At 42.9% G+C, this 71,452-nt stretch overlaps 3 protein-coding genes and 1 long non-coding RNA gene across 4 annotated transcripts; all 4 read left to right on the plus strand.

The window, feature by feature from the left end:
* Window positions 1-13,293: 13,293 nt before the first annotated feature.
* Window positions 13,294-15,383, plus strand: LOC106844631 (C-C motif chemokine 7-like). The gene is made up of 3 exons (XM_014862192.3): window positions 13,294-13,520; window positions 14,292-14,409; window positions 14,829-15,383. The coding sequence occupies exons 1-3, from the start codon at window positions 13,445-13,447 to the stop codon at window positions 14,932-14,934; spliced, it is 300 nt and encodes a 99-aa protein (XP_014717678.1). The 5' UTR covers window positions 13,294-13,444; the 3' UTR covers window positions 14,935-15,383.
* Window positions 15,384-30,371: 14,988 nt separating this feature from the next.
* LOC106844558 (eotaxin) lies at window positions 30,372-32,602 on the plus strand. Its single transcript, XM_014862059.3, has 3 exons — window positions 30,372-30,657; window positions 31,852-31,963; window positions 32,359-32,602. Exons 1-3 carry the CDS (start codon window positions 30,552-30,554, stop codon window positions 32,471-32,473), a joined length of 333 nt encoding a protein of 110 aa, XP_014717545.3. The 5' UTR covers window positions 30,372-30,551; the 3' UTR covers window positions 32,474-32,602.
* A 25,256-nt stretch (window positions 32,603-57,858) lies between these two features.
* On the plus strand, window positions 57,859-60,183 carry LOC139039971 (uncharacterized). Its single transcript, XR_011493508.1, has 3 exons — window positions 57,859-58,114; window positions 58,326-58,567; window positions 59,437-60,183. It is a non-coding gene; the product is annotated as an uncharacterized lncRNA (long non-coding RNA).
* An 8,393-nt stretch (window positions 60,184-68,576) lies between these two features.
* Window positions 68,577-70,621, plus strand: LOC106844633 (C-C motif chemokine 8-like). Its single transcript, XM_014862194.3, has 3 exons — window positions 68,577-68,769; window positions 69,506-69,623; window positions 70,052-70,621. Exons 1-3 carry the CDS (start codon window positions 68,694-68,696, stop codon window positions 70,155-70,157), a joined length of 300 nt encoding a protein of 99 aa, XP_014717680.1. The 5' UTR covers window positions 68,577-68,693; the 3' UTR covers window positions 70,158-70,621.
* Window positions 70,622-71,452: the final 831 nt, after the last annotated feature.

Below are 71,452 nucleotides of genomic sequence, written 5' to 3' on the forward strand. Positions count from 1 at the left end.
TTATAGAAACACCCCACTTTCAGACCAAAATCTATATTCATTTCTTATTGTTACTATAACAAATTATCATAAACTTAATGGCTTAAAAACACACAAATCTATTATCTCACAGTTTTGGAGGTCAGAAATTTAAAATAGGTCAGTAAGGCTGTGTTGCTTCTCGAAGCTCTAGGGGAAAATCTGTTTTCTTGCCTTTTCCAGCCTCTGGAGGCTTCCTGAATTCCTTAGCTCATGGGCTCCTTCCTCTACCCATAACAGCTTTAAGGTGAAGGAAGGGAGTGAAGTCATTTGGGATCGAAGTTCTCATTTACTATTAAAATTAAGTTGGTATTAATCTGGACTAGCTTGTTCTCAATTACAATGATAACGGTAATCCTTACAGTGACTACTAAGAAAGTAACTCAAACACATGTACTAAAAGAAAAAAAGGAAATAAAATGGTACACTAGAAGCTATCAAAATGTCACAAAAGAAAACGGTAATGGGCAGAAGAGTGAAGTCAGTAAGATGGTCAGATAAGATGCTCATCGTTCATATCTTCCCCTCAACGACAGTAATTTTGCAACCATTCATGAAAAGTGTCTTTTTGGGAGCTGTGGGATCCAGCACCATAAGCCAAGGGACCGAGAAAGTCTCAGTAAAAAACATGCAGATCTCGGCCCTGGCTGTGGAATCTGCAGTGACCCATGAACTGGTTCTAGCCCCTTGTGGCTGTGGTCTGGGAGTCCACTGGCGAGCGCTGTCCTAGACAATCATGCACATATGAAAGAGCCTTTGTGGAAGTTCAGGTTTCTAGCAGAGAAGCTTCTAGCACACCATTGGAGCAAAAATTCAAGTTTGGATGCATTGGAGTGGATAAGATGAGCAGTTTGACATCACTGGTGCCACCCTTCTCCCAAAGTGGCACAGCTTGGTGCCAAGAGAGACCTTCTCAGCCTGCGATTTCTCCTGTGAGGGGAAGTGAGAGCACATGAGTGAGCTTCCCCAGCTCCTCAGTTATGTGGATGCTGCCAAAGACACTCATTTCTCTCCTGCCCCATCCAGAGTACTGAGGTGTGAGCTGCTGGGGGTCAAGAAGAGGCTGGGGGAGCAGAAGATAGGACTTTGGGAAGGCACTAAAGGGATGTGAATCCTACTAACTGTATTGCAGACTCCATCGAGAAGCCCACCCACAAGCCAGTGGAGATGTCTCATCTGAAGACCCCCCTAACTGGCCCACAGGCACCACTAGTGCTCCATGAGCCTCACCCACACACCCCCAACATGTGTCTGGCTCCCTATGAATATCCCCAACAATGGCAAAAGCAAGCTTTAGCAGACAGGTAGTGAGCACAAGCAGAAAGCCAGCCTGAATCTCTGGGCCAGGAGGAGATCACAAACTGGAGCTAGCTCCACACTTGAGAAAGCAAGAGAGGCTGCCAGCGCTTGGCCTGGTGTGTTGCAGGACTGAGAAAAGGCATACAAGCTTAAGAATTCTGCCATAAGAGGGAGCAAGAAGCCTGGAGAAGGCATATCCATAGACATTCTGAGAAAGCTTCAAAATCCCTAGCAGGGCTGACAGAAGGGATTTGTCTCTCAAAGTCAGACAATAAAGACTGGAGGAGGTGACTGCTACTTCATATTCAAAGAAAGCAGCACAAGACTCCAAGGAATGTGAAAGAGCAAGAAAACATGGCACCACCAAAGGATCGCAATAACCTTCTAGTAGCTGACCCCAAAGACATGGAGATCTATGATTTACCTGAAAAAGAGTGTGAAATAGCATTTCAAGCAAGCTTAATGAGCTATGAGAAAACAGAGGAAGACAATTCAACAAAATCAGGAAAGCAATACATGAACAAAATGAGAAGATTAACAAAGAGATAGAAATCATTAAAGAAAAGAAAAGTCTAGAGCTGAAGATACAATGAATGGAATGAAAAATGCAATAGATATTGTGAACAGGAGAATGGATTGAGGAGAAGAAAGAATTTGTGAGATAGAATGCAGGCCCTTTGAAATTATCTAGTCACAGGAGAACAAAGAAAAAAGAATTAAAAAGAGTGAAGAAAGCCTACATGTTTTATGAGATACCATCCAAAGAAACAATCGTGAATTATTGTGGTTCCAGAAGGAGAAGAAAGGAGAAGGGGGCAGGAACCTTATTTAAAAAAAAAAAAATAACATCTGAGAACTTCCCAAATCCAGGGAGAAATTTAGATATCCAATTTCATGAAGTTCATAGGCTTCCAAACAAGCTCAACTTAAAGAGATCTTCTCCTTTGGGGCCGGCCCAGTGGTGCAGCGGTTAAGTGTGAATGTTCCGCTTCAGTGGCCCAGGGTCCGCAAGTTCAGATCCTGGGTACAGACATGGCACTGCTTGGCAAGCCATGCTGTGGCAGGCGTCCCACATATAAAGTAGAGGAAGATGGGCATGGATGTTAGCTCAGGGCCAGTCTTCCTCAGCAAAAAGAGGAGGATTGGCAGAGGTGTTAGCTCAGGGCTAATCTTCCTCAAAAAAAAAAAAAAACCATCTTCTCCAAGACACATTGTAATAAAACTGTCAAAAATCAAAGACAAAGAGAAAATCTTAAAAGCAGCAAGAGAAAAGAAGCTTGGAACTTACAAAGGGATCCCCATAAGGTTATCAGCAGATTTCTCAGCAGAAACCTTAAAATCAGGACACAGTGGGATGATATAATCAGAGTGCTGAAAGAAAAAAACTTCACAAACTAAGAACACTCTACCAGGCAAAGCAGTCCTTGAGAAATTAAGTAATGATAAGGACTTTCTCAGACGAGCAAAAACTGAGGGAGTTCATCATCACTAGACCTGCCTCGCAAGAAATGCTGAAAGGACTTCTTCAAGCTGAAATGAAAGGACACTAGTTAGTTATATAAAAACATAAAGAAATATACAACACACTGGTAAAGTAAGTATATATTCAAATTCAGAGTACTCCAATACTGTAAGATGATGGTGAATTAACCACGTAACTCTAGTACAAAGGTTAAAGGACAAAATGATTAAAAATAACTGTAGCTACAATAATTTGTTAATGGCTACACAACATATAAAGAAGTTAATTGTAACATAAAAAACATAAAAGGGGTAAAAAGGTAGAGTTTTTGTATGCAATCAAAGTTAATGTGTTATCAGCATAAAATACACTGCTGTATCTATAAGATATATTATGTAAGCCTCATGATAACCACAAGCAAAAACCTACTGTAGATACGCAAAGGATAAAGAGAAGGGAATCAAAGCACAGCACTAGGGAAAAGCATCAATTCACAAAGGAAAGCAGTAAGAGAGAAAGAAAGGAACAAGGGAACTACAAATAGTCAGAAAACAATAAGATGGTATTAGTAACTCCTTACCTGTGAATAATTACTCTAAATGTGAATGGATTAAATTCTCCAAAAAAGGCGTAGAGTGGCTAAATGGATTAAAAAGAACAAGATCCAACTATATACTTCCTACAAGAGACTCACTTCAGCTTTAAGGGCACATGTAGGCTCAAAGTGAAGTGATGAAAGAAGATATGCCATACAAGGGAAGACCAAAAGAGAACAGGAGTAGCTATACTTATATCAGACAAAATAGAGTTTAAGCCAAAAAGTGTAAGAGGAGACAAAGAAGGTCATTATATAATGATAAAGGGGTCAATTCATCAAAAGAATATAACAATCATAAATACATATACACCCAACACCGGAGCAACTAAACATATTAAGCAAATACTAACAGATCTAAAGGAAGAAATGACAATGACACAATAATAGTAGGCAACTTCAAGATTTTTTTTGTATATTCTTTTTTTTTTTTTTTTTTGAGGAAGATTAGCCCTGAGCTAAGATCTGCTGCCAATCCTCCTCTTTTTGCTGAGGAAGACTGGCCCTGAGCTAACACCCATGCCCATCTTCGTCCACTTTATATGTGGGATGCCTACCACAGCATGGCTTTTGCCAAGCGGTACCATGTCTGCACCCAGGATCCAAACCAGCAAACATCAGGCCACCGAAGCAGAACATGCAAACTTAACCACTGTGCCACCAGGCTGGCCCCTAGTAGGCGACTTAAACACTCCACTTTCAACAACAGATACATCATCCAAACAGAAAACCAATAAGGAAACATTGGATTTGAACTATACTTTAACCAAATGTGAGTAACAGACATATACAGACCTTCCCATCAAACAGCAGCAGAATACACATTCTTCTCAATTGCACACAGAACATTCTCCAGGATAGATCACATGACAGGTAAAATAAGTCTTAGCAAACATAAGAGGGTTGAAATCATGCCAAGTATTTTTTCCAAACACAATGATATGAAACTATAAATCAATAACAGCAGGAAAACTGGAAAACTCACAAATATAGAAATTAGAAAACTCACTCCTGAATAACTGATGGGTCAAAGAAGAAATCAAAGGGAAAATTTTTAAAAATCTTGAAAAAAACGAAAATGACAATACAGCATACTAAAACTTATGCAATGCAGCAAAAGTAGTTCTAAGAGAGAAGTTTATAGTGATAAACACCAAAATTAAGAAAAAAGAAAGATTTCAAATTCCTAGAAACATACAACTTACCAAGATCAAATCATGAAGAAGTAGAAAATCTGAGCAGACCAATAATGAGTGAAAAAGTTGAATCAGTAACCAAAAACATCTCAACAAATAAAAGCCCAGGACCAGATGGTTTCCCTGGTGAATTCTGCTAAACATTTAAAGAAGAACTAATGCCAACCCTTCTCAAACTCTTCCAAAATATTGAAGAGTCCAAACTAATGAGGCCAGCATTACCCTGATATCAAAGCTAGATAAGGACACTACAAGAAAAAAAAGCTACAAGCCAAAATCCCTGATGAATATACATGCAAAAATTCTCAAGAAAATATAAGCAAGTTTAATTCAACAGCACATTAAAGGTATCTTGTACTATGATCAAGTGGGATTTATCCTGGGATGCAAGGATGGTTCAGCATACACAAATCAATAAACATCATACACTACATTAATAGAATGAAAGATAATAATCATATGATCCTCTCAATAGATGCAGAAGGAGTATTTGACAAAATACAACATACTTTAATGATGAAAACTCTCAAAAAATTGTGTATAGAAGGAGTGTACTTCAACATAATGAAGTCTACATGTCACAGTCTCACAGCTAACATCATACTCAACAGTGAAACGGTGAAAGCTTTTCCTCTAAGATCAGGAAGAAGATAAAGGTGCCCACTCCTGCCACTCTTATTCAGCATAGTACTGGAAGTCCTAGCCAGAGCAATCAGGCAACAAAAAGAAATAAAATAAAAAGAAAGGAAGAAGTTAAATTGCTTCCATTTGCAGATGTATGATCTCATATCTAGAAAATCCTAAGACTTTACCAAAAAAACTGTTAGAACTAATCAAAAAATTCAGTAAAGTTGTAGGAGACAACATCAACATACAGAAATCAGTTGTGTTTCTATATATGAAAAACAAAATATCTTAGAAATAAAGAAAACAATCCCATTCACAATAGCTTCAAAAACAATAAAACATTTAGGAATAAATTTAACCAAGGAGGTGAAAGATCAGTACACTGAAGATTATGGGACTTTGATGAAAGAAACTGAGGCAGACACAAATAAATTGGAAGTTATCCAACATTCATAGATAGGAAGAATTAAAATTATTATAGTGTCCATATTGCTGAAAGTCATCTATAGATTCAATGCAATTCCTATCAAAATTCCAACAAGTCTCAAAAAATTTAAGAAGATTGAAGTATTACCAAACATCTTTTCTGACCACAGTGGTATGAAACTAGAAATCAACTACAGGAAGAAAATTGGAAAAGCCACAAATATGTGGAGATTAAACAAAATTCTGCTGAACAACCATTGGATCAACAAAGAAATCAAAGGAGAAATCAAAAAATACCTGGAGACAGGAGGCCTGCCCAGTGGCGTAGTGGTTAAAGTCCACGCACTCCACTTCAGTGGCCTAGGGTTCACAGGTTTGGATCCTGGGTGCAGACCTAGCGCTGCTTGTTAAGCCATGCTGTGGTGGCATCTTACATAAAGTAGAGGAAGATGGGCATGGATGTTAGCTCAGTGACAATCTTCCTCAAGCAAAAAGAGGAAGATTGGCAGCAGATGTTAGCTCAAGGCCAACCTCCCTCACACGCACAGAAAACATCTGGAGACAAATGAAAATGAAAATACAACATGCCAAAATTTATGGGATACAGCAAAAGTAGTTCTAAGAGGGAAGTTTATAGCAATTCAGCAGTTACAGCAACCTCAACAAACAAGAAAAATCCCAAATAAACAGTCTCACAGTCCACCTAAAGGAACTGATCAAAGAAGAACAAAGAAAGCCTGAAATCAGTATAAGAAAAGAAATAATAAAAATCAGAGCAGAAATAAGTGAAATAGAGACTAAAAAAGAAAATAGAAAAATCAATGGAACTAAGAGCTGGTTCTTTGAAAAGAAAAAAAAATTGGCAAGGCTTAGCTAGACTCACCAAGAAAAAAAAGTGAGAGGGCTCAAATAAATAAAATCAGAAATGAAAGATGAGAAATTACAATGGAAATACAAAAAAATTATAAAAGGGAATACTACAAAAAGCTATACACCAACAAATTGGATAATCTGGATGAAATGGATAAATTCTTAGAATCATACAACCTTCCAAAACTGAATCAAGAAGAAATAGAGCATTTGAATACATCAATCACCAGTAAGGAGATTGAAACATTAATCAAAAAACTCCCAAAAAATAAAAGTCCAGGACCAGATGGCTTCCCTGGTGAATTCCAGCAAACATTCAAAGAAGACTTAATACCTACCCTTCTCAAACTCTTCCAAAAAATTGAAGAGGAGGGGAAGCTTCATAACATCATTTTTGTTATTATTATTATTATTGTTGTTGTTGTTATTTTACAAGGCCAACATTACCCTGATTCCGAAACCAGAAAAGGACAATACAAAAAAAGAAAATTATAATATTACTGATGAACACCGATGCAAAGATCCTCAACAAAATACTTGCAAATTGAATAAAACAACACATTAAAAAGATCACACACCATGATCAACTGGGATTTATTCCAGGGATGCAGGGATGGTTCAACATCCTCAAATCAATCAACGTGATACACCACATTAACAAAATGAAGAATAAAAATCACATGATCTTCCAAACAGATGCAGAGAAAGCATTTGACAAGATAAAGCATCCATTTATGATAAAAAACTCTGAATAAAATGGATATAGAAGGAAAGTACCTCAACATAATAAGGGCCGTATATGACAAATCCACACCTAACATCATACTCAATGGTGAAAAACTGAAAGCTATCCCTTAAAAACAGGAACCAGACATGGATGCCCCCTTTTGTCACTCTTATTTAACATAGTATTGGAAGTTCTAACCAGAGCCATCAAGCAAGAAAAAGAAATAACAGTTACCCAAAACAGAAAAGAAGAAGTGAAACTGTCACTATTTGCATATGATATGATTTTAAATATAGAAAACCATCAAGAATCCACCAAAAATCTATTAGAAATAATAAACAAATACAGTAAAGTTGCAGGGTAGAAAATCAACATACAAAAATCAGTGGCATTTCTATACACTACCAATGAAATAGCAGAAAGAGAAATCAAGAATATAACCCCATTTACAATCTCCACAAAAAGAATAAAATACTTGGAATAAATTTAACTAAACAGGTGAAAAACCTGTACACTGAAAACTATAAAACACTGTGGAAAGAAACCAAAGAAGATGCAAAGAAATCAAAAGATATTCCATGCTCACAGATTGGAAGAACTAATGTAGTTAAAATGTCCATACTTCCTAAAGCAATCTACAGATTCACTGCAATCTCCATCAAAGTCCCGATAACATTTTGCATGGAAATAGAACAAAGAATCCTAAAATTTATACGGAACAACAAAAGACACTGAATAGCCAAAAGAATCCTGAGAAAAAAAGATCAAAGTTAGAGGTATCACACCCCTTGATTTAAAAATATACTACAAAGCTATAGCAGTCAAAACGGCATGGTACTGGCACAAAAACAGACACACAGATCAACGGAACAGAATCAAGAGCCCAGAAATAAACCCACATGCCTATGGACAGCTAATTTTTGATAAAAGAGCCAAGAACACACAATGGAGAAAAGAAAGTCTCTTCAATAAATAGTGTTGGGAAAACTGGACAGTCGTGCAAAAAAAAATGAAAGTAGAACATACACAAAAATTAACTCAAAATGGATTAAAAATGTGAATGTAAGACCTGAAACCATAAAACTCCTAGAAGAAAACATAGGCAGTATGCTCTTTGACATCAGTCTTAGCAGTATCTTTTTGAATGCCATGTCTCTCCAGGCAAGGGAATCAAGAGAAAAAATAAACTAATGGGACTGCATCAAACTAAAAAGCCTATAGTGATGGAACCATTAACAAAATGAAAATACTACATGAAAATGGGGAGAAGTTATTTGCAAATTGCATACCTGATATGGGGTTAATATCCAAAATATATAAAGAACTCATACAACTCAACAAAAACAACAAAAAACTCCAACTAAAAAATGAACAAAGTATCTGAACAGACATTTTTCCAAAGAAGATACACAGATGGCCAACAGGAATATGAAAAGATGCTCGGAATCACTAATTATTAGGGAAATGCAAATCAAAACTACAATGAGATATCACCTCACACCTGTCAGAATGGCTGTAATTAAAAAGCCAAGAAGTACCAAGTATTGGAGAGAATATGGAGAAAAGGGAACACTCAAACATTGCTGGTGGGAATGTAAACTGGTGAAGCTAGTATGGACAACAGTATGGAGATTCCTCAAAAAATTAAGAATATAACTATTATATGATCCAACTCTACCACTTCTGGGTATTTATCTAAAGAACACAAAAACACTAATTCAAAAAGATATTTGAACCCCTATGTTCATTGCAACATTGTTTATAACAGCCAATACTTGGAAACAACCTAAGTGGCCATCAATTGATGAGTGGATAGGAAAGATATGGTATATATACACAATGGAATACTACTCAGCTATAAAAAAGACGAAATCTTGCCATTTGTGACAACATGGATGGACCTTGAGGGTATTATGCTAAGCAAAATAAGTCAAAGGGAGAAAGTCAAATACCATATGCTTTCCCTCATAAGTGGAAGATAAAAACAACAACAAAAAACAAACATGTAAATATAAAGATTAAATTAGCAGTTAGAAGAAGGGAGGGCAGATTAGTATGGAATTAGTATGGAAAACTGTACAGAGGTTCCTTAAAAAATTAAAAATAGAACTACCAGATGATTCTACAATTCCACTTCTGGGCATATATCCAAAGGAAATGAAATCAGGATTTCAGAGATATCTGCTCTCCTGTATTCATTGCAGCATTATTCACAAGAGCTAAGATATAAAAACAACCTAAGTGTCTATCACTGGGTGAATGGACAAAGATATGTATATGTGTATGTATATATACACACACACAATGCAATATTATTCAGCCATGAGAAACAAGGAAATCCACCCATTTGCAACAACATGGATGGACCTTGACATCATTATGCTAAGTGAAATATGTCAGACAGAGAAAGACAAATATTGTATGATCTCCCTTAAATGTGGAATCTAAAAAAGCTGAAACTGGGGCTGGCCCGGTGGTGCAGTGGTTAAGTGCACACATTCTGCTTCAGTGGCCTGGGGTTCGCTGGTTCAGATCCCGCGTGCAGACATGGCACCACTTGGCACGCCATGCTGTGGTAGGTGTCCCACATATAAAGTAGAGGAAGATGGGCATGGATGTTAGCTCAGGGCCAGTCTTCCTCAGCAAAAAGAGGAGGATTGGCAGGAGTTAGCTCAGGGCTAATCTTCCTCAAAAAAAAAAAAATAACAAAGCTAAAATCATAGAAACAGAGAGTAGAATGGTGGTTGCCAAGGGCTGGAGGATGGAGCAAATGGGGAGATGTTTGTCAAAGGGTACAAACTCCTAGTTATAAGATGAGTAAGTTCTGGGGATCTGATGTACAGCATAGTTACTATAATTAACAATACTGTATTATATACTTTCAAGTTGCTAAAAAAGTAGATCTAAAATGTTCTCACCACACACAAAAATGTGAGGTGATGGAGGTGTTAACTAACCATATTGTTGTAATTATTTCATATATGTGTATCAACTCTTCATGTTTTACACCTTAAACATATATAATGTTCTAAGTAAATTATCTCAATAAAGCTGGGGGGAAGGGGAGAATGAATATATTCCAAAAGAAAGTAATGGAGGGATTGAGGGGCAAAGAAGATATAAGCATATAGGAAAAAGAAAGCAAAATGTCAGATGTTAGTCCTACCTTATCATTAATTACACTAAATGTAAAAGGATTAATCTCTTCAACCAAAACGCAAAGATTGGGTGAATGGATTTTAAAAATCAATCAACTATATGCTGGCTACTAGAAACACAATGTAGGTTCAAAAGCTCAAAGAATTTGAAAGTAAAAAGGTAGGAAAAGACACATCATGCAAACATTAACCAAAAGAGCATTAGTGGCTATACTATTGTCTAACAAATAGATTTTAAGACAAAAATTGTTACTAGAGACAAAGAAGGATATTTTATAATGATAAAGGGTTAAAAATACGTTTTTAAACTCTGAAAATAAATTAACCATTTCTGCCTTTGGGTGCCAACAATGTAGAAGGATTTTGTCCTTTTCTTGTGTGTTTTCAATTTTGCCATATTTTCTAAAATCAACTGACATTGATTTTAAATCATTACAAAGTGTTTTTACAAAATTCTGTCACAAAACTAACAGTCTCTTATTTATTCCATTCCAAGCTCCTATGGATGTCAAGCACAGACTTTTCCATAGTGAACACAAGCTGGCATTTTTCCCTGGGGTCTTAGGCAGAGACATCCTGGGGGACTTCACTTGAGATTTTATGAAGGAGAGAGGTTGGATGAACTGGAGCTCATCAGTACTTCCTTGACCTGCTGAACAGGTGAACAGACACATCCAGGGAAGTTATTCTCTGGGCAGGACCCCTGTACCCTGCCCCAGGTTTGTGGATCATCAGTAGGTTATCCATGACAGCTGTCTCCTGGAACAGAAAAAGCCAAGGGAGAGAGTTCTGCGTCTTAGAAGTACCAAGTAGATGGAATATACACACCAGATTAGAAAATAAGCTATTGGGATGGGTTACATGAGAGTGGGCAGAGAAGACTCCATGGATAAGGAGATAGGATGTAGATTGAATCTCCACCAATTTCTGGAACTGCGAGTAATAGAAATTTGAAAAAGAGCTAATGGAGATAGTAGCATGAGCAAAGTCACAGAGGTAAAAATAAACTTGATATAAATCTAAAGGCAGAATAAAAGCCTTGAATTGCTTCAAGTCAGTGTTCCAGGTTGTATAATGCCCTTATCTCTCCCACTGAAGAATTTTCCTCCCTCACATCCCACGTCTATTGTGGGCAATCCAATTATAGGTTTGAAGGGCCATGCAGGGCCTCTTGTCAAACCCCTTTTCATCACCATCACCAGCAATTAGTTGATGATCTTGTAATGTATGTGTGTAAAGGAAGATACTTTGAGATGGGTAACTGGACTTCTGGTTTTCAAAATCTATCCTTTGGATCCCTCAGATTTGTGTGGGGAGTACGATGTGGAGACTGCGGCCTCTGCGTCAAACTGTGTAAGTCCACTTAGATTTTGTTCATAAATTTGGCTTCCCTATATTCTTTTACTTGGAATAATATTTTCCTAGATAATCAGATATTTTGAAAAGCATGGCATGCCACAATCTTCACATGCCTTGCAGTTCTGATAGCCTATGAAACAGATAGTGATTTTAAAACATGTCTGCAAATTCTTTTATACCCCTTGCATTAAGAGATGGTGTCTACATTCCCTAGCCTTGCACCTGGGAGCCTTAAACCATCATATGAAACATCCAGCCATGTGGACAGACCACTGGAGAGATGAGAGACAGAGAGAGAGGAAGGGAGAGAGAGAGATACGCTTCCATCTGGTCCAACTCCCAGCTGTTTAAGTCCTCAGCCCAGACAACGGAGAGTGAGTGAAGCCCTTGAGATGACCCTGTTACCATACAAAGGGCGTTATCTGCTCGCCACAAGACAAAAGCCAATGGCCAAGAGGCAAGATGGCAGCAGAGAAAGGGCATTTTATTAAGCAATAAGCTAGCAAATCAGAAGATTGCAGGACTAGTATCCTAAAGAACCTTCTTAAATGAGGCATAGAATCTTGAAGCAGTTCCATAGGCCAGTGGGTTATAGCGGAGGGAGTTAAGAATGTTGACCCTCTGGGGTTGCAGACTAGGAATCGCCACGCCAGGTCTTTCAGTTGTCATTGATGGTGGCTACAGCATAGACTCTGTGTCCAGGCATCATCACATTCCCAAGGAACTCAAAAGAACGAAGTTATCATCTTATCACACCTGGCAGGTATATGCAAAAGCAGGGGCCGTACAATCTGCAGAGCAGGTGGACCTCCTGGAGGGCGCACATCCAGCAGGGTTAGTACGTTAGAGGTCATGCAAAGTTACAACATGATTTCTTTTCTACAATATGGCTTCCCTCATGTCAACCTTGTGTTGAGCCGGTATCAACCTCAATCCTAGCCATCACCCAAACGTGAAGATGTAAAAGATCCCTGAGTGAGAATTGCCTTGCTGAGGCCAGTCAACCCCCGCATTCAAGAGCGAAACCGATGACTGTCATTGTCTTAAGTCACTGTTTTCACATGGGTTGTTACCCAGTAATAGAATAGACACTACAATTTTAGGTATTATTCTTCTAAGAATACTGAATTCTATTTTGCTAATGTGCTATTATCCTATTTCTCTCTGGGTGTTGGAAAAATCAGCAGGATTTGAAGCAGTGAAAGATTTTTTAGTCCATTTTAGAGCCCAGCCAAAGTTTTGGGGGGAGCCTCTTTCTGGACCCCAGGGCCCTGGGGATGCTGAAAGGGAAACTGGGAAAATCTCTTGCATCTCCTTGATCTTGGTATCCTTTTACTACAGAAAGTGTTTCATTTCAAAAAGGCAGAACCCTTAATAACAGCCATAGATCACATGCGGTGGTTTCTGTGGGCACAGCCCCCGCCTCACTGGCGATTCTGACCTTGGATGGAAAACCAGCCCACACCAACTTACACTTTTCTCTTTCGTTTCCTAACATCCTTCTCAGGGCAGGGTGATGGCTCAGCAGGTTTATTACTACATCCTGTGATTCATTCAGAAGAACAAGGGACTCTCCCCTACTGAATTTTTCCCTTTTCCTGTCTGCTCCTATAAAAGGCAGGCAGAGCAGCCAGAGAAGCAGAGAGGCTGAGACCAGCCCAGAAACCAACAGCTCTCACGCTGAAGCTCACATCCTCGCCCTCCAGCATGAAGGTCTCTGCAGCCCTCCTGTGCCTGCTGCTCACCGCGGCCACCTTCAGCACCCAGGTGCTGGCTCAGCCAGGTAAGCCCCCGTCTCCTTCCCTCTGAAGCACATCGCCCCATCTCTGGCTTATCACGGGCCATCAGAGTAGAAGGGTACCCACGGTCTCACTCTTAACAACTGCCTTTTTAAGATCGGGAAGGTCAGAGAAGGATAAGGGGTGAGGCTGATCACACAGCTGCTCCTGGCCAGAGTCTGGGCGAGAATTCCAGCTGTGGATGCCAAATCCAGCTCCTCCCCGGACTCCAGCTCTGTAAACACAGCCTCAGTGCAGTTACTGCCCTGGCTCCCTTCAACAGTGTTTAGGGACTGGGGTGATCAAGAGGGGGGCCTCTGGTGGTGGGTGTGCAGGGTATTTCCAGATATGGGGGAGTGCAGAGCAGGAGACCCAGAACCTGGGCTGTGCTTCATTCAGTCCAGCTTCCAGAGACACAGCTCTGCAGAGGCAATGGGTATCAGGGAAAGTCATGATGGAAATGATTACTTGCAGTCGAATAAGGGACCCATAGCTAGAGTCACCTTGCCCCAAGAAATGGAATTATTCCACTAGCCTCTCCCAGAAACACCCAGAGTTGTCTTCCATTCCTCCTCAATTAATGATGGTGCCTTTCCATTTTACACTCCATGCAAGTGAGACAGAGAGTTTAAGGCATGTCTCAAAGGATAGTGACACTGGACTTGGGGTGGGTGGCCTTCTTTCCCATTGACTTCTCCTTCCTCCTGCTTGCTCCTTCATAAATAGAAAGCCCCAGCACACATTCTAAACAGCCTTTTGTTGTTGTTTCATTGTAGATGGAATTAATACCTCAACGACCTGCTGCTACAGATTCATCAATAAGAAGATCCCCATCCAGAAGCTGGAGAGCTACAGAAGAGTCACCAGCAGCTACTGTCCCCAGGAAGCTGTGATGTGAGTGGCCCCTGACCACCCAGACTCATCCCTCAGTTCTGAGTTCTTCTCCCAGGCAGTGATAGGGTTATTATCAAATTGAGTTACAATTAAACCTTCAGGTGCTTAGACCCTCTCTAATCCAATTCCAGAAATTTTCCAATGGGAAAATTGAACTCATGAAAAGAGAGACTTGCCGCTCCCAGTTCCCTGTCTAGCCATTGGTTCAGATCTCAGTTGCTTCATCCAGGAGCCAACACGGCTTCACCTCGGCCAGCAAAAGCAGCTGCCCTCCCTGAAGTCCCTTCTTTCTTCTCCATCCCTGGGCCAGCGCTACCTAATGAGCCTAATGGGCCGGGCCAATTTCCCATAGAATAGGTTATGCTCCCAGGTCGAATCCTCAGAGTGCTGCCTCTCACTGTGCCTTCTCTCCCTTACAGCTTCAAGACCAAACTGGCCAAACAGGTCTGTGCCGACCCCAAGCAAAAGTGGGTCCAGGATTTCACGAACTACCTGGACAAGAAAACCCAAACTCCAAAGCTTTAATTGCTCACGCCTGAACTGAAGCCAAGCTAGTACCTGAGAAACAACTAATTTATATTCCTACCCTTTCCAAGATGCACTCTGAGATTATCTTCTTATAATTCTAAGGAATGTGAGTTTTGTGGAATAATGTGAATTATAGTTTTTAAGTACTGCCTTATCTTTTTTTAAGTTATTAATATTTTAATTTAATGTGCCATGGATTTGGCTGGGTTTTAAATGTAAAGCCTGAGACACAACGTGCCCCTCAGTCCTCTGAAAACTGCAGGCTGCTCCTCTCCTCTCTACCTCACTGTGGCGTTACGAAGCTCCTTGCACAAGACAATGCAAAGATTTTTTGTTTGGGTTTTTAGGAGGTGATGTGCTTATGAAACCATAATGTTATTATATAATTGAATATTTTTATTTGTATGTCTCTTGGGATTTCACATAAAATATGTTTTTGGATAAAAGTTGACTTTGATGGCGTTTTTTTTTTTCATTTGTAAAATAATAGCTTTATTTGAGGTATAATTCACATACCATACAATTCACCTAAAGTATACAATTCAGTAGTTCTTAGGATATTCGTAGAGTTGTGTAACCAGACTTTGATGGCTTTTTAAAGGATAAAGACAAAGCTGGCAGTAACTGGGGAAGAAGGCGTGATTTTGGGAGGTAGGGCTTGGGTTCTGGAGGTGTGAGTATAAGGATGGGCGCTGGGCTTGCCTCCAGGCTGCGCTCACCTGCGTGTCAAGGAGAGTGAGGCAGGTTGGAGCCAGACGTAGCCAGCTACACATCTCCAGACCTGACAGCAGCTTCAGCCATTTGTTCAAATACCTTCTTTCTTTTCAAAGTCATTCCTTTTCTCACCATCCCAACTCTACCCGAAAGAGCTCCCCCCTCCACCCGCGGCGTCCCTACCCCCACCGGCGTCCCTCCCCCCACCGCCGACGCCCTCCCCCGCTTCTCCCCCTCTCGTCTATTGCATCAGCTTTGTGGCTGGCTGGTTTTCCCCTTCTAATCAGTCCTTGAATCCAAAATAATACAAACATCACTTGCATTGAGAAATCAGGGAGGGGACTGACAGATGACCTTACATGTTCCCTTCCACATCCACTGAGAACCCCATATCTTAAAAATTTCTATCTCAGCAAGCTGAGGAAGAACAAGGAGGGTGAGGACCCTGCAGCCAAGGCAGGATACTGACAAACCCTTGATAACTTCAAGCTGAGCTTCTTGGAGACAGATGATTTGCATCAAAGCCCCAAGGAGAAATCTCAAAGTGTCAGGAGAAATCAGGCTCCTTAGTGCCAAGCAGACAATTTATTGGTGACCATTTACTGCCAAGGGGTGTAATCTCAAATTGCAGTGGAGAACAACTGGAGGCCGACCAGAAGTAGGAGGAGAAATAAATAGCTGTTAGAGCATCCTGAGACACAGCAAGCCCTCTGGTGCAGGCAAATATTAAGCAGAGTGTCAGACAGTAGGCCAGGCAAGGGGAGATGAGCTCCATGTACCCAAGCCCAAGCAGAATCTGCTCACACTCTCTTTGTCAAGCTGTATCTCTTCATTTTCAAGGACTTCTAAACACACTTGTCCTCATGTAGGCCTGGATCCCTTGTCCCCTTCAGGCACAGAGGATTAGAGAGAAATTCCAAAACACAGCCAGGATCAGAGGCTGATACATAATTGGGCATTGAGTTTCATGGGATTCAAAGATAGGACCAGTTATATCACCAATGTTCCTAATAACTTTGGGCAAGTTACTTTACCTGACTGGGTCCCCATAAATGGAGATTGACAGAAGACCGATGGCTCTCATACTGGTGTCACCATCACTTAGACACTAAGGAAAACACAGATTTCCAGTACCATCCAAAGATTCTGGTACGGAGTGTTGGGTGGGGAAGGGGCCCCTTCCATCTTTAACTTGTTCTCAGCCACATCTGTGGGCTGGTGATGGGATATGCTTGAGGCTCCCCGATGTTCTGTCTTTCAGATCAGTGCAGCCTCTGGGCTTGACCTGTGCCTCCGGCTTAGACGGGACAAGTGCCTTTTGTTTGAACTTTCCCTCCTCCTAGACTTGGCTGTTGGGCATGCACTAGTCCTGAAGTGGCAGGGCCTCTAAATGCCCGCCACATATCCATGTACATTTCCACATTTTCCAGCCTAAACAGCATTTATTGGGGAGCCATGAGACTGAATTCTAACCAATTGGATGAGAGCTGCAATGATGCAGCCACTTCCAGACACAGCCCTCATAAATGACTTATACCTCCAGCCTTCTCTTCCTCTGTCAAGCTGACCCTGGAGGGAAAGTGTTCCTTAAAGCTCAGCTTCCAGGTGGGGGCAGCCAACGTTCCCAAGTCACTGGTGAGCGCTTGGAGGAGTCACCTGACCTACCCTGCACTATGACATGAGAAAGAAATAATCCTTCATTGTATTAAGCCACTGAAATTTGGAGCCTAGCTTAACCCTGTTAATAAAAGAACTGATACCATGAGCATGTGTTGCCATTAAAAACCTAGATTATGTGGCATTGACTAGTCATTCAGCAGCAGGCAGCGAAGAAGCCAATATTTCAAGTTGAAAAGGAGATTCATGTTACCAAGTGTCAGAGCTGTGAAGTCCTGTCTGCTGAAACTGTGGCTCCAGGGAGAGAGTTTGAAAAATACGCATTAGTAATGTGATTGTTGTTTTTGTCTGCATGTGTTAAGGTATTGCAAGAAAGAGATGAGCTCAGGAAAGAATTGACTGGTCTTAAAGTAGAAATGAGATGGGGTAAAGTGGACAAATTCAGGACCTTACATTGTTAGAAAAGCCCCCTGTTTCTAGGTCCCAAACATTAAAAGAAGGTATTTAAGTAAAAAAAGTAAAAAGATTTCAGTAATAAAAATCTAGCAAGAAACTTCTAGTTGGATGAAGAACCTTAGGGCAAAAATCAGATTAAAGTTGTAGACTTGCCATTTCAAGCCTCATTAAGAGGAGGGAGAGAGAGAGGGGAAAGCACAGAAAAATAATTTGAGGACTATATTTAGAAAGAAGCTTGGGCTGTGGCTGCAGGTATATGGAATTGGCTGGGGAGAAAGACATCAGAAGTTTGTTAAGTTAAGGAGAACTGATACTATACTGCCAATAAAGCCATGAATCAGCCTGGAGTGAAAGAAAAAAGAAGGCGGCATTGACAGTTCAGAATGAAAACAAACTCCAAGCACTACCATGCAGCAAGCTGTCTTCAGAGGCTACAGAACCCCCTGGGAGAACACGTCTGTCTTCCACACCCACTTCAGAGGTGGCCAAGGGGAGTAATGTAAAAGGAGGGACCTCACAAGGGCAATCAGGAGCCAGCATCAAAAAGAAAAAAGAGTGGGTCTGGCCCTGTAGCCTAGTGGTTAAGTTTGGCACGCTCTGCTTCAGTGGCCTGGGTTCGGTTCCCAGCTGTGGACCTACACCACTCGTCAGCAGCCATGCTGTGGTGGCAACCCATACACAAAAAAGAGGAAGACTGCCATAGATGTTAGTTTGGGGCAAATCTTCCTCAGCAAAAAAAAAAAAAAAAAAAAAGACAAAGGAATTCCCCTAAATTGCAGAATCAAGCCTACTGAAAGGTGAGGGACTTTTACAATACCTGCCTAAAGAACTGCAGGGTTGCTGCAGAGCACTGGCCACTGATGTCTACCATCTTTCCCTCCATGAATGAGAGTGTTCACTGCAAGTACTCTGTCCTTTTCAAATTTGTTATATTGGAGAAAGGACAAATAACTTGTCTTTTTAGTTCACAAGTCACTGGACAAAATAGATCCATGTCCTCATCTGACAGGGAAGACCACCTGCCACTCAGGGGTCCCGGGCAGTTAGGTTGATGCAATGACTGTATGGGACTTTGGGTTATCTCACTTGTGGGTGGATTAATGGTATTAACTTACGATGAGAAGAAGCGAGCAAAGGCCAGTCTGTGACAGAAACCATTAGTCTTCACCAAATATTCATGCACTTATCTTCATTCCTCAGCCTCTGTTGCAGTTAAACTAGAGTCGTATGATGAGTTAAGGCCAACAGGATGTTGATGGATGTAATATAAGCTGCCTCCAGGCCTAGTTCTTTAAAACATCCTACACAATCTGTCAACCATCTCTTCTCGCCTCAGTGAACTTAGAGGCCACTTGGCCCAGATGATGGCTATAATTTATAAGCAGCCTGGATCTCTGAAGAAAGTACCTTTGGCAAGCTTCCTGACCAACATCAGGCTGTGATGTAAACAAAAGATAAATATCTGTTGCAGTAAGCCAACGAGCCTTTTGTGTTGGTTATTGTTGTTGAAGCACAGGCTAGCATTCCCATGACCAATTGGCTCAGGGAAATGCCTTCAGCATTCTGTGCCTCAGTTTTCACCTTTGTACAAAAGAGCAAAGCTGATTGCCCCAGGAAGACTACGTGAGATAATGTAACAGTAAGAATATTTTAAATCAAAGAGCTTGGGTTTCTCTCTGGGCCACTTGGAGAAGCAGGCTTCACTTTTATCAAGGATTTCACAGAAAGGGAAGTTGCTTAACCTCATTTTTCTCATTTTTGAAGTGGACTTAATTAGAATATAGTCATTTGTCACTTAACAATTCAGATACATTCTGAGAAATGTGTCATCAGGCAATTTTGTCATTGTGTGAACATCATCGAGTGTGCTTACACAAACCTAGATGGTATAGCCTACGACACACCTAGGCCATATGGTACGAATCTTATGGGACCACCATCAAATATGCGGTCTGTTGTTGACTGAAGCGTCAGTATGCAGTGCATGACTGTGCCTACTTCATAGGTTTGTTGAGAGGATTAAATGAGTCAACCCATGTGAAATGAAATAATATAGTGGCTTGCACAAATTAGCATTGTTCTTGAGAGCTTGCTATTTGATAGGCATATTGTCAAAATTTTTATATTAACATATATTTTGAGGTAGTTTTCCTTCAAAAGCAACAAGAAACTGGAGACATGGTCTCAGTGACCCTTGAGAAGAAGAGATAGCAGACCCTACTTGGTCCTATTTTGCATAAGGGAAAACTGAGTTGGAGGGCCACAATGTGGTAAAGGTTTCACAAGATAGAGAGGCAAGAGACAAGTTCTAGAATCATCTCAGCCTAAAACATACCATGTGGCCTTAGGGATTTTGGCACTGGTCCCCGTGGGCAATCAAATTGGCCAAGCCAAAATGTGTCTTTCTGCCTTGACAGAACAAAAGACTCTGAAAGAAACTTTGACCTTTCCCCTAACTGCCTAAAAGAATTTAAGATAGGGGCTGGCCCCATGGCCGAGTGGTTAAAGTTCGTGCGCTTTGCTGCAGGCAGCCCAGTGTTTCGTTGGTTCAAATCCTGGGTGTGGACATGGCACTGCTCATCAAGCCATGCTGAGGAAGCATCCCACATGCCACAACTAGAAGGACCCACAATGAAGAATATACAACTATGTACCAGGGGCTTTGGGGAGAAAAAGGAAAAAAAATTAAAAATCTTTAAAAAAAAAAAAAGAATTTAAGATAAAAGTCCTGTCCCCTGGACAGGCCATCACCATAGGTAACTCTGGGTATCAGTAGACTGGGAGGATCCTCGCCAAGCCCACTCTTATCAAAGTTCTGTTCACCAAACATTTGCTTGTCCATTTCCATGTGAATTGCCTTCCTCCCCTTTGAAGTCCCAAACCACTACTCCCGATACCCTCCTTTGTCTTTAGCTGAAGATGATGTTGAAGCTGGCAACTTGGCCATTATGGCAAGTTGCTCAGTTTTCCTGAGTCTCTTCCATGTTTGCATGTCATAAAGCTTTCTTTGATTTTCTCCTGTTATTCTGTGCCATGTCAATTTAGTTCGTAGCCTAGCCAGAAGGACCTAGAGTGGGTAGAGGAAATATTCTTCCTCCCCTACATCCCCAAGCCTCAAGACTCTATTCTTTTTTTTTTTTTTTTAAGGAAGGTTGGGAAAAAAATGGATGTTAATGTCTCTTTCAATTCTGTGTATAACTTTGCTTTATTAGAGGACATCTGGGCAGAGCTACAAAACAGAACCAGGAGTCCTGATTCCTGGGTCCTTTACCACTGATCACTTGCCATTCCTTGGAAAACACTTATGAAGCTGGGATTTTCCTTTTACAGTAGGTATCCAACTCCTGTCCATCACTCAGAGTCATTCCTGACTAAGACCTCACATTCATCCGACACTTCATTCAACAGCCAGTGGAGCTGCCCCCATTTGTTAGGGCCAACCAGGCAGCAGGATGCAACAGCTGCCGAACTTGGATGTCTAAAGACTTTGTTTATCTTTTCCCACTGGAGTTTTCCTGGTCCAGACTAAATTCTAACCCCTGGGAGGACAATATGAACATGGAAACTCACTTGGTGATAGGGCCTCCTACACATCCAGCAGTTATGAAATTGTTCCTACCAAAGGAATATAATCACTTGGTCATCTTAGCCAAACACCTCTGAGGTCAAGAACATTCCAAACTTCTTGTATTGACACAGCTTCTGAGACCACACATGTGCAACTCAGGCATTCTTGGCAACCATCCCTAGTGTTACGTGTTTTTCCTTGGAAGCAGTAGGAAAATTGAGGTGGAAGCCATCGGGCCAGACTCGGAGTCCTCTTCTAGCATCCCTGGACCCATAAAATATTTCTAATGATAATAAATATGAACTTCCACTTACTGAGGATCTACAGTGATCTGATCATTCTTCTGAGCACTTTATACCTATTAACTCATTTAATCCACACAACAATCTTCTAAGGTAGGCATGATTGTTATCCCTATCTTAACCTAGCAAAGAGTGCTTAGTAAGTTGTCCACGGTATCAAAGCTGGTTATTGGCAGAGCTATCATTCAAACTGAGGATGCTGATTCCAGAGACAACACTAGAACACCTCTACCAGTGTTGAGCAGGAAAGAACAAGGAAGGTCCAGGTTCTCTGCTCCCTACTTGATCACTTTTTGTAGACCAAGTATTCTATGTTGTTTTTTTTTTTTGAGGAAGATTAGCCCTGAGCTAACATCTGCCACCAATCCTCCTCCTTTTGCTAAGGAAGACTGGCCCTGAGATAACATCCATGCCCATCTTCCTCTAGTTTATATGTGGGATGCCGCCATAGCATGGCTTGCCAAGCGGTGCATAGGTCTGCATCCAGGATCTGAACTGATAATCCCAGGGCCACCAAAGCAGAATGTGTGAACTTAACTGCTGCACCACCAGGTTGGCCCCTAGACCAAGTATTCTAGATGGGATCATAGAGATCGTGTAGGCCAGCAAGGGCACTTTCTTAATCCTGTGCCCATGATGGACATAACTAGGAAGCCACAAAACTGTCTTCTATTAATCCAAGACAACGCCTCAGAGTCCTCAGCATGCCTCTCTGTGTAAGTTGTAGCAATAAATTAATTTGATATATAAGTGTTCAGGAAAAGTCAAGAAAGGGCCTTGAAGTGCCTCCATGCCAGTATTGAATTCTGTATTCACCACAGTTGTAACCGAACCTGAAGTGCGTTCTCTCACCCATTGCACAGCAAGCCAATCTCTGACACCAGGTGTGGTGGAAGAAAGTAGGAATTTTATTTTTGCACAGCCCTGAGCAAGGAGAGAGGGCAGCTAACGCTGAAATCCCAAACTCCCCGAAAAGCTGAAAGGAAGGGTTTTTATTTGGGGTTTTAGGTAGGAGAGGGGGAGCATATAGCCTTGCTGGTTGGAGCTTTCCCACCAGCCTGTCTTTGGCCTTGAGACTACTTGCAGAGAGGAGGAAGCCTGTCACCCTGCTGGTCAGCAGCTTTCCCACCAGCCTGTATCTCTTTGCGGGGAGGAGATGATCCAGGTGCTTGTCCTTAGCGGTGTCTGTCTCCATGGAGGATAGTGGATTCTGGAGCCAGGAAGCCAGAGAGTAAGCAGGGAATGAGTGTTTTGGTTTTAACCCCATATATGCTGGGTTTAATGTGGGGAAACTGATATCAGGGTCAGTATCAACTCCCCCCTATTTTATGTCCATCCCTGAATCTTGAGAGATTTGGGGCGGTGACCGATCTAGCTACTTCCTGCTGAAATGGGGCGTAGGTTGTTTCATCTCATTGAACCAGTCTGTTAATAAGGCGGTGATGCTGGTGGGCTCCTGAAGTTAGGCCTGTATCATGTAAGTAAGTAACCAGGTATTTAATAAGAAGTTTTTCTAGAGAAACAAAAAGAGAAAAACAAGGTTAATGGTTGGAGCAAATTATAAACCAGTTTCTGAGCCCAGGGGGCAGCCAATCAAGATTCCTAGAAGTCAGGGTCGAAGCATCTTTTGCAGTTTGAATTGTCTCTCATGGTGTCATCGGGCACTCAGGTAGCTTTTTGAGTGGCTTACACAGCAGTAGACATGAATCTCTCTTAAGTTTATATTAGGTCCTCCAGCTTCAGTTTGTAAGGCTTTAGGAAAAAGGGCAGATTTAGTTTTCAATGACTCCAAATGAAAATAATGGGAAAAAACACTGAAAATGTTAGTTTGGAGGTTTTTAGCCAGATATTTTAGGAGACTAGAAGAATTCAAGACCCAGTTCAGTTAATAGAAGTAAAACAAAATTTCAAAGTCAATTGAAAAAACTAAAAACCAATATCTATAAACATGTGTTATAGTTTCCATTGAAACATAATTTTCCTCTCTAAAATCACCCTCAATTTCACTAGACATAGCCAAACTAAGACTAACTCATTTGCAAAATAAGTCTAGTTTTAATAAATTTGGCATAATTATTTACATAAGTACAGCAAGAATAGTAATTGATCATATAGGCTCTTTTAAATCTGCTTTGCTGGAACCTTATAAGGAATCTCAGGTTGAACTTCAAAGGCCTCTCAAGGAAAGCCAAGCAAAGAACATGTTATCAGGTTCCACCTGCAGTATCTACAGATTTGGGTGAATCCTTCTCTTCATGAGGTCCCCAAAGTATTGAGGTTCCTGTACCTGTCAGAGGGAGCGACATTCTTTGCTCAACCTTACCAGGTTACAGAACCCATAAGCACGGTACCAAGCCAATATTTCCAAGTGGCTTTATTCCAGAATGTCAACCTTCGTTCCTCAAAAGCTGTCTTGTTATATTCAAGCCTGTATGTTTTTTTAAATATGATGGTCCAGTCAAAGCCTTGGTAATATAACCAGTGTTTCCAATTGTGTCCTGTTAAAAGAAGAACAGATTCTTATTGGACTTATGCAAATAACTATATTGCCATAGGAATAATAATACTTACTCATCAGGGTTTTCTACATTCTGGAGGGCTCAGATAGGGAGGAAAAGACAAACGTTTCAATTTTGTTTATAAATTGTTGTAAGTCATAGTTCTTTAAGAGAATAGAGAAAAAGATTTTCTTAACTCTGAAAAAAAGCAAAACATCAAAAATCAGTAATATCTCAATCAAAAAGTCATAAAAATTATAATCATCCCTATCAGTTTATTTTGTCCTGTGTAACTGGTTCTTGATCTTAATCTTCTGTCAGCAGTTTGTGAGGTCATCAGTTTCTCTGTTGGAGTTCTGTAATTTTTACCTAGTTTAGTTTTACAATCTGAACGTTTATTGGAAACCTGTATTCTAGAGTGTCAGAGTCTTTTCCATGAATTTCTCTGAAGATGAAACATATTTGCAAAAACATCAAAGTAAAACAGTCACTGTTTATAAATAACAAAACATTCAAAAATTGTAACTGACAAAGGCATTTGATCATGTCTGTGATATGTATAACATTTTGAGATAATAACCAGGATTATAGCTGACGATCAGAACAGATCAGATAATTTTTTAAATATTTATATCAATAACATTCATTTATATAATACCATTTAAGAAAGTTTATCATTGCTTATTTGACAACGCTTCTCATGTAATTTAACATACAAATAAGCCTCATTAGTTTAGCTTTTTAATTTTTTTTTAATAAGAAGAGAGCAAATTTCTCTGAGAAGTCCCAGGGGCCCTCTGAAAATCCCCAGAGAAACGCTGTCTCTTCTTCCAGGTCAAAAGAAAGCTTTTATTCAAGACTTGAATATTTGTGTGTGTGCTTGTCAAAAATATTAAAAGCTTTAAAACATTTGTTCAGATAGGAAACAAAGTTCACTGCGAAACCCTGTTCAGGTATCTATTCCAAGTGACAACAAAACAGTCAAGGGGAAACAGAGTTAAAATAGTAAAAAAAAAAAAAAAAAACCTTTTTGTAATCTTTTTATCAAGAGCAGATTAAAAATTTAGGAAAATTATCCTTTTAAGAAATAGGAAACCAAGTATTAATTTTGTATCAGTTTACTTTTGACGTATAAGTTTATTTACTTAATTGGATTTACGTTAATCCTGCCCAACTTGACCATACATAAATCTCTTTAGGGCTTTACTTTTACAAACCTTTGGTTACTTTTTACATTCAGAATTTGTCCCAGACTTTAGGACAAATTTATCTTTCCCAACTCAAGAAACAAAAATATTTCCATTCTTTATATTTTTTTACTGAAAACATATATTTTACTTTCCTTGCATATAGATCTTTTAGAAATATATATTTTCTCATAGAAAATTTCTCAGCATACATAAAACATGTTTATCAATAAACCTAAGCACTTTTCAGTCTCTTCGATATAAGAAACCAAAGGCAGACAAATATATGCTTAGTAGTTAACCTTTAATATTTTATCTTATGTGGAAATGACCTAGATACCCAATAAACTGTTATTATTTAACTTAACTTAGTAAAGCTATAAAATTTAAGTATCCAAAAAGATTTTGGAAGCTGATTTTTGAGTATGCAGACTATAAAACATAATTATTGTCCTTAAAACTCTTACCCAGTTTTAACAATTATTCTTAAAAACTTCATGTGACATTACAGCAGTTAACTATCTTCCTCAGTTGTTTTAAGTACATATATCATAATATAATTATTATATATATAATTATACAGATAATTATTGCTAAAAAGTTTTTCCAAAAACTTTTATTTTTTTACATTTATTTAGTTTACCTGTTCTTAACAATTATATTTAGATCGTCTACAAAAACTCCATGAGACGTTAAACCGACTTAGCTATTATACTGAGTTGTGAGTTTTGCTGATGAATTTTGTAGCAGAGATGACATGAGCTCATTTGACCAGTAAACCCAGGCTGTGTGTCTGCATTATAGCCAGTGCTGATAACTTTGAGGACACGTTCATTTTAAATGAAACCAGCAAACTTAAACAGGCTTTCATTCATCAAAGATCATTTTACATCATGTTAAATAACTTTGTCTCTTAGAAGTTTTTACATATTCATTAAAGACTGCATTCCATTATGAGAGATTTTGAATCCTCTTCTGAAACAGGTTTTCAGAATGGCCATTACAATTCCAAATTATCTCAAAAGTTTACTTATTTTTACTTATGCAATTTTAGATCAGGAATTTTGGGGGAGTTGAAGCGAAGCTCAACTTGCTGGGAAGCTCAGCAAGAGAGCAGAAAAAAGCCGCAGATTTGGGTTTGGCTGCTGGCTTGTTTAATTATTTAATTATTTTCTCTTAAAGAGGCAGTAAAGTATTTCTAATTTTATTTAGAAGCCTCAAAAGATTAAAACAGGCTCCCCGTTGTTGCAGCTGGCTTTTCCAGTTGCATACACCAGTTTGGGTGAACTGTTTTTGGCCCGTTTAAGTATATCAATTTTTACAAAACTCTGTCTTGCTTTTCCTAACCCTTATACTTTTAATTATAACTTACATTAGAATTTTATTAACAAGTTTTGGTATTACAATATTGTTCAGCGGAAGCATTCCCAGCTAGACATAACATTTATTCCCAAAGAAAACATTCAGGCAAAGTTGACATAACCTCTTCATATAATATTAGCTTAAACACTTTAATCTTTATAGTTTTATTAATCTTAGTAGCCTAACTGTTGCCCCAAATAATTGTTGGTCAGGTTTCTCGCTGTGATTTTTGCCTCCTGACCTTGTACATTTTTCAAACTGGGGTAAATAAAACAGGTTTGTCTGATGTCCTCTAATGTTGGGGAGCAAATAGGGGGGTCCCTCTAGCCCATCCAACCTTAGGCAGTGTTTCATTAAAACCTTTCTTTTAGCTTCATTCATATCTGTTCCCTTTATCCCATTTTTCTTTTAATAACTAGCTAAAGATTTTTATCCCATTGGGATAAGTCCTGTGACTCTTCCCTTTCTGATTTCTGTTTGTTAACACTTTCATTAGCATCTGTAAGACCACAAGAAGCTGAGACCCCAAGTTTGATTAAGTTCTTAAGACTAGTCATTATAGTTTCCTCTTAATTTGGTCTTTTCAGAGGTACCAAGAAAACAGTTGTTTATCATAAGAGCTCTCTAAAAACTTTCCCAACTTGAGGATCCATCGTTTGGCCATTTTTTCTCTCTCCGGCATCTAAAGAATGTTGTGGCCACGTGGTTACAATAGAAAATCATACCTCTTTAGACATTGGCTTATCTATAGGTCGATCATCAGCCAAAGTTTTTCCCAAGGAGCTCTTAGGTGGAATAAATCCAGCATCTCCCATGTTAACACTTTTAAAAGGACAGACAAACAGACAAACAACAACAAACGCCAAACAAGCGCGCATTCCCAAAAACCCTCGGCCACAAACGGAAGCCAAAACAAAGACCAAAACCAAAAACCAAAGAGCTTCCAGTCCCAGCTTAGTCTGTGTCCTGCACTCGGTGGGTGCCCAACAAATGAGGATCCGCTACGCAGATCTTCCCAAATGAGCAAGGACAAGGGACCTCGGTTGTGCACACCCAGGGGACTTACCAAAATTTGGCCAGGGCATCGCGGCGACTTCAAAACAAATGGAGCCCAGAGGGCTGCCGGGTACCCGTTATTTCTGGCCGGTCCTGTTGGAGAGGGTTAACACAAAAACAAAACCAAAAGCTACTAGCTACTTACAAGAGACATCTTCCTAAGTCCTAAAGCTAGTTTCTTCCACCACCAAAGCAAAAGTGCCGTGGGCCGACGACATCTGGTTAGCAGCCAGTCTCTTGGGGCTATCCCTGAGACAGGGGGCTCAGGCAGCTGCAGCACAGCTTCCAAGAGAGGCCTTTAGCCAGAGGCCAGTGTGCCACAGGCGAGACGTCCACCCGGGACATTGTCCCATCTGGGTCACCAAATTGATACCGAACCTGAAGTGAGTTCGCTCACCCGTTGCACAGCAAGCCAATCTCTGACACCAGGTGTGGTGGAAGAAAGTAGGAATTTTATTTTTGCACAGCCCTGAGCAAGGAGAGAGGGCAGCTAACGCTGAAATCCCAAACTCCCCGAAAAGCTGAAAGGAAGGGTTTTTATTTGGGGTTTTAGGTAGGAGAGGGGGAGCATATAGCCTTGCCGGTCGGAGCTTTCCCACCAGCCTGTCTGTGGCCTTGAGACACTTGCAGAGAGGAGGAAGCCTGTCACCCTGCTGGTCAGCAGCTTTCCCACCAGCCTGTATCTCTTTGCGGGGAGGAGATGATCCAGGTGCTTGTCCTTAGCAGTGTCTGTCTCCATGGAGGATAGTGGATTCTGGAGCCAGGAAGCCAGAGAGTAAGCAGGGAATGAGTGTTTTGGTTTTAACCCCATATATGCTAGGTTTAATGTGGGAAAACTGATACCAGGGTCGGTATCACAGTGATCTCATTAAAGATCTTAATTAAGGACCTCATTAAAGACTGCCTGCTCTTGCACCCTCTCCCACAAGGAGTCCTTGTGTGGCGCACAAAGAAGATATATGTGGGTTCTTTTCTCCTCTTTCTCTTTGAGAATTTTAGTCATCGGGCACCTTGGGTGTGACATGTGCTCAGGGGAGAGGGTGAACTAGAGCGCTGGCTTTCCACACATGTTCCTTGAATCCTTGGGCTGTGAGAGCGTGGGGAACCACCCATTCTGCTTCAAACAGACCCACTCCACTATGGCGGAGTTGATGAACAGGGTTTTACTGTTTGATCCCTTTGGAAAAAAGACTTTAGCAGCCAAGCAAATCGTTTAGAAATGCACAGGAACCTCTCTACTGTTTTCCATAGGGGCTGCACCAATTCACGTTCCCACCAGCAGTGCACCAGGGTACTCCTCTCTTCGCAGCCTCGTCAACACCTGTTATCTCTTGTCTTTTGGATAACAGCCATTCTAACAGGTGTGGGGTGATAGCTCATTGTAGTTTTGATTTGTGTTTCTGGGGAGATGTTTGTCAAAGTGTGCAAACGTTCACTTGTAAGATGAATAAATTCTGGGGATCTAATGCACAGTGTGAGGATTATAATTAATCATACTATATTATATACTTGAAATTTGCTAAGAGAGTAGAACTTGTGTTCTCAAGACACCAAAAAAGATAAAAAGGGTAACTATGTGATGTGATGGACATGTGAGTTAACTTGACTGCAGGAATCATTTCCCATTGTATACGTATATTAAACTATCCCATTGTACACCTTAAATATATACAATCTTTATTTGTCAACTATTCATCAAGAAAGCTGGGGAAAATGAACAAGAAGTCAACAGCAGGGGCTGGCCCCGTGGCTGAGTGGTTAAGTTCGTGCGCTCCGCTGCAGGCGGCCCAGTGTTTCGTTGGTTCGAACCCTGGGTGCGGACATGGCACTGCTCATCAAACCACGCTGAGGCAGCGTCCCACATGCCACAACTAGAAGGACTCACAACAAAGAATATACAACTATGTACCAGGGGGCTTTGGGGAGAAAGAGGAAAAAAATAAAATCTTTAAAAAACAAAAAAAACAACAACAAAAATGAAGTCAAGAGCAATAGGAACTATCAGTTCTGATGTCCTGTGACACGAAGATTCTGGGGAACTAAGATTCTATGACCCCTGGATTGAACTATTGGGGTGAGGTTCTTGTTTGCTCCCATTCCTGGGTTCCCAGAGCCTGGCAATGTTCAGAGCTGCTGAGATCTCTCTGCAGCTGGAGGGGAGTCTAGCAGAAGCTTTAGGGCCCCTTCCTGGCCTCCAAAATCCTACAGACCACCATGCGAACACAGGGACCAGGGGAGGTTCTTGGATCTCCTCATCTCTTCACGCTCTTTGTTTTCCTGCTTCTTTCGCCAACCCCAGATGTTTCATGTCAGAGAAAACAGAGCTTTTAAGAATGAGCCCCTCCGGGGCCAGCCCCATGGCAAAATGGTTACATTTGGCACACTCCAATTCGGAGACCCGGGTCCGTGAGTTTGGATGCCAGGTGCAGACACTACTCGTCATCCCACCTGTGGCTGTGACCCACATATAAAGTAGAGGACTAATGTCCCTCAAGCAAAAAACAAGGAAGATTGGCAACAGAAGTTAGGCCAGGAGTAAATATTCCTAAGAAAACAAACCAAAACAAAGAATGACAATCTCTCGTTACTCTCCGTGCTCAGTTATTTCACAAGCATACACGCCCTTCCCCACTTGGAGGGAAAGGTATTTCGAGTCTCCTTCCTCTGGTTTGTCCTGTTGCCAAGATGTGGAGCTTGGTCAGCAATTCAGGACACCCCTCCATCATGATTTGGCCATGACCCTGCCCAGGGACAGCTTCCTTGGAAGCCCCCACCCTCCCTGCTTCCTATAAAAGGCAGGCAGAGCTGCAGAGCTGCAGAGCAGCAGAGACCAGCCCAGAAACCAACAGCTCTCATGCGGAAGCTCGCATCCTCGCCCTCCAGCATGAAGGTCTCCGCAGCCCTCCTGTGCCTGCTGCTCACCGCGGCCGCCTTCAGCACCCAGGTGCTGGCTCAGCCAGGTAAGCCCCCCCCTCCCTATGGGAAAGCTAAGCACCTCCAGAACTATCAGATCAGCAAGGATCTGCAGAGACTTGCCACAAATCCTGCATTTTAAAGATGGGAAAAGAGGTCCCATGAGTGGATAAGAAATGCCCGGACCTCACAATCAGTGGAAGAGCCCTAACTAGAAACCCCGGCCCCTGAGGCCAGTCTCCATGTTCTTTCCTGACATGAGTATTGAGAGAGATGCCAGGTGTATGTACAACCCAGCTACCTTCACAGTGTTTAGGAATAGGGCACACAAAAGACCCTCTCTTACTGTGGGCACAGTGGGCATCTGGGGCAGTGGTGGAGGGGGGAAAAATTGCTTAATTGGAGAATTTTTACTGGACTCCAAAGGCTTTTCAGAAACTTTCAGAAACAGTGGTTAGAGGAAGGGAATGAGGTCCCAGGGGACATATTTTGACTCTGTTTGGGAAAAAGTATCTAAATGTTTATATCATAACTCACTTTTCCATCCTCTGATGACTTAGATTTACTGCATGTGTCAGTCCGAATAAGAACGTGGATGCTGTGGTAACAATCTTAAATTATCAGTGGCTTAAAACAACAAAGGTTAATTTCTCGCTTGTACTAAACATCTGTAACGTACTGGCGAGAGCTTCTCTTCATATACTCGGGATTCTTGATTGATGGAGCAGCCGCCCTCAGGAACATTGCTGCTCCCTGTGACAAAGGAAAAGAAAGCTCCCAAGAGTCTTGCGCTGGCAATTACAAACTCTGGCTCAGAAATGACACCTCCCACTTTGTCTTCTCACTTATGGGTCAATACTAGTTAATCGCTCTAACAACCAAAAGTGGCCAAGAAATGCAAGTCCACCGTGTGTCCAGAAAGCAGAGAATGGAGAATACTTGGTGAAAACACGATGACTATCACATAGTCACATAGCTCCTCGTAATGACAAAGCTAGAGCTTGTTGCCTTGACTGAGATTTTCTGTACCCTAGCCCAAGGTGATGGGTCCCCAGTGTACAGCTGGGGACCTTGAATCAACAGGCAGAGGCACAGGACCTCAGAGCAGATGGTGTCTATATCCACCTCTTACATTTCCTTGCCTTCTCCTAAATTTCCTTCCTTCCTTACAAAGTTATGTTTTAATATATCTACATATCATTAGTGGCTTATCCTTTCTTTCATTTCTCCCCCAAATTCAGTTTCTATCTCGACCGTCTGCTGCTTTAACGTGGCCAGTAGGAAGATCTCTTTTCAGCGACTTCAGAGCTACAGAAAAATCACCAGCAGCAAATGTCCCCAGAAAGCTGTGATGTAAGTAGACAAAGCTCGACCTCTCCCAGCCCCCACATTAGAATTTCTAGGAGGCAAAGGTCAAGAACTGCATCAGAGTTGCTTGGAATCTTGGGAGTCATAGACTCAGGGAGTTCCAATGCTATGAATTTTCACAACACGAAATTTTCATTCCCAGCTCCCTGCCTGAAGGCTTGTTTGGGTCATACCAGTTCCTTTGAGTCAAGAGCACAGATGGCTTTACTGGGCCGTCAAGAGCTGCAGCTAAGCCCCAGCATCCCACCCTTCCTCTCTCCCCTTCCTCATCTCCCATAGCAAGCCCTTCACCCCATGACAGATGGTCCTAGAAGGTTTAGGGTTAAATGGACACAACCTTGAAAGAGGATCCTTCTAAGTGCTTCCCTTCTCTCCTGCAGCTTCAAGACCAAACAAGCCAAGAAGATCTGCGCTGATCCCAAGCAGAAGTGGGTCCAGGATGCCATGAAGTACCTGGACGAAAACTCCCGAACTACAAAGTATTCATCTTTTTGAGACCAAATCAGAGCCGAGGAATGCCTGATTTCCCCGCTCTTCCTAAGATGTGTCCTGAGATGGTCTCACCATCATTACAAAAGGAATGGCTTTTATTTAATAATTAAAAAATACATATATTGTGTTTAAGTTATTGATGTTTTTAAACTTATCTCCCATGAATATCAGTTGTTTTTAAAACCCAAAGCTTTGGTCAGGCCCCTTCCCTCTGCGAGCTCCAATGCAATCCCCTGCAAAATATGAGAAACATTACTCCTCTCTTCCCTACCTCCCTGGAATCTTGTAGCGACCCTGGCCAAGATCATCAATATCAAAGTATTTTCTTTTTCTAAGAAGACATTGTTCTTGTGATCCAAAGGTGTGACTCATAACGTTCAGTGGAATTAAATTTACTTTAGGAATACATAAAAATATTCATTTTTAATTACAATCAGCAGTCGTGTTTTTGTGGGGAATTCACATTGAGCTGAGAGGGAGAAGGAAGGAAGGAGGGATGAGAGATATGGCCATGGGGGTGGGAGCTGTGCTCCTGAGAAAAGACCTTTGGCCCAGCTGGCTTTCTGTGAGATTCAGGGTAGAACAGACAAGACCAGACAAACCCTTTCCATCCTTCTGATTCCAGTCCCCAAGAGCGGTTTCCCAGACCCCAAGGACTTCAGTCACTGTTCAGCTGGACCCTCCCCACCGTTCCTTTCCTGGCCAACTTCATGCTTGCCCAAAGTCTTTCCCGTGACCCACTGCAGCAGCCGGTGGTATTCTCCCTGTGCCTGGCAGTACTCCTCTGATTGCCCAGTCCAGACTACACAAATAGACAGACGTTGGGAAATTAGAGGCACAGTGGACGACCCTTGACAAGAGCCTTATTCAGACGAAGGCTTTAGAGGAACTTACAGAGGCTTAAGGCCAGAACTTAAACCAGGTCTTGATGGACTGACAAGTGCAGGGAGCTCTTTTGGAGGTATTTCAGGCTAGGTAAAAAAGAGGTAGGTATAGCTTGAGAAAATGTCTCGAAGTAGAGATGATCATGATGTGTTTATCAAATTGGGTGGAAGCCCATTGGGAAGGTGTTAGGGTCAGGGTCTGTGTGAAGTGGTGGGGAAATTTGGGAAGGAAAGTTGAGGCCAGGCCATCAAGGTGGGGAATTTGTGCTCCATTCAGATAGTAATAAGTAAGACGAAGATGTCATTTTTATCATTCAGATTAGGGCATTTTTGAGAATAAAGGGAGACACCACTAATAATTATACTAGGACAACAGATACAAATTAACACTGTCCCAGGCAAACCGGAGTGTCTGGTGCCCCTAGTGCTAACAGGCATTGAAAGTCTTGCTTCAGTGGGGAAGGGAAGTGCCATGGTCAGAGGTGCTTCCGGAAGAGTAAGCAGGGGCTCTGGGTCGGATTGGGGGGGGAGGGGGAGCAGTTAGCACAAGTATAAGTGAGAGGTCACTGTGGATGGAACCAGGGCATCGGTAGATGGGAATGGGAGAAGGCAATTGTGAGAAGATGGGACTAGGTAGGGTGAAATGTCCAATGTTATGGATGGAGAAGCAGGACTGGTGACATGGAACCCACTCAACCTCCACAAACTGTAATTAAAGGGTGGCTGCTTAGACCCAGAAAATTCACTGCCCTCCATCACTCTGCCCCTTACACCCTAATGATACCGAGAGGGCTTGATCTGCTCGCTGTAAGACAAAAGGCCAAGCAGGCGGTGGTAGAGAACTTTAAGAAATGATAAGCTAACAAATCGGAAGATGGTCAACGATCATCCTAAAAAATTCATCTTAAAGGGAACTGATTTGGAAATGTCTTATATAAAGCAAACGGAGTTGGGGTCGGGGCTCAGAAATGTCACGTGATGGATGACTGTAGAACATTGGGCGCCTCTCCGTGGTGGATCTGCTGAATGCAACATTCAACATTTTGGGCAGAGGGCATAAATTTTCTGCAAATAAGTTATTCTTTCTACTGATTAGAGATTAACTAGACTACACGCAGGTCTAAGCATTTTTCCAAAGCATATTGTGAGAACAACATGAGGTGGGGAGCATGTGGCCTTGGGGGCTGACGTTCTAAGAGTCCCCTGCACCGGGTGACTTTCATATTTCTTCACGGGCAGCCTGTGCAAATTCGAGGGGACTCTATGTGTTGCATGCGGTGGATCTTTAGTCTACAACGTGTAAAGCTTGCAATCAGTCATTTTAGCTTCTCAGTGGTCCTGCATGATGCTTCGTCAGGCGGAGGGCTGTCTGCAAGCTGCTCTCTTATCCTCGGTCCTCCTGCTGTTCTGCAAGGCAAGCTCAGAAATGTGGGTTCGCACATTAACCTTGTGGGTACAGGCACGGTTTCATCTTAATCCAGGGGAACTTTAACTCTCCATCCTCAGTTTTGCTAACTTTCCAAGCTCAAGTGCTTCCAATCAAATGGACTGGACTTCCACTTCCTGTCTCAGCAACTCGAATCAGGATTCCCCTGTGGCGTATGAAATCCACCTGCATTTCTGTCAGTCACGTGACCCTGTGCCTGGCCACAGAGACCAACTACATCCACAAGGGTAGAAAAAGGTCAAAGGTGCCCTGTTGGTATAGCTCCACATTGTCGCAGGATGCCCATCTAAAAGGCCAATGGCTTCCTGTATCATGCTATGTCCAGCAGGGTCACTGCATGGCATAGCTCCAAGGGGCTCCACTCACATCACATTCACATCACAGTCCCCTCAGGTCACTATAGGTGGCACAAAGCAATATAAATGGTGGCATGAAACAGAAGGGAGAGCACTGACCTGGGAGGCATGTGACTTTGCTTATATCCCCAGAACATGTCTCTCTCACTATGTTACTTTGGGCCTTGATTACCCCATCCATAATAGGAGGATAATAAGTTTTAGGGAAGGAAGGAAGGGGCCTAACAGATGACTCCTCAAGGTCTCCTGCTTTCTCTTGGAAAACATCACTCTCTCTACCCACTGGGGCAGGGAAGTTTGGGTGAGGGCTCAGTACTCACGTACCCAAGTCAAACGGGGGCTGAGGTGACTGGCACACCTGCTCCATCTCAGATTGAGCCTTTCTGGGAAGCTTGTTTTGAGAACCTCAAGTAGAAGGACCCCAGGAGCCATCAGAGCTTCCAGTGGCTATAATCGCAGGCCCTCCAGGACCAGTTCAACTGACCCCATCTCTTATCAAAAGACTGATTAAGAATTGCCTTTCAGAAAATCTGCAAAGTCACAAAGCCAGAGCATGCGCAAAAGAAGAAATCTTGACCCAAAATGTCTGCAGAACCAAAGATCCTCCTTCCCACGGAACCCCAGGAGCAGGATGCGACCGGCACTTGAAAGTCGGACTCTTGTCAGAAGCGAGGGGTCCCTGGTTCAGGAAGATCTGGTGTAATAATCTCTTCCCCACCTCATCAAAAATGTTTAGAACCCTTTCATGAAAGTTCAGACCCTCAGAAGTGTTTAGAAACCTGTCATAAATTTTAAAACCTTACCATAAATGCTTGAAGCCCACCAATCGCAACTTGTCCCACCAGTGTTTCTGGGTGCCAGCCTGTTCTCCTTAACCTCTTAAATCTCACCTCAAATCCTGAATTGGGGAGACAGATCTGAGGGCACATCCCCGCACCCCACCCCCGTCTCCCTGCAGGTGGATCTCACAGAATAAAGCTGATCTCTTTTCCCAAAGGCTGATGCTGTAATTAATTGGCCTTTTATGTGCATCAGGCAAGTGAACCCCAATTTTGTGTGGTTGCTGTGGCAACCACAGAATGTCTCCCATTCAGAGCAACTACTGGAACGTCCTCCAGGTTCGAGTCTCTCTGCTTCACCTGCAGCCTGACAGACTTCAGCCCAAATGCCAGTGAGGGATGCACCTCCAAATGTCAGCATGCCCAGGAGGCAGGCACCAGCAGGCCAGCAGTGGGGTGGCCACAGGACACCCTATGATCTGCAGACCCTCTGGTGTCAGGCAAATCTTGAAGAGGGGATCAAGAAGGGAGAGTAGAAAAGTGCCTTCCATTTGTGAAAGACTAAACACAATTTGCTCACATCCCCTAAGCCAAACATTCTCTCTTCTCTTTCAAGGAATCCTGAATAGAATGCACCTCTAACAGGGCACAGCATCACCTGCCCCTGGAGTATGAAACTGTGGGCACAGAGCACTGGGGACATTTGAGCCTTCTGATGGCACACAGAGCTCAACTAGGAGCCACGGATGTCACCAAATGGTTTCTCCGGGAAGCAAACTCTTAGATGTAAATCATCATTCTGAGTGTGCTGGAGAGCGTGGAAAGCAGGACCAAGCTGAGAGAGAATTTGTATTGTGACACCATCACAATACAGGTCTCGGCCAGTCCCACAGGGAGCTTTAGAACTGGGATAGCCCAAATCCGGGCGAGGGCCCAGGCTTTCATTCGCATCTCAACTTGTCATGGAAGCAGCTGCTCCCGACAAAAGGCATGACTGGGCAAGGCAACTCTCTTCAGCCCGGGGCAGGTCCCATGAGGGAGCTCAGCAGAGAGCTGTCAGCTGCCAACACTCAGCAGCCTGGGGAGGAACCTGCAGCACTGGGGGGGAGAATCTGGGCAACGCACCAGGGAATCCACTACAAGCCACCTGTTGTGCTGCTCTGATCTGACAGTTTATATGACGCATTCTCAAAAACTCCTCCAGGAATCTGTTGAGGCTGCTTTTCTCAGGAAATTTGCAAGAGGAAAGACAATGGAGTGAATTACTACCCACTCCCACCCTCATGGCTGCAGCTGGTCCTGAGGCTATGACGTTGTCATTTGTAATAAGAAACGTATATTTGGTCTGCAACCTCATTCCTGGTACAGACCTCCTAAAACCTTTGGAATTTCCTGTGACAAACATGATGAAGGTGGCTTTTGCTAATTAGGCAACTTTTGGAAAGCACCTAAGGATGGCTTAGGTTGCCAGGGAAACCAACCCTATGATTGGTAGGTTGGAACTTCCAATCCTACCCCAGACCTCCGGGGAGGGGAGAGAGGGGCTGGAGACTGAATTTCATCACCAACAGTCCAATGATTTAATCAATCATAGTGTCAGGGAGGAAGACATTTCCTCTACCGGCTCTGGGTCCTTTGGGCCGGACAACAAATTAAATCCACAAGAGATAGAATAACAGGAGAAAATTAAACAAAGCTTTATAACATGTATACATGGGAGAGACCCAGAAAAACTGAGTGACTCACCAAAATGGTGGAAGTTCTCACCTTAAAAACCATCCTCAGCTAAAGACAAAGGAGGATGTTGGGGGTGGAGAGAGTCAGTTATGGGAGATTACCAGAAAAGCACAGTAAACAAGAGTAAGGTTATTATGAAGATTAAAGTCTTTGCCTTCTGCATTGATAAGAGTTTCTATAGAGAAGGTCATCCCCCCTTCTTCCTGGTACAGAGAGGGAGATACCTTTACAGATGGAGATTTCCTTTACAAATGTAAATGTCTCTTAACAAAGGGTTAAATTCTACTTTTCCGAGTTTCTCACATGTCTGCAGTTTTTAAAAGTAATCGGCCCAAAATAATCCTCTTGCCAAAGAGACATATCTTGGGGTGGCCAGTTCAGTCCCCTACAGTCCCGCCTTTGAAATTTTTAAGTTTCACAGTCCTTTGAAACTTTAAGAAGTTTCATAGTCCAGAAGCTGAGTGGTAGATGGCTTCATCTCAGTGAACACATTTCTTAGTCCTGAGAATAGATAAGTCCAGTTAAATTTATTTTAGAAAGCGGTGATGCAGGTGGGTTCCCAAAGTTAGACCTACAGTGTGGAAGCAAGCAATCAGGTATTTAATAAGTATTCTATGGAAACAAAAAGAAAAACAAGGTTAATGGTTGGAGCAAATTATAAACTAGTTCCTGAGCCCAGGGGGCAGCCAGTCAACAAGATTTCTAGATGTCAGAGTTGGAGAATCTTTTGCAGCTTGAGATGTCTCTGATGATGTCATCAGGCATTCACATATCTTTCTGAGTGGCTTACAGCTTACACAGCCGCAGACAGGAATCTCTCTTAAGTTTATAGCAAGTTGTTCAGCTTCAGTTTGCAAGGCTTCAGAAAATAGGGCAGGGTCAATTCTCAAGAATTCCAAATGAAAATGAGGGAAAAAATGGAAAACGTTAGTTTGGAGATTTGTAGTCAGATATTCCAGGAGTCTAGAAGAATTCAGGATCCTGTACAGTTCAAAGACAATTAACAGAACTAGGATCTAATATTCACAAGTGTACTATAGTTTTTTACTGAAATATAATTTTTCTCTCCAAAATCACCCTCATTTTTACCAAAGATAGCCAAATTAAGACTAATTGGTTTGCAAAATAAATTTAGTTTCAATAAACTTGGCCCAATTACTTACATAAGTGCAGCAAGAATAGCAATTGATCATATAGGCTCCTTTAAATCTGCTTTGCTGGAATTTTTTTTTTTTTTTTTGAGGAAGATTAGCCCTGAGCTAACATCTGCTGCCAATCCTTCTCTTTTCACTGAGGAAGCCTGGCCCCGAGCTAACATCCGTGCCCATCTTCCTCTGCTTTATATGTGGGACTCCTACCACAGCATGGATTTTGCCAAGTGGTGCTATATCTGCACCCAGGATCCAAATTGGCGAACCCTGAGCCGCCAAGAAGAGGAACGTGTGAACTTAACCGCTGCATCACCAGGCTGGCCCCCAGCTGGAATTTTTTATGAGGTATCTCAGATGGAACTTTAAAGCCTCTCAAGGCCAGAAAAGCCGAGCCAAGCACTTGCCATCAGACTTTGCCTGCAATACCTACAGATTTGGGTGAATTTCTCTCTTCTTGAGGTCCTCCAAAACACTTTGAGGTTCCAGGTACCTGCCAGCTAAGTAAGCTTCCTTACTTACCAGGTAAGATTGCTGGAATCTCTGTAAACAAAGTACCAGGCCAATATTTCCAAGTGGTTTTATTCCAGAAAGTCAACCTTACTCCTCAAAGACAGTATTGTCATATCTGAGCCTGTATGCTTCTCTCAAATATGACATTGCAGTCAAAGTCTTGGTAAGATAACCAATGTTTCCAATTATGTCCTGTCATAAGGAGAACAGATTCTTGTTGAACTTATGCAAATAACTACATTGCCATGAAAACAACAATACTCACTAACTAAGTTTCCAAATTCTGGAGGGATATGGTAGGGAGAAAAAGATAAATGTTTCAGTTCTGCTCACAAAGGTATAATTTCACCAAATTGCTCTAAGTCATAGTTAGCATAAAAGAAAAGAGGAAAAGATTTCATTAAATCTGAGAGAACAAACTATCAAAAAACCAACAGTGTTTCAAACAAAATTCATAAAAAATTATAATCATCCTCATCAGTTCATACAGTCCTGTGTAATCAATTTTTTTTATCTTAATCTCCTCTAGCAGTTTTATGGGGTCTTCAGTTTCTCCATTAGAATTCTGTAATTTTTTAACCAGTTTAGTTTTATGATCTGAAAGTTTCTCAGAAACCTGCATTCCAGAGTAGGTGTCAGAGTCCTTTCCAGGAATCTCTCTGAAAATGAGACATATTTGCAAAAGTAAAAAACATCAGAGTAAAACAATACTTGTCTGTAAACAACAAAACACTCAAAAATGAAAACTGACAAAGAAATTTGGTTAATTTTGTGACATACAACACCTTAAAATAACCGGAATTATATAACATTTTAGGAATGTTATAATTTTTTAAACACCTATATCAACAACATTGGCCCACATAATGCCATAGGTCCCTTTGAAACAATGTTTAGTTATCCATTTAACTATAGCGACAATTAAAGATTTTTAGGCAAATCCAGAACATTAAATAGCTGCAAGATCTTAGCACCTGTGATTAGAGACTTGATAAACAATACAGGAAACTTATTTTGATTAAACATAAAGTCCCTACTCTTCTGCCAGACTACTTAAAGAAAAAAACTTTCATAATCTCTTTACCAAGAACAGACTAGAAGTTCAGGAAAAGTATCCTTTGAGAGAAAACCAAATTTTAATTTCTGCACCAGCTTATTTTTAACATTAAAACTCATTTACTTTAATATTAGTCAACTTGACCAGCATAAAACTCCTTTTAGAATTTCTCCTTCACAAACTTCTACAACTTTTTTACCTTCAGAATTTGTCCCATGCTTTCCTTCTTCCTTTCTAGTACTTCAGGACAAATTTATCTTTCTTAACACAACAAACAAAAATACTTCCATTCTTTATACCTTCTTTACTGACAACATACCCTTTACTTTCCTTGAATACAGAGCTGTTTTCCTTATTAATTTTTAGTAGCTTTAATTACATATATTAATTTGAGTGTTAAGACCTTACAGACCCTAGTAAAAACTAAAAAGTAAGCAACTATGAACTATCCTTTACATCAGCATTCTAAACACTTTTCCTAATTTCTAGAAACACACCACTTCACAGTAATGGACCCAAACACTTTTAGCCTCTCTGCAATAAGAAGCCAAAAGTAGATAAACTTACATTTAATAATTAATGGCTAATATCTTATCTTATTTGGAAACGATCTAGATACTCAATGAATTTTATCATTTAAATTAACCTAGCAAAACTTCAAAGTTTCAAGTTACCAAAAAGATTTTGGAAGGTTTCCCAAGTATACAGACCACAAAACATAATTATCGTACCCAAAAACTCTTACCCATCTTTATCTATTTAAATCATTTTTTTCCAATACTTATGTTCAGAATACCCATGAAAACCTCATGAAATATTAGACAAAATTATCATTTAAAGCTATTATTTTGCTGACAAATTTCTGACAGACAACATGAGCTTGTCTGACTAGTAAACCCAGGCTGCATGTCTGCATCATAGTCAAACACCGACAACTCTAAGGACATGTCTTTTTTTCAATCAAACCAACAAACTTAAACTTTTCATTTACCAAAGATTAATCTATATCATGTTAACTTAAAAGACATTGGGTTAATTTCTATTACATTTAGAATTTATGTAAGCACTTGCTTTAAGCCAGTTAAACAGAGCTTTTAATTTTGGCCATACCATCCAGGGGTAAAATATCACACATGTATAACATACATCTAGACACACATAAACACACAGGTAGACACAGACAAGACGTTAAATTTTTGTTATGAATCAGGTGCAATACAAAATGAACTAGTTTCTAAGAAACATTTGTATTTCAAAGAATGGCTCTCAGGTCCTAGAGAAGATGGGAGCAGCAAATTTACATCATAAAGACACAGAAAGAAGTCAAGTTCTCCTTAAGATAGAGTTTCATGGACATATTTGCCTGATCTGTTTCTACTGTCTCAATCTTTTGTCTCAGTTAATATCTTGGAGCATTTGGATGAGCCAGGGGAGGCTTGGGATTGGCAAAAGATGGCTGAACTTTGAACTGCCTTCTAGAACCATGCCTCCAGCCTTGCAGAGATTTTCAAGACAAAGATGGTTGCTTTCATTTCCCCCAAGAACCGGATTACAGCCTGAATGACAAAAAAAAAAGGCTTACTCACCCCTTCAGCTACACCCTTCCAATTGCTTCTTTAAATCAGTGAAATTTTTAACCTAAGAAGTGAATCAAAGATTCGTATGTTCTAAAACTTTCTGGACAATGTAGCACACCTTTAAAAGTCTTACAATCAGGAAGGATAAATATTCCCCAGGGAGGTAATGTCTGTCCACACAATAGAGTCTATAATACAATTGGACAAAGGGATACAATCACTTTCATAAAGGCCATAAATATATCCATTTTCTACAAATTTCATCTGAATGCCATCAACTCTTAGATACCTCTAACTATAGATTTCAGTAGGTCTTTATCAGTAGGTCTTGGTCTTATAATATTGGATAAGGGAAGTATTCCCAACCAGACATTTTAAAACACTCTCAGAGAAAGTTGATATAACCTCTTTATATATATATATATATATATATATATATATATATATATATAAAATCAGCTCAAGCATTCCAACCTTTGTAATCTTATCAACACTTAGACTTTTATATCTCATCACTCAACTGTAACCTGAGTCAGGGTCTTAAGGCTAGTCATTACTTTTGTTGCATGTGTGTTTCCTTTTTAATTTGGCCTTTTCATAGATACCAATGAAAATTATGAGGAAAAGGTGTGGAGCTTCCATGCCTTCTCTGAGCACCACTCTCTTGGAATTGTCACATGTTCACCAAACCAAAAGATCTCACAAACTTTTTTACCCAGTTTAGAAGTTTTCCCAATTTAAATGATCCATTGTCCAGCCACATCAACAAGTAGGATCTTAACAGCAACTCAACCAATAAGCTTAACCATGGACACAAGGGGCATCCCCAAAAGAGACCCAGAAAGTTCACTCCCAAAAATAGTCTAAGAAAGTAAAGGCCTTCATTGCACAGTAAGCAATGAAGGTTGAGAAGACAAAGGCCCCTTATGAAAACAATTGGGACCCCTTATGACAAACTCCTCTGAGAGCTGACACAGCCAGACAAAGAGAGGGTGTTGGAACCCCAGTCTACTCAACTGGCCACCAAGATGCGTGCTGGTACATGCATCCTCTGGATGGCAGAGACCAAAAGGTCACAAAGTCAAGCTCTCAAGATATAGAACAAGACAAAAGGCCCAGACAACAGGCTTATAGAGATGTCTGTGTCTTACGACAAACAACAACAAAAAAGACAGAGACAAGGAAAAGTACTATCTCTGGGAGGAAAAGGATCTGCCACCAGTGAGTACTCAATCAAATCCTAGAGTTGCTGAGTCCAATAAGTTAGCCTCACCAAAATTTTCTTCTGCTAATCTAAATTTAGAAAGCAAAAAGCTCACCACTCTCACTTCCATTGGACCCTGCAGAGAGAGATCTGGGAGACTGATGTGGTAAGAACTCTTACCTCCTGGCAGCTCTTGTCAGGAGTCCAGGATCTCTTGGCTGCAGCCATCCAGGAGTGAGCAGTGTCCGGCCAGTGAAATTTTATCCCATCCTCGTCACCACACTGTAGAGGAGGAAAACATTTCCTCTACCTGCTCTGGGTCCTTCCAGCCAGACAAGAAAATAAATTCACATGAGATAGAATAACAAGAGAAAACTAAATCAATGTATATGTGGGAGAGACCCAGAAAAACTGAGTAACTCACCAAAATGGTGGAAGTTCTCACCTTAAATACCACCCTCAGCTGAAGACAAAGGAGAATGTTGGGGATGGAGAGAGTCAGTTATGGGAGATTACCAGAAAAGCACAGTAAACAAGAGTAAGGTTACTATGTAGATTTAAGTCCTTGCCTTCTGCATTGATAAGAGTTTCTAGAGAAAAGGTCATCCTCCCCTCTTCCTGGTACAGAGAAGGAGACATCTTTACAGATGGAGATTTCCTTTACAAATGTAAATGTCTCTTAACAAAGGGTTAAATTATACTTTTCAGAGTTTCTCTCATGTCTTCTTCAGTTTTTAAAAGTAACCAGCCCAAAATAATCCTCATGCCAAAGAGACGTATCTTGAGGTGGCCAATTCCAGTCGCCTACAATGGCTATGCCATTTAGCCTCCTTGAAAACCTAAAAATGCAGGGTTCAGAGATCTTTTGGGTTGGTGAACATGTGGCAATTCCGAGAGAGAGTGGTGCTCAGAGGGGGCATGGAAGCTCCACAACTTTTCCTCATACCTTGCCCTGTGCATGTCTTCCATCTGGCTTTTCCTGAGTTATTTCATTTCATAATAAACCAGTGGCCTAGAAAGTAAAACCTTCCTCTGAGTTCTGTGAGCTGCTCTAGCAAATTAGTCAAACCCAAGGAAGGGGTCATAGGAACCTCCAGTCTATAGCCAGTAGCTCAGTCAGTGATACCACCTCAATACAAGGTTGACATAAGGGAAGCCATATTGTAGAAAAGAAATCATATTGTAATTTTACAGAACCTCTGATTAACTAACACAGACATGCTCTGTAGATTTTGTGGATCTTCCCAGCTGCTATAAATTGATAACTTTGTTTTTCTGAGTTCCTTAGGAAAGTGATGACCCCCAGACAGAGTCTGTGCTGATCGCCATCATCAATGACAACTGAAAGATCCGGGTATAGGCCAATCTGGTCTCTGATGCATATCCAGTAAAACAAAAGACTATCGGGAACTGAGACTAGATATCTACCCCACCTGGAGATCAGATGGACGCCCCAATGGGATTAGGTCTATTTTTCAGAGACTGTTAACATTTGGGTTGTCTACTTCTTATCCTTCTGGTTGGACACTTAATTATTAAATGTGCTTTTAGATGTTCCAAAACTGTAGAGCAAGATACAAAATTCTAATAATGTCAGTGTGAAGCTGGCAAAAAGAGAATATTTCAAAATGATGCTAAACAGTTTCATTCCTCTAACCCAGATCTATGCCCCAATTCGGCAGGAAGTAGTTAGATCAGTAGTCACTCCGAATCCCTCAAGTATGAGGAATGACCAAAGGATAGGAGGAATTGAAACAGGCAAAGAGTTAGTCATTGATGATTAAGTAGCTAGGAACTAAAGGGTTTTTTCCTTTTTGCAATTACTGACTATAGCTTTTAGCTGTTTAACTCATCCATCACTAACTGTGCTGTTTAGGCAATATGCTACCTGACTCCCACTAGGCTTCTATAGATAACAACTCCCTGGAGCCTGGGTCACCATGGTAATGGGGGTTTGAGCTGTTTTTCAGGAATTAGAACTCCTTTGTCCACTCCAGGCCAGTTGAGACCACCAACTCATCAACTAGGCCCACACAGATGTCCGATAGGCGACCTTTTGACGTCAAGAGGCTAAAAACTCCACCATCAGATCATGCTCACACCGCCATTTTGTGAACATGGGTCCTATGAAGAGGCATGGAGTCTGACTACACTTGTGCACATCATCAATTACCTCACCTCTCTTCACCTCCAATCACCTATCTCCACATTTCAGACCACCTTGCCACCCTATCCCAATCCCATAAATATCCCTGAGTCCCTATTTTGGGGGAAGCAGACTTGAGACTCATGCTCTTGCTTCCTCACATGGCTGCCTTGTGATTAAACTCTCTCTCTGCTGCAATCTCGACATCTTGGTCTTTGATTTTCTGGGCAGCAGGCAAAAATGAAGCTGGCACGGTAACAATAGGAACCTCCAATCTCTGGCCAGTCAGTCAGAAGCACAGATGACAACCTGGACTTGTGATTGGCCTCTGAAGTTGGGGGTGGGGGAGTGGAGTCTTATAGGACTGAGCCCTCAACCTGTGGGACCTAATGCTGTCTCCAGGTAGATAGTGCCAGAATTGAGTTAAATTGTGGGACACCCAGCTGATGTCAGGGGATTGCTTGGTTGTGGGGGAAAAACCCCCCACACACTGGAATTGGATCAGAATATTAGACACTTATCACCCCCTCCTCAAACACTCATTCTAGGTTCCCCTCCCTCAGCCAACACCTCTGCTGGTGTAGAGCACTTGCCTTCAGGGCTGACTCAGACCCTCCCCACAAGGAGTGGAACCCCTAGTCATCATGCTCTTCTCAGCTTGTGGCTGCTGCTCTTGTACATTTACCATCAAAACTGGGGGAGGGGAGACCAGCCCCACGGTGTAGTGGTTAAGCTTGGTGCACTTCCCCAAAGCAGCCCAGCTTTGGGGATTCAGATCCCTGGCACAGACCTACACCACTCGTCAGCCATGCAGTGGCAGTGACCCACATGCAAAATAGAGGAAGATTAGCACAGATGTCAGCTCAGGGTGAATCTTCCTCAGCACACACACACCCAAAAATACCCTAGGTGAGGGAGTACCAAGATTCATCCAAATGAATCACCTAGGTGCTGAACGTTCCTCTCTGCCCCATTGAGTAAAATCAGTTCTATCCTCTCAATTACCCCCACCAGGATGGTGACCCTTCCCCCACTTGCCTGTAGGTCTCTTCACCTGAAAGTCTAAAGAGATGGAGTATAGCCGTAGCTTGAGGTTTAATGAGACTCTTGCTAGAAACCCTGGTGGAAGCATTCTTCCTCAGGGAACCAGGACTTCCAAATCCACAGAGCCCTGAGTTGTGGAGGTAGGAAACTGCCCCAAGTGGGTCACTGAGAGGATGGTAAGTGGAGTCACTCCTACTTCCACTTCTTGATACACAGGTCCATGAATTTTACCTATTGGGGATTCAGCATCATGTAATAGTTGATTTAGGGTGTATATTGAATCCTAGAGGATGCTGCTCCATCCTTGCAGGATGTCTTTTCCAAGCTGGTACCTCAATAGGCCATTCCGTTCTATCAGGCCAGAGCTTTTGGATGAGGCAGTTACGTGGTGGATCAGTGGATCCCATGGTCATATGCCCAGTGCTGCCCCTTGTTTGCTGTAAAGGGTGTCTCTTGGTCTACAGTGATGTGATGTAGGATCTCACCCCAGTTGATGAGCACCTATAAGCCCTCAGGGAATGGTGCCGACTGAAGTACTGAGCACAGAAATGGCCAATCCACACCTGGAAAATGTGTCTATTCCAGTTAACATCAATCACTGTCCTTTTCACCATAGAAGAGATACGATGTAATTGAATGTGTATTTGCCACCAAATAATTAGTTAGTCTCCTTGATAGCTGATGCCATATCCAGGACTCAACACTGGCCTCTAGTGTCAGCAGGTAGGATATTCAGCTACATTGGTCGTGGTGACTGGGAGCCCATGCTATGGGGCTCTTGTGTAGCCTAAACCCCTCATACATGGCTATTCTCACATGTGCCCACTGTCCGACACCATGGTACCGATGTCAGGAGCTGGCCGGTGTTGACTGGCCACATCGTTCTGTTTACTTGGTCATTCAGTGCCTCTCTTGTTCTCCAAATTCTCTGATGGACATTAACAGCAAACAAAGGACTTCACATGCTGTGCCCTGTTCCATGGGTCCATCTACTTGCCTCTCTCCCAGACCTCCTTTGCCCCAAATTTTCTACCTTTCCCCTACCAACCTTCCAGGCCATTCACCACAATCTATGACTGACATGTATTCTAACCTCAGGCCACCTCTGTTTCTATACAAATGGATGACCAAAAACACTGCCCAAAGTTCTGCCCATTGTGTCCATCCCCCCTCACTTCTGTCTTTCAAGGCCACCCCTGACCTGGCCTGTCTTGTATCCATGTGCTAACCTGAACCATTTGTGAACCAAACTCAGCCTTTTTCCTCCTTCATCAGCTGATCCTAAGTGACTTCTCAGACAGCTGTGGGTGTGAACTGAGGGAGAGGCCACGGTGTGGACAACTTGTGCGTCTGAGTCACCTGCTCACGTGACTTACTGTGCCCTCTGGTCCTGCTTGTGCCCGGTCCCAGTGCACTGCTTCAGCCATGCATGGATTGCTGCTGGGCCCCCCTGGCATTAGAACTTGATGGGTTTGAGTGAACCCAGCTCATGATGGGCAGTTCTGGCCGCAGGGTCACTGGAATTCCTATGGCCAGGCTCTTTGTCTCTACAAGGGCCCAGTAATGCTCCAGGAGCTTTTGTTCAAAAGGTATAATTTTTCCTTTTTAAGTGACATGGTCTTGGTCTGGAATCCAGGGGTCTATGTTGTGATTCTCCAATTGACCCAGAGACTCTACGGGGCACAGTGGGCTCCTTGTCCCATCACAGTTAACTCTAATACCATCAGGCCTATTGATTGTGTGGGGCAAAGCTGCAAGACCGCTTGCCCCACACGTGGACTTGCAGCAGAACCCGCTCGTGCCCAGCGCCCGGTCACAGCAGGCAGCCCTGTGTGCCCGTGGTCAGACCAGTCTCCCTGAGTATGGAGACGACCAGGCACAGGGCCTCGTTTTTAGTGGTGGGAGGCAAGAGATGCAACAATTAGTCTCTCCCTTTGGAGGGCACGTCCCAGGATGCCCCCAGACTAGTCCTATGGGTGCCCTGGAGCGGGGATGCCTCTTTAGAATTGTCCCAAATTAGGAGAAGGGAACAGGCCTTTCCAGGCCTGTATCACCCATCGCTGGATGTGGTCTGTCCCCACATAAGGAGGTGTGACCGGAGGAAGACGACTCTCTAGAGCCAAGGGCAGTTCCCAGAGGGGCACTCAGTGGACACCTGCTGGCCACCAGCATGGCCAAAGCTGGAGAAATGACTCCCTTGGTCCTGATGGGTGCATGGGGTTTAGGCAGAGCACAGGGCATCAGCTACAAGGATGCGGGCCTGGGCCTGAGCCCTGAGCCCCGGCTTGGTTCTGCAGCTAGCTTGTATAGAAATCCACATTTCCTCACTAGGCTTTAGTTTACCCAACCATAAAATGGATTCGCCAACTGGATAGATACAAGGCTTCTAAAGGGCTATGCATTAAAATCACCAGGGACATGTCTAAAAGCACAGATTCTAAGTTATCCTTCGCAAAGACTCGAGTTCAGTGTGTGGAGCGGGGCTGGGGCCAGCGGACCCTATTCCACCTCCTAGACTGGCTCCGGCTCTGGTTTGCTCTGGGCTGGCTGTGTGCTCCCCAGCAAATCACTTACTCTCACTGGTAAAGTGGGGATAAGAACGCCGGCCAGTGGAGGACCGTGTGAACGAAGCCCCCGACACGGTGTGGGGTGCGTGTTGAGCACAGTTAAAGGTCAGGTCCGCACAGAGAGGCTGCTCTCGCTTCTAGGAGCTTTGACCTGTCTGAGGGAGGCATTCAGCTTCTCTAAGCCTCAGTTCTTTCATCTCGATAATGAGCGTCATGAAAGCACTTCTCTCCACTGTTGATCAGGAGGATTAAATTAGATAACCCCTGAAACTCTTTCGTCCCTGGCATGGAGAACACATGCAACAAACCTGCGTCATTATTTATTCAGTACTTACTGTGTGTCAGTTGCAATGAGCATGGAATGTTTCTTCCAGGAAGTTCCATGAAGCTTTAGAAGAAACTGATAGTAAATCCCATCTGGTTCTCTTTTGCAGAAGGGGAAACTGAGGCCCAGGGCATGAGAACACAATATAGGGGAAGGTTCATGGGACAGGTCCAGGGACCTGGGCACCGGGACATCAAGGCCTCTGATACCCTGCGTGGCCTTAAGGATTTCATTTGTGTCCTTGGGCTTCAGTTTTTCTATCTGAGAAAGGAGAGCGGCGCACAACGAGTTCTCAGGTCCTATTCGATTCTTTCTCAAGTTGTGTGGTCTCGGAGGAAATCTGAGTTTGACTTAGAAAACAAAGCTGAGAGTCTGGATTCGCAGGTTGCACCTGATCATTCTTATTCCTTGGGGACCAGGTAGGAAGCCAGGACAACTGTTTCCACAACAGGGGGCTCGTTTCCTGCCCCCATCAGAGTTATTCCTGACCACAGACTTCCTACACACCTGCAACAGAGAAAGTGACTTGAATCTGCCTTAGATGAGGGCTGGCTGGGAAGTCACTGAAAGAGAGGACACAGAAAGAAGCCAGAGAGGACCCCCTCCCTGCCGAAGGCAGCTGAGCGGGATGGAACAGTTGCCCAACCTACATGGTCGGAAAGCTTGGGTTAACATTTCACATGAAACGCTGCAGGTGGCATAAATCTGAAGTCTGGAGAGGGAAACCGCAAAATGAACATACCGCACTGAACCCTCGCCCGGCTCTGACGCTGGCATCACTCAGAGGCTGGCATCACACAGAGGCGGTCATCCCTCGAAGCACGTCAGCCACGTTCCTCTGTGGCCCAGAGCACTTAAGACATCCCATCCTTGCCAGGGTACCTGGGACCGCTCCCCTCTATCTGGCATTCCTCGTGGTTCCTTTTACATAACAGACATTCCTGGAAAACCATCCCCACTACAACGTCTCTCAGTTTGGAAGCACGGGGCTTTTATCTCATGGACACAAGTAGGCATTTTCCCCAGTCCCAGGACAGGGACACTCTGGCCTTCCCTTTAAGGAAGTCCCTAAGGGGAAGAGTCTGCATCACTTGAAGGTCATAGCCCTTGACCTCCTGATCCGACATCCACAAGAGGTGTCCAGTCTCCTCTGGGCAGGGCCTCTGTGCCTTCCTCCACGCCCGTGTGTCATTCATAGATCTTCAAAGAGAACTGTCTGCTGGAGCCGAGGGAGCCTAGTCAGAAGCAGGGATGAGCACAGAGTGCAGGGGTAGCTGGACAAATGTCCCTGGAATGCTTTCAAGTCAGCGTTTTAGGCAGTTTTTCTCCAATGCCTTCCCTACACAATTCACCGTCTCTGCCCCAACCATCCACTAGAGGGAGCTAAACCGCAGCGTTAGAAACCATGTGTGGGCTGTGCTCATACATTGTCTATTACGTTGTCTCCAATAGGGAGTCTTGATGTGCGTGTCCAGGGCAGGGAGTTTAACTGGATCAGCGCGTCTCACACTGGGCCATTTCCTGTAGCCCAGGATGTGAGAGGCAGGGGCCTCCAGTTCTCCAGCTTCTGCACCACACAGACCACTCCACTTGCCCTGGTTGATAGATTAGGATTCCCTCTATGATCTCATTTGAGGAAAGACTTTGACAGCTCAGCTGAGGTTTGAAAACCACAGCACTCTAAGTTCCTTATCTATCAGCCAGCTTTGACATCCTCTGATGCTGAGATCCAAGAGCTTTATAACTGTAGGATTCCTGGAGGCCTCCATTCAGCCAAAGTTCTAATTGAATACCATCTTGGGTTCGAATGAGTTTAGCAGGGTGCAAGCGTATGGTTGGGATCCCAGCCACAGTGTTGGGCCCCTCAGGGGGATGCTGCCAGAAGGTCGAAACAGGAGGAACTTTGGATGTGCTCATCTCTCTTGAGGTCAATTACCTGTCTCCCCCCCTTTTCTATAAAAGGCTCTTCAGTGAAGAGGAAGAGCCCCTAAGAGGATGCAACTCAGAATGTTTCCTGTTCTTAGACGGGACACGACTGCACTGCTCCTTCCTGGCTCACCCCCCTTCGTCTTGGCCCTGGATGGACAGCATGCCCAGTCTCAGCCCACTGCTTCCCTTTCTCGCTTCCTGGAAACCTCGCTGGGGCCCAGTGCTTACTCTGCAGATTTCAGATCTCGTTTCCTCATTCCTTGACCATGAACCTACCGAGGGAAAGGCTTTCCTTTCCTTCCCCTAACTCTACCTCCTGCAAAATAATGGATCACAACTCTGTAAAAATCAGGCAGAGCAGCCAGAGGAGCAGAGAGACTGAGACAAACCCAGAAACTGCCGTGGTCTTAGGAAGTGGGGGCCATGCTCCCAATAAATGGCCTTTTGACTTGGCTTGTCTCCTTGCAGGTTCAAGACAGACGGGGTCGTTCCAGCACTGGGGTTCCGGTGCCCAACATCAGCTCACTGGGACCCAAGGATGTCAGTTGCCTGTCCAGTACCCCCAGCCATTCGTTTCCTCACCTGCCCACCATCCCCTCCCTTCCACCCAGTGAAACTCTCCCAGCCAATCTATTGCAATAGACTTTGGGATTTCTCTCTGCCTGGGGTCCTTCCCATGCATCTGTCCTCAGCCCCAGAGAAATGCTGATCCTACGTGGACTGAGACCTCAGAGGAAGACTAGGTGACAAGACTTCATAGTCAGATGACACTTTTCAGTGAAGAAGAGATATAAGCAGGATCTGTCCTAAAGGATGGTTTGAGATAAGAGGAGAGAGTTCTCCAGTTAGATCAGGATGGACAGAAGAAGAGTAGGCAAGAAGCAGGATTTGCCTGGAATTTGGTCCAGGAATGGGAGAGAAATTGTAGAACGCAAGCTTGAGTCGTGTTTTAGAGGATCTTGAATGACAAGACGGACAGTTTGGGTTCAGTTCTGAAGGTGACAGGGAGACAATGAAGGTGTTTGACCAGTAGCGAGGGGAAGTGCCATGATCAGAAGTAGATTTGAGGAAGAGAAAGCTGGTGGCTGTGGGCAAGATGGCCTGTGGAAAGGATGACCCAAGAGTGGGTTTCTGCGATGATCCAAGCAAGAGGTAGTGGGGAGGGCGGAGGGGAAGAGGCAGCTTGTAGGAAGAACAGGATGCGCTGGCGCTTACTCAAGACATTCAGTCATGAGGAAGGCCAGTGACTCGGGTCCTAGAAACTGCTCCCCAAATACCACAAGATGGTATTTAGGGGCATGCCGACCTTGAGACCCAAATTTTCTTCTCTCTGTCACTCTCCTCTATACCCCAATTACAGAGGGTTAGGCACATGCATTTAAAGAGACAGGGTCTCTTCTTCCTGGATGGCCCCCTGAGATTCCACTGCAGAACATGAACTTTACCCACTCTTCTTTCTCAAAGGGGACCCACTTGTTGGGAAACCAGCCTCCTTGCCGAGGATAGAGACCAACTAGCAGGACTCATGCCCGCTGCTGTAGGGGGAGAGATGGCTGTTGCAGACAGCAGTGCACTCCGAAGCATGGGGTCCTGGAAAAGTCCTGGCCCAGGAGGCAGGAGAGGTTCACGCTGATTACAGAAGTGGCACTGACTCTCTGTGCACTTAGGCATATCAAGCTCTCCGGCACCTCAGTTTCCCTCTCCGTTAAATGGGGATAATCCTGTGTCACAGGCTGGAAGATGACAAGTCCCCCCAGCTCCGGGAGCTGTGTCTCTTGGCAAATATCATCATGTGCACTGGCTGGGGAAGAAATGGGAGTGTTTCAAATATGCACACAGGGCCAGCCAGGGGGTTGAGTTCCTACGAACCCACTCCCAGCTCAGCCGTTGCCTGCTTAGTCACAGAGTTTTTATGAAAGCCCCCGACTAGGCACCCAAGGTCCTGGCAGCAATTAGCAGCCAGACAACTTCACTCATCCTCATGCCGGGTCCAGTAGTGCTGTGCGCCTCTTCTGCTGCCAAGATCTCATCTCCAGACACCAATCAAGGGGAACCCCTAAACTTCCAACCAAGTGTAGGAGCACACAGTGGGTTGGAATACAAATGGCTAGGGTGTCACCCCATGTATGGATACTCGGAAGATCCTCTGGCTCTCGGTAAGTCTTGGGCAGAAGGCTGGGAAGGGTAAGGGGCAGAGAGTGGTGGCGTAGACTCCATGTGCACAGCCTGTGATAGAATTCGCTTGCACTCCCTTTGTGACGTCACAGCTCTTCCTTTCGAAGCAGTCCTCAGTGCATTTGTCCTCCAGCTCCTATCCATAAGTCTGTAAACTCAAAGCACTGGAGACATCAGGGCCTCTGATAGAGCAGAGCTCCCAGCACGAATCAGGGACCAAACACAGATGATTGACACATAATTGAGCATTGCAACCTCCACTTTTTCTTTAGGTTGCACCTCTACACTCAATTATCAGGTGAGCTTGTGCAAATCTTCCTTCCATGACACTCGGCTTACCCATCTACGAACATGCTTTTGCTCTAGATCGATGGCTTCCAAATTGGCTACGAATCAAAATCACCAAGGAGACTTCTGAAAACAAAGATTGCCAGGCCTTATCCCAAGATCCTGAATCAGGCCATGGGCTTATGGAAAAACGCCCCTTTCCGATTTTTAAGCAGTTTCCCTGGGGACCTGAGGCACAGCCCCTTCTGGGACAAGGGCACCGGATGCTCTCTGAGGTTTCTTTGCTCTCTCACCTTTGGGTTCTCCCCCTTCTTTCTTGAACTTGCATGATCGTCTTTGTAATGACCTGCTTCAACTTTCACGGGCACTGCTCATCTGCAGTCCTGGCTCGCCACGCACTAGCTGCGCCACCTGCTGGAAGGCACGTCACCTCTTTATTGTAATGTCTCTTACCACTGTTTCTATGATCTTGTGATCTCTGAACACATCTGAGACAAAGCTGTGAAACACAGGCAGGGCTTGTGAGTGCCAGAATCTCCTTACACCTGACGCCGCTGCATTCCTGGGGAATGCCTTAAGAAGACGGAGGTCAGCTTCGATGGCAGGAGACCCACTTCTTTCCCAGGGCTAACTTGTCCCTGTCCACCACTAACTTACATCTAGACCACAATTCTCGCCGTCCGCCAGCTCCTAAATTCCAAGCCTGTTGTTGTGTACACTTTAGCTAACTGCCAGGAAGGAGGGGACAGAGAGAAGGCGGGACGACCACCTCCCTGGGGACTGCAGCCGGGCAGCGGGACAGAATAGCTGCAGAACTTGGGCCATCTTAAGTTTCGTTTTAGCTTTTCACACTAAAATTTCCCAAATCCAGATTCAAAACAAAACCAAAGAAGGGAAATTGCAACATCAAAGGGATTTGCTGACTGCAGTCTTTGAAATCCTGTAGAACTTGGGTGTGGTGCCTCCCGGTGTCCGTCACACCTGGGATCTGTCTCCCATTCCTTCGGGGGCCCAGGGCATTCTGCACCTATGGTTCACAAGAGGCTCTGGGGACCTCGTTCCCCCCTGTTTCCAGGAGACTCTGTTTATTTCCTCACCTACAGTACAGGCCTTCCTGAAGGGCCATTTCTACCACGTGTCTTGTCTTCATCAAGAAACTTGAGAACAGCTAAGGGAACACTTCTGTCTAATAGTCCACATCTCAGGTCCCTTTGTAGCATCCTTTGATCGCTGCATCCCCCTCATTATGAAAATCTGTAACAGCTAACTTGTTAACTATTCACCACATGCTAACAGCTCACTGTTCAATGCCCTTTTCCTGTGTCAACTCGTTTAATTCACACTCATTTTACTGAGAGGGAAACTGAGGTACAGAGAGCTGAAGTAAGCATCTAGCATCCAAATCCTGGCAGTCTGGCTCCAGACTTCATTATCTTAATGTCTACCCTGCCTTCTAGAGCTAAGCAAAGAACTCTTCCCAGCCAATTCCTAATGTCCTGAGTGTCTGGGTCCCAGACTGAACCTCTTTCAAGAAGATGGGAGAAGATGAGGGCAGCAAAGGTGTCTCCTGGGGCAGAGATAACCAACGTAGCACAGACCTGGCCTCATCCTAATCCTGGGCCATGGAGGGAATCAGTAAGGAACCACATCATGAGTTCTCATGGCCAAAGATACAGCCTCACTCCCTTCCCAACAAATGTCTTGGGCTGACTCTTCGCTGAAACCTATTTGCCATCCCTGGTCTTGAGCATCCCCACATTTCATGGATGAGGCAGGTGGACCCAACAGAATCTAGTTAGAGCACATAGCTGCTTAACTGGCAAGCCAGGATTATGCCGGCTTGACACTAATCCCTTGCATCTCTACTAACCAACTTATTGTCCTCATGATGGGCTTTCACTACGATTTCTATTTCTGGCCCCCAGATGCACCTTTTGTATCAAGCCACATCACTGGGGAATAAAAATGTCCTCAGCTTATTTAGTGGAACATTGGCCTTGCACGTGGACTAGGGGTCCCACACAAACTTAGTTCCTAAATCACACCAGACTATGTGGCTCAGGGTGACATGATGCAATTGGTGGGGACAGTCCCAAAAGCTTAAGAAAGCTGCTGTCCTGGAAGGATTTAAGTTCCTTCTTCTTCAGAGAGGAAATCCTGAGGTCAGGGGTATGTTTCAGCTTCTGTAACTTCTGTAATGTTAAGAGGTGATACCATGTTTTCGAAAAATAGAATATATACAAGGTAGAAGTGTTAAATTCTCTTATAAATAAATAAGAAAAATAGGTGAATCCCCAAGCTAAGGAAACTATCAAATAATTTATAAGATAAACACATACACCACGAACATGCACATAAAAATACCGACCAAGAAATAAATATATAAGCAAGCTGATACTGGATGGTTTCTTTTTACTTACTTTTTAATGGAGGTAATCCTTTCCTACAATAAAGTCCAATAAAGTTGTCAGTTTTACAAATGTGTACACTTCATGCAGAACTTTTCCCAACCCCAGCAGCCTCCCTCAAGCCCCCTGCCAGTTAATATCCCCAAAAGGAACCTCTAGTGGAAATCCTATCACTAGAGGATTAGTTTTACCTCTATATGAGATAATATTTTTATTAACAAAGCATCACACATTTTTTTTACTCTCTTTTTTTTTTCTTCTTTTGAGGAAGATTAGCCCTGAGCTAACATCTGCTGCCAATCCTCCTCTTTTTGCTGAGGAAGACTGGCCCTGAGCTAACATCCGTGCCCATCTTCCTCCACTTTATATGTGGGACACCTACCACAGCATGGCTTGCCAAGCGGTGCCAGGTCCACACCTGGAATCCGAACTGACGAATCCCGGGCCGCCGAAGTGGAACATACGCACTTAACCGCTGTGCCACAGGGCCAGCCCTGGACAACATTTATTATTTGTGGTAAGCAGAATAATGGCCCCCCAAAGTGTCCATCCCTCGCCCCTGGAACCTGTGACTATGTTACCCTACATGGCAAAAGGATCTTTGCAGCTGTGATCAGGGTACAGACCTTGAGATCCAGGGTCAAACTTTCTAGAAAGCAAGATGGCGAGATGTATTAAAACTTCAACATTTCATACATTGTAACGTATCAATTCCACAGCTACAGAAATAAACAAAGGCACGTACATATGTATACGCCTGTAAAAAGCCTTTAAAATTCAAGCAGTTGAAGAATATCTAATGACTTGGAAGAGTGCATGACCAATGTTCAGTGAAAAAAAGCTGTAAATATCGTATGTGCATTATGCCCAGCTTATGTGTGTATGTAAATACTTCTATATATGAATGTGTGTTATGCAAATATACACGTGTATGCATATAAGTAAGTGTATAGATGTGCACAATAGAGATACAGAAACGCATATGGACACATATATATGTATACGTTTGTGTGCACACACAGAAGAGAAGAGAGTAAAAAGCGACAAAATAGACAAAAATGTCAGCCAGAGTCCATCTTAGTATTTAAAACATGGACAGGGTGACCAACCGTCCTGATTTGCCCAGGGCTGATGGGTTTCCTGGGACAATGGACGTTTACCTAAAACCAAGAAATCCCGGGCAAAATTGGGACAAATTGGTAACCCTAAATGCAGATAATTTTATTCTTTCCTTTAGGCATTTCTGCATATTTTTTATGCTTTCTACAAAGAGCATGCAAACATTTAAAATCATAAAAGTCCTTCAGGTGTCCCATTCTGAGTTGGGGAAAATGCCGGAAACATTTCAGAAGTCACTCTTAGCAATGTTACAGATCCGCACCATGTTTCAGACAAGTGAAAACGAAGTAGACTAGACTTTTGAGAGCAGACTCTGTTACAGGCTCTTAATTATTACCAACCCTGATGTCGGTTCCCCGCCATGGAACCCTGCATACATAGGGTTAAAGCCAAAAGCATACATCCTAGTCATTCCCTGCTTCTTTACTTACACTCATACATAAATATTTGTTTCTTTAACCTCTGACTCCCTGAGCTATGGAGCCAAATAGAAGTTACAAACTGTTGAAGCCCAGGTGGCCTCATGCTGGGCTCAAACTAAAGTTGTGACTAATGGCACGTCCTTGAATTTTATTACAGGAAAACTAATGTCCAGAGAATATCAAGAAACTGAAGGTTCCCAGGCCCAGCTCCTCAGCTTTCTGGCGCCAGAGTCCACCACAGAGACAGACAGATGAGGACACCCACCTGCAAAATTCCCTTATCTCCCCCTCCTTGCAAATGGCAAACCCTTAAAACCCTGGACTCATTTCTTAATGGAGCTGGCAATTCTTAAGGCTCTAGCCGTTGCTTAGCTTCCTCTGCCTGGCAAAGAAAACAAAGCCTTTCCTTTCCACTCCAGACTCTGTGCTCATTATTTGGATTGGCAGCAAGTTCAGAGACCAAACTTTCGGTAACAACTCAAAGAAGCACGGTATTCCCACAAACTGCAGCAGCCCCAGGTAAGCAAACAAGACTCTTTTCCTGATTCTGTGTGATGAGAGCAACCTCGGAGATTGGAAAGGGAAAAGTAAGGGAATTAAAAACCACAAAGCTAAAATTGAATAGTTGGAAGCTGTAAATTGCAATAACAATTCCTTTTTTGTTTTTCCTCAAAAATTGGCACCTGAGCTAACATCTGTTGCAAATCTTCTTTTTTTCTTCTCCCCAAAGCCTTCCAGTATGTAGTTGTATATTCCAGCTGCAGGTCCTTCTAGTTCTGCTATGTGGGACGCCGCCTCAGCGTGGCTCGATGTATGGTGCTAGGTCCACGCCCAGGATCCGAACTGGCAAAACCCTGGGCTGCTGAAGTGGAGCACGTGAACTTAACCACTCAGCCACAAGGCCGGCCCCACAATAACGACTTCTTATTGGAGATCACCAGGGTGGGGACAAGGCCGTCCTTGCTGCTGCAGGTGAGGGTTTCGAGGTCCGCTTTGTGGGCAGTGCTGCCGCTGCTCATTGCTAAGCACCTGTGTTAGCGGATGCCTTGAGAGAGATGTTGTACATTTTTCAACTCGCCCATGTGATAGACTGTATTAATGTTTATTATACTAACCTGAACTGTCTACAGTTGACTTGACGTTATCCATTCTTATCTTTAAAAACGTAGAAGAGCACCAGTTATTATTTTTGATGTAAAGATAATAAAACATGTTTGGTTCAGAACATTATAGAGTAGAATGGGCATTATTAAATCAGATTGACTTCTTGGTCTCCATGTTTAAAAAACACTGATATAAACAAAACAAAGACTATTTTGTATGCTATGTGGAACATTTAATAGTACAATGACTCCTTCACAGTGCCTGATAGGTACTAACCTAGATGATCTGAGCCTTCATAAGCTTATTTGTAGTCTTCATCAATAATCAAATAAAAATCTCACTCTAGGGACCAATTAGCACCTGTGTCCATTAAGGGCTTTATAATAGTTTCCCACTTCTACGGAGTTGACGTGGATAGCCTGATGGGCAGTCACTGGGACATTTCTCTGACATTTAGATGGACTCAGTTGGGGTGGAGGGACAAGAATAAAGCAACATATTTGATACAGATATCAAAGATAGAATGCTGTGGCATGCACTCAATACTATGAAACCATTTAGACTCACCACTCTGCCTCAAGTTAAAATAAAAAATGTTTTTTAAAAAAGAGTGGACCACAGACAGTCCCAGACTTAAGATGGTTCAAGTTACAACTTTTCTACTTTACGATGGTGCGAAAGCCGTACACACTCGGTAGAAACTATACTTCGAATTTTGAATTTTGATCTTTTCCCAGGTTAGTGACTCGTGGCACGATCCTCTCTCGTGATGCGGGGCGGCGGCAGCGGCCGAGGCTCCAGGCAGCCCGTCAATCACGAGGGTAAACGAGGGATCCGCTTACAACCATTCTGCACCCATCGGACTGCTCTGGTCCTCACTTTCTGTACAGTATTCAATAAATTACAGGAGACAGTCAACACTGTACCATCAAGTAGGTTTGGTGTTAGAGGATTTTGCCCAACTGGAGGCTGATGTAAGTGTTCTGAGCACGTTCAAGGCAGGCGAGGCTAAGCTGTGACGTCCGGTAGGTTAGGCGTATCAAACGCATTTTCGACTTAGGATATTTTCAACATAGGATGGGTTGAGCAGGATGCAACCCCATGGTAAGTGGACAAAGATCTGTATTTTGACTGTGAAGTATTAGAGATTGTGTAACCCAGGAATGACACATGGCACGGTCACTTCTTTACAACACTTAACAGCTACTAACCTGATATGGATAACAGGGAGTGTGTGGTGGTGCCTAGAGATATCCACCTATATTTCTAGTTCTTGTGTGCACAGTAGGGTTGCACTTCCACGTCATCTTGAAGATGCACAAGTTGTATAACCTACTTTGATCAATAAAACGTAAGCAGAAGTGACACGTGTCACTCCAGGCAGAGGCCTTTAAGAGCTAGTACAAGACTCTCCATGTCTCTTTGACCTGTCACAATGACTGGGGATATTCTCAATGATAAAGACTCCAACAGCCTAAGTGAGGAAAGACTAGAGCAGATCTAGAACCCTCCACTCAGTTACTAGTGAGTAAACTATCAGAAGCTGGATGAGAGGCAACCCATGTTATGCTGTGCCATTCTGTACCACACTGTTCCATGCATTACACTTGAAACCAGGGGTGCTGGGAAGAGCCTGGCCTGGACAGCCAGAGACCTGGGTGCTCTGTTTTGTGACAACTAGGACATATCAAGACTTCATCCTGTTCTTTGGCTGCTCCATCAATAAAGCTGAGATAATGTGTGCATTTAGGAAATGTGAGAATCCCATAGATAAACCCCATTTCACCTCTCATTCTTGAAGCCACGTCTCTCGGACCATGTCGCCTTGGTCACCAGCGGAGACAGAATAGGGGGAGAGAGTGCCTGAAATCCACACTACCGAGCCAGCCAGGAACCCGGGGCCGTGGCAAATGCTCCCCACTTAACCAGCAGAGCAGGCCAGGAAACTTCCATCCACGTCCCAGTGGCACCCCTTCAAGCCCCAGGAGCAACTGAACAGTTTGCAGCCATCACAACAACGTCCTAGTTCCCATAACAGCATGGACTGGCCCTCACGTTAAGTCCAACAGCCCCCCCACCTGACCTCCTCACACCCAACCCTTAGCCCCAAACACCTTTCCGGGGCTTATCCTAAAATTCCTATTGATTCCATGGAGTGGAAAAGGACAAGACTAGACATTATTAGATAGTTTATTGGGTCTCAGAAGGCCTTCTGTGCTGAGTAAATATTAGGCATTGCATGGAAAGTGATGACACAAGGGCCTAATGGGATAAGCCATGTGTACTCAAGCCCAAACAGCATCTGTCCACACTCCTTGTGCCAGGACATAGCAAATAAGCCTCCTTGAAAGCGTTTACATTCCAGCTGAGCCCACAACCACTTATCCCTGCAACATGAGCTTACTGACAAACCCTGGAGATCCTGGGGCCTCCATCAGGATGAAGACCCTCCCGTACCAGGGACCAAACAAGGAGGCCCAAGCATTATCAGGCGAGGTGACCCTATCTCCGAGTTCTGGTTTTGGTTCTTTACTAAATTGTCACAGTGACTTTGGGCAAATCATTTTCGCACCCTGTGCCTCAGTCTACATATCTGTAAATGAGGGCTTTGAACTAGGTAAATGGCTCCCAAATTAAAAGTTACCGGGAACACTTCAAAAACAGAGAATTTGAGGCATCATCTCCAAAGATTCTGAGTCCGTAGGCTGGAGCGGGTTAAAGCATCCCTTCTATATTATTAATACTGGCCCAGGGCATCTTGATATCGCAGGTGGATCTGGGACCAGTGCATTGGCTAGTCTCTGGGGATCTGGACACCTCACTGTACTTTTCCGCCTGGTTCTCATCTTCTGACGGGGAACTGCACGATGGCTTTTGTTCTGACACGCCCGCTCACCAGTGCTGGCTTGTCCTGGAGGAGCTGTACAACCTATGACAAATCCTTTCACCTCTGGAATTCTTCCTCTCATCTGTGAAGGGAAAGGGTTGAATACATTAAATGCAAACATCTCTTTCAACTCATTCTATAATTTGTGACCACTGAGGACACTTGGGACAGAGCTGAAAAATGAAAGCAGAAATCCTGATTTCCAAGATGCTCTCCCATCTAATCACATTCTTTGAGAACCATGTAAGAATCTAGATCTATTTCCACAGCAGGGTACCCATTTCCTGCCCTCTATCCACAAAAAGTCATTTCTGATCTCAGGGCCCCCTTCGCCAGCCACTAAGGTGTAGGCGAATTGTCAAAACTGCTTTAGGCAATGCTCTCTGGGAAGACACCGAGGAGAAAAGGCAGCATAACCACTTTCTCGAAAAACACAGCCAGGCTGCCAGACAGAGAAGCTGCTGAACTCGTGTGGCCTAAAGTTTCATTTTAAGTTCTTATGTTAGGATTTCTGGAATTCAGTTTAGAAACAAAACAAAAGAGGGAAATTGCACAATCAAAGTGACTTTTACCAACTGAAATCTATGAGTTCCCTGTAGAAATAGGACCCTGGTGCCCTTTGCCACATCAGCAGTGAGATCTGACCCCCATCCGCTCTGAGGTCCCACGACATTCCACGCTTCTGGTTCCTGGCAGGATCCAAGGACCTTACATCTCCTCTGCTTCTGGGAGACTCTATCTGTCTTCATCTACAACAGACATTTCTGAAGGTCTATCCCCACCACATATCTTTCTTGGGAAGCAATTTTAGGGAAAACTTGTATGAGAGACCAAGAACCACACTCTGGGTCCCTTCCTAGCATCTTCTAGACGCTACACCCACCTTATTTGGCTATTGATAACAGTTAGCTTATTGATCACTTGCCATATGCTACTCATTCTTCAAAGCAAGTTTTCAGTGTCAGAAAATTTAATACTCACAGTAAACCTCATTTGCATGTAAGAAAAATAAAAACTAGGTAAGGAATTTGAAGTATAAAAAAGTTAGATAATTTGTGCCTTCTCTGGCATAGATCTTAACTGTGTTACTAGTATCCTAGCGTCCAATTCCTGGTAGCCATCGTGCTTTTCTGCTTCTCCTAGAGTTGACAGCTAAGAACACTTGTCTGCCAGTTCCTACATTCTAGCCTCTCTGGTCTCTAATTGGATCCTTTGCAGACAATCACAGATAAATCAAGTTGGAGAAAAGTTTAAGCATTATTTAATCCAAGAATAGCAGCGTTACATCCACAGTGCCATTTCCTGTTGCTGTACCCATGAAAGACATCGCCAATCAATCATAGCATTACATTCAATAACCCAAGGTAAGGCCTCACTGGGTTTTTGGTTTTGGCTTTTTTCAATAAATCTGTGTAGTCATCCACCATCAATCCATCAAGCTAATACAAGATCGAAAACTATTTGTCATCCCCGGGCTTTTCAGAACCCCATATTTTATAGACAAGGACAATGAATCTCAGACTCAAGAAGATCTGCTCATGGTCACATTGAGCAAGTTATTGGCTAGATATTGGCTAAATCAAGTTGCTAGACACTTAATTCTCCTCATTTGACTAACCCTTGTTGATTCTCCATAACTATGATTTTCGCTACTATTTCTGTCATCTGCTCATAGATGTACTTTCCATATGAGGGCACCTTGGAGGAGAAATTAACCATGTCTTGAAGGTAATCTGTAAAACAGTGGCTTTATTCTTGAATGAAAAATATACGCAAACTTAACCTCTAAGCCGATGCACTCCCATGGGACACAGTGCTACATGGTTCCCCCAGCAGAGGGACTGTCCCCAAATTGGTAAAAAGCTGCCTTCCTGGGAAGAGCTCAAGTTCACTTCTGGCCAGAAGAAATCCTGGTGACACACATGTTCTGCAAGTTCTTTACTGTTACGAGTTTACACAGTATTTGCAATAAGAGAAAATGCATGAAGCAAATGTTCAAAACTCTCTTCTGAATCCATAAGAAAAATAAAAGGCTATCTGACATAAAAATCTGAACGCATTAATCACAAGGGGGAAAAGCACTTAACACACATTAAAAAACATCAATTGAGAGGAAGCAAAATAAAGCTGTGCTCTTTTCTTTTTATTTACTTTATATGGAAGTATAATTTCAATATAGTTAAGTGGAACATCTCATGAAGTTTACATAAGTAGAAAACTATTTAAGTACCACTTTAAGATACAGAACAGGACTTCCTCTCTAAAGCTCCCTCATGCTGTCACTACCACAAAGGAAACCACTATCCTACAGGTTAATTTTAACTTTTAACAAGATAAATATCTTCGCCTAAGCAATGGTCAAATACTTTCAAGAATAATAAACTCATATTTTAGTGAAGAGGAAAAATTTCCAGCAATGTGCTAATTCTATAATTTGACAAAGATTCTCAATGATAGCCACGCATTTTGATTTATTAATCCCTTAGCTATGGAACTGAAAGGAGGCATTAATGATGATGCTACATCAGTTTCCTCAGAAGTATTGTTTATGATTGTGAAAAAATGGAAATTGTGTAATTCCCAACTATAGAGAAATGCTTACATTAATTATGGGGCATTTACAAATGGACACCTATGGGGTCTTTAACATTCAAGATTATTGAAGAATATTTAATGACTTGTAGAAAGCCTAGAAATGTTCATCAAAAGGCAGTATGCAACCTTGGTTTTGATGATGAGATTTTAGATATAACACCAAAAACAAGATCTATGAAAGAAAAAATTCATAAATTGAATTTTATTACAGTTAAAAACTTCTGCTCTGTAAAAAATACTGTTAAGAAAACAAGCCATGGACTGGGAGGAAATATTTGTAATGCATATATCTGATAAAGGACTTGCATGCAAAATATACAAAAAACTCTGAAACTCAATAGTAAAACAGCAAACAACACAATTTTAAAAATTGGCAAAAGATTTGACACCAAAGCAAAGGCAACAAAAGCAAAAATAAACAAGCGAGACTACATCAAACTAAAAAGCTTTTGCTCAGCAAAGGAAACTATCAGCAAAATGGAAAACAAGGGGCAAAAGATCTGAACAGATGCCTCACCTAAGAAGATATGCAGATGGAAAGTAAGCATACGAAAAGGTGCTCAACAATTTCTGGTTACTTCTGACACATAAAGAGCTTGGAAGTCATCACGGTTGTCCTCAAAAAAAAAAAAAAAAAGAAGAAGAAGAAGAAAGAAAAGAAGAAAACTAAACAAACTGAAAATCAACAACTCTTCCTACATCCTTCAAAGATTTGAGGTCACGGTATACTGCTGCCCCAAAACTGGAGACAGAGAGGAACACCGAGAACCACAGCTTACCAGAAGCAGAAGCTGCTGGAACCAGGAAGTTTTAGAAAAACTTAAAGCATAATTGAGAAAATGACGGAGGCTGAGTGGGGACTAGCTTGAGAGCTAACCCCCTTGGGAGCCCAGTCTTAAGGGGACACCACACTTTCATGAGTTTTAGTTCCAGGATCTCCACCACGTTTTCATAGTGAAGATCAGAGAAATAGTCCCTTTGCTTCCAGCAGGGGGAGGGAAAAGTAACCATTTTGAAATACACAAAGAGGAAAAGTAGCCATTTTGGAAAATGCCCAGAGCATTATGTTCTCCATCTGCCTTCAAGGCAAACTACTTTACCAGAGCCTAACCCACATAGACGAAGGTGAAACACCCAGCTCCTACCCTCTCCAGCCTTCCTGAAAGTGAAGAAAGGGCTGCAGTGCACTTATAAAGGCCACAGTCCAGGGGCATAGGTCCACTAAAAACTGAGACTTAATCACAGGAATATAGAACGCTTCCCCTCACACAACATCTTACTACCACATCAAGAGGGTTCCAGTATCATGACAGCTGAAAGAATGGCAAGGCCCAGACTTTATTTAAGAAGGAGTTTCTAGAGAAACCCAAAGACAATGGGGAGCCAAGTCAAGACACTAGAGGAAACTGATGGCTACAACTATAGCCAACAGTAAACACAGCCTGACTTTTAGCCACAAAAACAAACCCTCACACTCACCCCTGTTTATCTCAGTTCCTATTACCCCAAAGATCGTGGCTGGCTTTCAACAAAAATGTGTGACTCATCCTAAAAGGCAGGAAAAGACATGGTCTGAGAGTAAAAAGTAAGCAACAGAACCAGATTAAGATATAACAAAGATTTTGAAATCATCATACCAAGGATTTAAAATAACTATGACTAACATTCTAAGGGCGCTAAAGGAAAAAGTGGATGAGGTGCAAGAACAGATGCATAAGGTAGGCAAAGAGATAGAGACTCTAATAAAAAACAAGGAAATGCTAGAAATCAAAGACACTGTAACAGAAAATCAACAATGCCTTAGATGAGCTTGCTGTTAGTGTGGACATGGCCAAGGGAAGAATCAGCATCATTAGAAATTTCCCAAACTGAAACACAAAGGGAAAATGGAAAGGAAAAAAATGGAGCAGAATATTCAAGAACGGTGGGACAATTGCAAAAGGTCTAACATGCATGTAATGGGAATACCATTGGGATTAAGAAACAGAGAAAAGAGGAGAAGAAATATCTGAAGCAATAATGGCTGAGAATTTTCCAAAATTAATGAAAGATACCCAAGTCACTATTATAGTTGAAGATTCTATCAGTAACGGACAGAGCCAACAGGAAAATCCATAAGAATATACACACCACCAATCATCTGGATCTAATTGACTTGTATAGACTACTCCACCTAATAAAAACAAAACACAAATTCTCCTCAAGATCATATGGAATATTTACCAAGATAGACCACATTCTGGGTCATAAAACAGCTTAAAATTTTTAAGATAAAAGAATTTATGCAATGTCTACTCTCAGACCACAATGGAATTACACTAGAAATCAATAACAGATATCTGGAAAATCCCCAAATATTTGGAGATTAAACAATATGTTTCTAAACAACACTAGGGTCAAAGGAGAAATCTCAAGAGAAATTTAAAAATATTTTTAATTAAACAAAAATAAATATACAATTTATCAAAATTTGTGTGATGCAGCATAAGCTATACTTCGAGGGAAATTTATAACATTAAATGCACATATTCGAAAAGAAGTAAGATCTAAAATTAATCATCTAAGCTCCCCTTAGCAAACTAGAAAAAGGAGAGCAACATTAACCTAAAGCAAGCAGGAGAAAAAATTGATAAAAACTAGAGCAGAAATTAATAAAATTGAAAATAGGAAAAGAATAGAGAAAATCGATGAAAAGCTGATTCTTTGAAAAACTGAAAGCTGATTCTTTGAAAACAGTTATAAAATTGATAAACCTCTGGCTAGAATAACCAAGAAAAAAAGAGAGCAGACGAAAATTACTAGTAACAGAAATAAAATTGAGTCATCACTACTGATCCCATGGACATTAAAAGGATAATAAATCCGAACACTGACAACCCCAAATGCTGGGTGGGATGTGGAGTGACAAGAGCTCTCATTCGTTGTTGGTGGGGATGCAAAATGGTCCAGACACTTTGGGAGACCATTTTGCTGCTTCTTACAAAGCTAAACTTAGTCTTACCATGTGATCCAGCAGTCACGCTCCTAGATGTTTACCCAAATGAGTTGAAAATTTACATCCTCACAAAAGCCTGCAAACGAATGTTTATAGCAGCTTATGCATAATTGCCAAAAAGTGGAAGTAACCAAGACGTCCCTCAATAGAAAAATAGATAAACTGTGGTACATACATAGAGTGGAATATTATTCAGCAATGAAAAGAAATGAGCTTCGCACGCCATGCTGTGACAGGCGTCCCACATATAAAGTAGAGGAAGATGGGCACGGATGTCAGCTCAGGGCCAGCCTTCCTCAGCAAAAAGAGGACTGACAGTAGTTAGCTCAGGGCTAGTCTTCCTCAAAAAAAGAAAAAAGAAATGAGCTATCAAACCATGAAAAGACATGGAGGAAACTTAGATGCATATCCCTTAATGAAAGAAGCCAGCCTGAAAAAACTATATGATTTTTTGTAAAACTTCTTTTTACAGAGTTTTGTATATAAAATATATATTTTTTATATCTAAAACCTCTGTAGGTTTTATAGAACCTACAGAGAGATAAAAAGATCAGGGGTAGCCAGAGATTTGCCAGGGAGAGAGGAAAGAATGAATAGGAGGAACACAGGAGATGTTTAGGGCAGTAAAGCTTCTATATGATACTGTAATGGTAGATACACAATTGGAGGGGAGTAGACAAGGTCGGTGGATTGAGAACCTAGTTCCTTCCCTTTGTGTCCCCACCCCCTGACCCATTGTCAATGAACGAAGGGAATTGAGAAGGCTTTTTCAAACAAACCCATTCTACCTGAATCTGCATGAAATATTGGGCTTCTCCATATGATTTTGCTTGGAAAGAAACTTTAGTGTCTAAATAAAATATTTGGGAAACACCACCCTACAAGATCAGCATGTGCTGTCCAGTTCTTATGCTCCACCACATAAGATTCCAGGGCATTAGGATTTGAAGCTTCCTAGATTCTGTCATCCCGCCAAGCTTCTATCCAGCTACCTGTGTGGGCACCTACAGGAGCCTGACTCGTTTAGGATGGCGGGGCCCTGAGTCTGAGAGAGAGTACAGGCAAAGACTGGGGGCCCATCCCAGACCTCCTGAGCCCTGGGGAAGGTCGGCTCCTTAATTCTCTTCATTTCCCCATGACCTCAGCTTCCATTCTTCCTTTCCAGCAGATCCATTCCATTTCAAAGAAATCACGGCTCTTAATAGTCCAATGAGGTCACTTCCTACACTTTGCTGGGTACAGCCGCATACCCTTCCACTTCTGCTCCACAGAGTCTAACCAAAGATAGAAACTTCACAGCTTCCTTCTCTCATTGTTTGGAAATCACCCTCAGGGTCTGGTGCCTACTCAGCACATTCAGGGTCTCCCTTAATCCTTCCTTGCTCACGACCCGGCCCACGCTCTCTGCTCCTATAAAAGGCAGGCAGAGTGGCCAGGGGAGCCAGAGAAGCAGAGAGGCTGAGACCAACCAGAAGCCAACAACTCTCAGGCTGAAGTTCTCATCCTCACCCTCCAGCATGAAGGTCTCTGCAGCCCTCCTGTGCCTGCTGCTCACAGTGGCCGCCTTCAGCACCCACGTGCTGGCTCAGCCAGGTAAGACCTCTCTCTTCCTGAGGCTTAAAAATTTAACTACCGCAGGTCCTAACAGCTCAGCATGAGTCATCCCATGCTTGCAGCGTAGCCTACATTATAAAGACGGAGAAAGTGGAGTCAACAGGGGAAATAAGAAGAGCCATCGTGTCACAGCTAGTCAGAGGCAGAACCACAACTAGATGTCCAGGCCGCTGAGGCCAGTCCCCATGACCTTTCCTGACACCAGCTCTGGAAAGAGACACTAGTGGGAGTAGTGGAAAGGAAGAAACTATTGCTTGAGGTTTCAAATTTTGGATTATGGTTCAGTGTAGCTTCCAGAACAGTGGCTGTGTAAGGTGGATAAGGACCCAGAGGCATCTCAGCAGGTGATGTGTGTTGGCTCTAAAGCCCATGGGGACAGATAGCTAGGAAGGAAGTCCTTAGAGCTTATTTTCCCAGCGTCTGAAGTTTTGAGTTAGTGGACCCTCCCAATGACACTACAAGGATTAGTCTTGTTACACAAGCTCTCTTCTTACCCAGTCAACAGTAAGGTGCCCCACAGTTCAACAGAGAAAACTGACTCATGAGTAATAGTTTATCTGTGGGACCTGGGCTAAGGCACTGAACTTGGGAGGGGTGGGTCATAGGTAGAACTTGTATATTTACTTTGTCTTCTCCCACCTTCTCCTCCTTCCCTTGCCAATGCAAATTTACGATGCATCCTAACTTGTCTCATTCTTTGCAAAATGTTTTTCAGATGCAGTTTCCATCCCAGTCACCTGCTGCTTTGGTGTGGTCAAGAAAAAGGTCCCCATCCAGAGGCTGGAGAGCTACACAAGAATCACCAGCAGCCAGTGTCCCCAGGAAGCTGTGATGTGAGTGCGCCATGCCCCGGCACCGTCAGCTAAAAGTTCTGTCTGAGTTCTATAGGAGGGAAAGAGTCAGGATTCATGTCCAAATGAGTCAGATCAATATGCCATCTAATCCAAAAGGCCCTTTGCTCCAAGAGAAATTGAGCTGCAAGAAGGAATCCATACTCACTCGCTTCTAGAAGGCATCCCTTCTAGGAGCTTGGTCACATCCTCCAGTTTCCTTCACCCAGGAGCCTGGAGGCCTTCCCCTGGGATGGCAAGAGCAGAGCTTCCTTTTGAGGCCTCTTCCTCCCATCCTTCCCTTCCTCCTGTCCCAATCCAGGCCCCTCACCCGGGGAGCAAGGGCTGATCACGTTTAGCTGCCAATGGGCCATATCGCGGGGCAAAATCCTCAAGGTGCTCCATCTAACTGTGCCTTCTTTCCCCCACAGCTTCAAGACCAAAGTGGACAAGGAGATCTGTGCTGACCCCAAGCAGAAGTGGGTCCAGGATACCATGAAGCACCTGGACCAAAGATCCCAAACCCCGAAGCCTTGAACCTTCACACCTGGCCTGAGAGACAGTCAGAGCCTGAGGAAAATCTTATTTATTTTCCCCCAGCCTTCCTTAGACGCAGAGTCATATTATTTTATTATTTAAAAAGAGACACTTTGGTTAATAATTTAAAGCATAATATTTCTTAAATAATATTTATATTTAAGTTATTGATGTTTTGACTTTGTCTGCCACGAATCCTCGCGAACGCACAATGCAAAATTTGGAGACGTGCCTTCTTTTCTGAGAGCTCAGTGAAGCTCATGGCAAGATGGCGTCGTTCTCCTTCCTGCCTCCCTGTAGCGTTGTGAGGTCCTCCCATGGATCATCGGAGCAAAACACTTGCACATTCTTAGGAAATCGGTGCTCCTGAAGTCAAATGCGTGCTATGGAGTGGTGTTGTTGAAATTAATGTTATTAGATGACTATGGAATTTTCAAAGAAAAAATATATATAATTTTAAACTATTTGGTCTCATTTTTCATGGGGTAACATTTAGCTGGGAGGGAGAAAATGGTAGCAGTGGGTGCAATTTGGGGTATGGGGCATCCTCAAAGACGTCTTTTGGACTCAACTGAGGATCAGGGAGAATCTGGAAGGACCAGACCAGGCTGTTGCAACCCTTTGGCTCCAGTCTCCATCATTACCTGCCCTGTTAGATAAGGTCTTGATTCCTATTTTTTTAGTCACCACACCTATCTTTGCCTAGTCTCTCTTGCAACAGTCTTCAAACTTTTCTCCATAATCTGAGGTTTTTCTCCATCTAATTAATTCTCAGACCCAGAGTAATATCCCAGGAGTGAAACCAAATCTAAAAGGAAAGTAGATGTCTATAACCTAGAGGTCCACTTACAACTTTTCAATGAAGACAAGGCTTCAGCAGGCTGGTCTTGGGGGATGGGATGCGATGGGAAATGGAAAGGGTTCTTCAGAGCTGGTAAGGAAGGAGAGGAGGGGAGTGAGCCAGAGGAAGGAAGCCCATCCAGCTGGGCTCTGGAAAAACAGAGGAGTTTGAAGTTTCAGAACAAAAGGCTGGAGCCAGATTGTAGGGGCTCTTGAATTTCAGATTGAGAAGTCAGCAGGTAACAGGGATGCACTATAAGTTTTAAAATAGGAAGAAGGAAACCACACTCGGAGGCATGCATCAGCAAGAATAACCCGGTATCTGAGTACAGGCTGGAGTGTGGGCGGGAGGGCCCGAGAGCGGGGAAGATGCAGCAGACAGCAGTAGACAGCAGTAGGGGTGAAGTCAGGAAGAACGACAGACAGAGTGTTAAATGTTGTAGAAGGAGGAGGAT

The sequence above is a fragment of the Equus asinus genome, chromosome 13, assembly GCF_041296235.1.
Source record: "Equus asinus isolate D_3611 breed Donkey chromosome 13, EquAss-T2T_v2, whole genome shotgun sequence".
Lineage (NCBI taxonomy): Eukaryota > Metazoa > Chordata > Mammalia > Perissodactyla > Equidae > Equus > Equus asinus.

What these genes read in the sequence shown, in the direction of transcription:
- LOC106844631 (XM_014862192.3), top strand. Translation starts at nt 13,445, where the DNA reads ATGAAGGTCTCTGCAGCCCTCCTGTGCCTGCTGCTCACCGCGGCCACC. An exon ending in CCAGGTGCTGGCTCAGCCAG is followed by an intron (nt 13,521 to 14,291) that starts GTAAGCCCCCGT and finishes GTTTCATTGTAG; the next exon opens with ATGGAATTAATACCTCAACG. An exon ending in TGTCCCCAGGAAGCTGTGAT is followed by an intron (nt 14,410 to 14,828) that starts GTGAGTGGCCCC and finishes TCTCCCTTACAG; the next exon opens with CTTCAAGACCAAACTGGCCA.
- LOC106844558 (XM_014862059.3), top strand. Translation starts at nt 30,552, where the DNA reads ATGCGGAAGCTCGCATCCTCGCCCTCCAGCATGAAGGTCTCCGCAGCC. An exon ending in CCAGGTGCTGGCTCAGCCAG is followed by an intron (nt 30,658 to 31,851) that starts GTAAGCCCCCCC and finishes CCCCAAATTCAG; the next exon opens with TTTCTATCTCGACCGTCTGC. An exon ending in TGTCCCCAGAAAGCTGTGAT is followed by an intron (nt 31,964 to 32,358) that starts GTAAGTAGACAA and finishes TCTCTCCTGCAG; the next exon opens with CTTCAAGACCAAACAAGCCA.
- LOC106844633 (XM_014862194.3), top strand. Translation starts at nt 68,694, where the DNA reads ATGAAGGTCTCTGCAGCCCTCCTGTGCCTGCTGCTCACAGTGGCCGCC. An exon ending in CCACGTGCTGGCTCAGCCAG is followed by an intron (nt 68,770 to 69,505) that starts GTAAGACCTCTC and finishes AATGTTTTTCAG; the next exon opens with ATGCAGTTTCCATCCCAGTC. An exon ending in TGTCCCCAGGAAGCTGTGAT is followed by an intron (nt 69,624 to 70,051) that starts GTGAGTGCGCCA and finishes TTTCCCCCACAG; the next exon opens with CTTCAAGACCAAAGTGGACA.